Source organism: Cajanus cajan, chromosome 4, assembly GCF_000230855.2.
Source record: "Cajanus cajan strain Asha chromosome 4, NIPB_CcT2T_4, whole genome shotgun sequence".
Lineage (NCBI taxonomy): Eukaryota > Viridiplantae > Streptophyta > Magnoliopsida > Fabales > Fabaceae > Cajanus > Cajanus cajan.
In genome coordinates, this window is record NC_138520.1 from 56672713 (window position 1) to 56744801 (window position 72089).

The 72089-nt window shown below is 33.8% G+C and overlaps 2 protein-coding genes and 1 pseudogene across 3 annotated transcripts; 2 read left to right on the forward strand and 1 right to left on the reverse strand.

Annotated features, from left to right (window-relative positions):
- Positions 1-8703: 8703 nt before the first annotated feature.
- On the reverse strand, positions 8704-9900 carry LOC109812878 (F-box/kelch-repeat protein At3g23880). The gene has a single exon (XM_020376944.2). It carries the CDS (start codon positions 9898-9900, stop codon positions 8704-8706), a length of 1197 nt encoding a protein of 398 aa, XP_020232533.2.
- A 13939-nt stretch (positions 9901-23839) lies between these two features.
- On the forward strand, positions 23840-30345 carry LOC145956865 (large ribosomal subunit protein eL34-like; annotated as a pseudogene). Its single transcript, XR_014433171.1, has 4 exons — positions 23840-25865; positions 26021-26100; positions 27289-27948; positions 28093-30345. The product of XR_014433171.1 is annotated as a large ribosomal subunit protein eL34-like (transcript).
- Positions 30346-31951: 1606 nt separating this feature from the next.
- LOC109812861 (cytochrome b5) lies at positions 31952-34924 on the forward strand. Its single transcript, XM_020376922.3, has 3 exons — positions 31952-32217; positions 33786-33852; positions 34386-34924. Exons 1-3 carry the CDS (start codon positions 32131-32133, stop codon positions 34643-34645), a joined length of 414 nt encoding a protein of 137 aa, XP_020232511.1. The 5' UTR covers positions 31952-32130; the 3' UTR covers positions 34646-34924.
- The last annotated feature ends 37165 nt before the right edge of the window (positions 34925-72089 follow it).

Consider the following 72089-nt stretch of genomic DNA (forward strand, 5'->3'; position numbering starts at 1 on the left):
CCCGCCGCGCGAGCGCGAAGCTCGTCCATGTCGCGAGGAGACTCACGACATAGGCTGTCGATGAATGGTTCGGGCTTGAGTGCCATAAGCATGGCATGCAGGGCGACCTCGGGGTTCAGGTTTCTGATCTTAATCGAGGTGGCGGAAAATCGTTCAATGAACGCCTAGAGTGGTTTGTCGTCGTTTTGCCTGAGACTAGCCAGGGCGGCTGAAGTGACATGGTGAGGTCGGCTCGTCGCATACTACGCTGTGAACCTTCTGACTAGGGTGCCGAAACTATTAATGGACTCGGCAGGCAGCTGGGTATACCAGTTGAGCGCGACCCCCTTGAGCGAGGTTGGAAAAACCCTACACAAGATAGCGTCATTGTTAGTGTAGAGGTTTACCTGTGTCGTATACAGGTCGATGTGCTCATCTGGGTCCGTCGTGCCATCATAGCGATCGAGGTGGAGAGGCTTCCACCCATGAGGGAGTGGCATCTCCATGATGCCATCCACAAAAGGGTGGCGGCGGAAGGTTGCCTGATCCCCTGCGTCGTGAGTCGGGGCCTTGCTAACTTCATGGGTCGGCTTGCGATTCGGTGCCTGAGACCGGTGCGTGGCAGGTCGTTGAGTTGGTGCCCTAGTTGCGGTCCGGGGTTGAGAGACTGAATGTTCCTCTTCCTCGTTGTGGTTGCATGTATGAGGAGGATGATCAGAGTGGCGCCGAGGGAGTTGAGCGCGAATTCGCTCGTTCTCGGCGCGTAGTGTCGCTAGGTCAGCTTCATTAGCGGTACACATTGCTGCTAGGTCAGTGTCGTGCTTGGCATGCATGCTTTGTAGGTCGGTAGCGTGTTATTGCCGCATCTGTTCAACCTGGTCGATTAGTCTCCTCAATGTTGCTTCGTTATCCATGGTAGTTGAGTGATTTTCGTCGTCTGTTGCGCGTCTACTATGGCTTCTGGTGAATACCATAAGTGTGGCCGATAAGAGCTGTCTTGATCGGCCCCACGGTGGGCGCCAAATGTTCTTACCGGAAATCTGCTGTAGAGATGATCCTCCGAGTAAGATTGGTGAGCCTCCTTCGTTGGTACGCTTGATGTTCCAAGATGGGGGTGGTACCTGCAAAAGAGACTCCGATGCTAAAGTTAGGGTTTGTATGAGTATGAGTCTCGTATAAGTAATGCACGTACCTTAGTGTGAGTTAGGGTTGCGTTGGGCCTTGGGCCTAAGATAAGATATGATGTGATTAGATAACGGATCTCATCTGGAGCGAGATCCCCTAAGATCGGTTATGATCTATTTAAGTGCCAAGCTGACGTCGTGCAATGCGCGTCCGAGGTCATTCTCCGCTGCAATGTCGAGCTCGAGCTCGGCGTGGCGGTACGGATAGTACAATATATATATATATATATATATATATATATATATATATATATGTTGGGGTAGAGGGTGTCACATTTAGTGGTATCAGAGCCTGGTTGATCCAATCGACCGTGTGTGTTATGTGCTTATCACGACTCTATTGGGTACTCTGACTGTGTCTTGTTTGTTGTGTACTATGATGATGTTTTGCTTTGATGATGATGATGTTCTTCTTGTGTTGATATTGTTGAGTTTGATATTGTTAAGTTATTTTGTAATTAGAGGAATGATAGTCATGATAGTGTTAGCTAATACCATTATGACCGCTCTTCTTAATTCTTATGATTGCTTATTTGTTTGATACTTCTTGCTTACGTAAGAAGTAGTGGTTGAGTGATGTCGTTTGTGTTGCAAGCATATGTGCGAGTAGTGATAGACGAGATATTGTGCTAATATTGTAGGAACTATTGAGGCCTTAGATTTGAGTAAGTCATTGATTTTTTTTTTTAGTGTATTAAGAGTTTACGATTGGTGGAATTTTTGAAAGCTATAGTTGTAGTGATTGAATCCAAGGATGATGTATGTTGAGAATTGGAGTTTTGGTATTCTTAAGGAGAGATTGAAGTGTTGATATGATTTCTACTTTTGATGGTTGCATGTTGACCTTTTATGGTTTAGGTAGCATGTGAATTTTATTTTCTAAGCCTTTTGTACTGAATATGTGAGTTGTTTTGGTTTAGGATTGTAGTGGAAAGCTTGAATATGAAGTTTAGGTGTGAGTTTGGAAGGGTTGAAGTATTTTTGTGGGCTTAGATATATTGATATACGTGTAGAGGATATTTTCGCTGCAGTTTTGTTGTGCCAGTATGAGTACCATATTGACAGATTTAGATTTTATGGTCTTCACAAAAGTTGTAGCCTTGGACGTTATCCTTCCAATGGAACTGGAATCAGGTAAAACGGAGGTCTAGAACTCCAGTTATAGCTACTTTGGTGATCAAAGGTCTAGCTGCAAGCGCTGAATATATCTGCTGCGGTTTTTGAAATTTTTAGCTAAGAAGATGATCTTTTTAGAATCTTATGTCTTCGTAGGAGTTGTATCTTATTCTCTTAGCTTTCTTTTGAGATAGGTTTGAGATCATTTGGATGAGTATAACTCTCTAGGTATCATTTTCTTTGATCGTTGTTGAAGGGATATGAATGGTGTCATGATATTTTTGAATCGTTAGGCAATGCAAGGATAAGAATTGATTTTGTTAAGAGGTTTTGGGGTGTTTTCATGTGGATTGAGAGGTTGTTTAAGGTTGTATGATGCTATGTGGTAAAGGTTGTTCATGTACATGCTTATGGATGGTATATTTGAAGGTTTAAAGTAGGTATTCTAATATGATTTAATATGCATGTATGTTGATATGTGGATAGATGACCTTAGGGATCAATTGGTGAATGTCGTGTGGTTAGTGAGATTGATCTTAGGGTGTGATATGATCATATTGTAGTTGAGGGTGGAGATATATCCAAGACGGTTGTATGTTAAGTTATCTAAGTATTACTATTTTATTTTATCTTATTTTATTGTTATTTTTTTTATTGTATGAGATAAGTGTTCTAGTTCCTGTAAATTCTAGTTGAGGTAAACATGGATCTGTCTCAGGTAGAAGTTGTGTTTAAGTGGGGAGATATCTAAGCCATTTAGTGAGGATGAGTTTTATGAGGTTAGCTTATTATTATTGGAGATTTATTGAAGGAATTTCTAAGATAGCATTGCCCTTAACTACATTCACTAGGAGGAGTATTGTCTTTATGTGGGATAGTAAGTATGAGAGTAATTCCAACTCTTAAGGCAAGATTGACTAGTGTTAATATTATTGGATTTTAGTAAGCCTTTTGTGGTATATAGTAGTACTTATAAGATGAATTTGGATGCATTGTTGATGCAAGAAGTAAAGGTAGTAGCTTATGTTTCTAGGCAATTAAAAATTCATGAGAGAAACTACCTTATCTATGAGTTAGTGGTTATGATATTACATTAAGATTTGGAGACACTACCTATACGATTCTAAGCTTGAGGTATTTAGTGATTGTTAGAGTCTTAAATATCTTTTGACCAAAGGAGATAGTTGGAATTTCTTAAGGACTAGGATTTTAATCTCAGTTGCTATCTAAGTAAAGGCAATGTGGTGACAGATGCCTTGAGTAGGATGATCTTTCATCTATCGTTTTGATGACTTAAAGGTTAAATTTGATTGAAGAGTTTAGAGATTTAAGCTTGATTTGTGAGCTTACCCTTAGAAGTATTGAATTGAGTATGTCGAAGGTGACTAGTGAATTAATGGATGAGATTAGAGGAGCCTAAGAGTTAAGAGTTAGATCCTTTCTTAATGAACCAAGTGGAGAGGATTGTTAAGGGTATAGATAGCCCTTTTCAAGTGGAAGTTGATGGTGTTTTGTGGTTTCAGGATAGAATCTATGTGCCTAATAATCCCGAATTAAGGAAGATGATCTTAGAAGAAGGCAATAAAAGTACTCTTAGTATTCACTTAGGAGCTATTAGATGGATTAGGACCTTAGGAGGATGTATGAGAGTGGCGTAGCGGAAGCGTGGTGGTCTAAGGTGAAGAGAGGAGTAGAGGAAGTTGTGGACTCGTGTGTAGTATTCCAAAAGTCTAAGTTGGAACATTAGAAAATCAAATGCAGGAGACATATTCATTTTTATTTGCTTCAGGTATTTTCGGGGACCAAATTTTTAAAAGGAGGGGAGAATTGTAACATCCCGAATTTTTCTACTAATACTACGAATAATTATTATTTATTTTTGTATTTATGAAGATTATTGTCTTACAATTATTTTGATTAATTAAATGGGTTTGATTGATTTTTTAAAGGTTTTTAATAATAATCATTTATGAAAATTATTTTGTACAATATTATTAATTATGATATTTTGTTATAATTATTATTTGAAGAAAATCATGTTTTAAATTGTATTGATATTTTATTTTAATTTGATATATATATATATATATATGTTATTTATTTATTTATTAATTAGTAATTTTGGATTTTCACAGCCTCGAAACGGGCCGTTCCACTTTGGGAACGGGCCGTTCCGGATGTGGTTTGAAAGAAAAAAATATTGACTCAGAACGGGCCGTTCTGGTTTTGGAATGGGCCGTTCTGGGAGAGGCTTTTGTACATGTTCTATGTGTCCAGAACGGGCCGTTCTGAATTCAGAACAGGTCGTTCTGGTCGTAGCCTGATGCTTATAAATAGAGCGTTTTGCACTCTCTAAAACTGATTTTTTCATTTTCTAATATTTTTCCTCCTTCCTCTTTGAAGACGAAGGGGAACCTAGAGGGGGTGACCAATAAGATTCGACTCCAGCTTATCGAGGTAAGGGGGGAGTGAGAAACCTCACTCTGGGTGTGGGATTGTATGCTGGGTAGTGGGATGGGCCCCCAATCCTGTGTTTGTTGTATTTTTTGTATGCTCATGTATGAGGGGTTTCTCCCAATTGTATCTATTTTGCTTATTATTTTTCTCATATGTAATTAATTGTATGATTTGAGATCTCCATGGGTTCATATAGGAAAGAAACCCTATGAGAAACAGACAAAATATGAATGCTTTCTGTTTTGTATCTGATTGCTCTATTGTATTCCTTGTTGAATGTAATGTGTAAGTATGTGATTAATTTTGAGAATAAATATGTTTTGATATGATTTAGAGTGCTCTATGGGTTCCTGCGGGAAACCCTATGAAAAATAGGCAAAATATGAATATTTTCTGTTTTGATTTCTGATTGTTCTATTATATTCCTTGTTTGATGAGATGTAAAAATATGTATTTGATTTTATAAATAAACGATTTTTGATATAAATTAAAGTACTCTGTGGAGGCTTTGTGAATATGATGAGATAATGTGAAATGTGATTGAGACATGAGATATGAAATGTGATAATGAAATATGATGATGAAATGTGATGATGTGATATGACCATAGGAAATGATAATGTGATATGAGAATGCATAGAGTCTTAATTGACATGCATCATTTGCATAAGTGTTTTAAGGGTACGATATGGAATACACCGTCAGAGAAGGCCCCCTAATGTAAAAGCTTTGGGGATTAGTCCTTGGGGATAACTCGGTTTGGAAGTCCCAGTCTCGCCCATTGTGTGCATGGGATGTATCTTGCGCGGCTTAGCTATCCCGACGAGACTCTGGTAGTATATCCTTCTAGTGAGAGTGCGCAGAGGGTGTGACCCGGCATGTACTCCTAGACTACTCTTCATGTATTGCTAGCGGCAATATGCCATGTGATGTTTTACTGGCGCCACATGCATGATAATATGTGTCCGTATCCATGCATGTGCATTCTTATTATTAAATGATGATAAATTACTATTTGTATGACTTGGATGATTGGATAAGCTATTGTTGTTGATTGATCTATGAGGTAACTGTATTGTTTGTATTTGGCTATCCGGTGTGCGTTCCTACACCGTGAGCCAGAGTGAGATGTTTCTCACTCCCTTCTTTTGTGTTATTTCTCTTGTTTGACATACAAGAGACCATCAACAACATGAGGCTAAGGATGTGGACGATTGAGCTTAGGCTTCTATGTGGGATTTCGCTCTGATAGGACATGTGACATCGGGATATAGATAGAATTAGAATGTGATGTTGTTTATGTTTTATTAAAGTATATATTTTTGGAAAATTCAATTTTATTCTTTGTAATTTTATTTGCTATTTGGATTAAGGACATGAATGTGAATTCTCTACTCACATGATTATTGGAATTGTCGTTTCAATTTTAAATATTTTTTTTATCCAATAAGATATTTCTTTTTATTATATATATATATATATGTTGGGGTAGAGGGTGTCACACGGCTTCGCTATCCCGACGAGACCCTAGCACTACATCCTTCTAGTTGAAAGTGAACGGTAGATCCGGCATGTACTCCTAGACTACTCCAAGTATGTTGCTTCAGCAGCATACCATGTGATATGTGATTATGAGACACGTGACTGGCGCCACATGCATGCATTTATGAGTCGAGTCCATGACATCATTGCATAATGAATGACTGTGTATGTGTTACGGTTGTATGTATAATTTAAAATTGCACCTGATTAATGTGTAGCTATGGATGTGCTTGTTAGGACTTGTGTGTGTACTGGCTGACTATTATTTTTACACCTAAACCCGAGTGAGATGTTTCTCACTCCCCTGTTTGCTCTATGTGTATTTTATTGTGTTGTAGGTGATCATCAACATGAGGATGTTGGTGATGCGGCTTAGGGTTCAGTTGGGCGTGCTCTGATAGGATATGTGACATCGGGACATAGTTAGGCTTAGTTAGGATTTCCTTATTGTTACTTTGTTTTGGAAAAACTTATGTTTCATTTTCTTGTAAATTTCATATTTGGCCATAATTTACGTTTATGAATGTGAATTCTCTACTCTTATGTCAGTGGAATCATTCTTTTGATTCAAAAGATCTTTATTACCTCAAGAATGTTTTATAATTATTGTATATGTATGCTGGGGTAGAGGGTGTCACATTTAGTGGTATCAAAGCCTGGTTGATTCAAACCGAACGTGTGTTATGTGCTTATCATGATTTTGTTGTGTACTCTGACAATGTTTTGTTTGTTGTGTACCTTCATGATGCTTTGCTTTGTGATGATGATGATGATCATGATGTTTCCTTGTGTTGTTAGCATTGTGTTTGATTGTGTGTTGAGTTCTCAAAATATGGCTAGTAGATATGATATAACTTAATTGATGCTATTTATATTACTTTTCTTCATTCTCATGATTTCTTATTTGTTTTAATACTTCTTGCTTACGTAAGAAGTAGTGACTGAGTGGTATTGCTTGTGTTGCAAGTATATGTGCAAGTAGTAGTGGATGAAGCATCGTCCTAATTAATCAACTAGAAACTTTTACAATACATCACAAGCAAGGGATTGGGGGGTCAATCCAACTACCCAACAGATATTTTCACACCCCTAAGTGAGGTTTCTCATTCCCCCTTACCTTGTTGAGTAGAAAAAGATGAATGATCAACTCCGGGATGGTTTCCTCCTTCTTCAAGTTCTCTTTCTTCACCATTATACTGCATATAATAGCTATTAATAAAACATTTTGTATTGATTTTTATTGTTATTAAATATAATAATGAATGTCAGTAAAAATTTGTCGAAGTCATGAGACTGTACATCACCCTAGGATTTTTGCAAGGAATCCCTATAATATCTTGGGGTCATAAGTGCGTATGAAGGAACATAAAGTGAGGACTCTAGGGCTACTGGGTGGCAGGTTAAACTCGCTAAAGGAACTCGCATAGCATTTCGTTAAAACTATTCTTATGTACTCCCTCCATTTTTTTTCATTGTTTTTAAGGTTATGCACAAGAATTAAGACAATGATTAATATTTTAGTTTTCCAAAGTATTTATTACCTATTTTCTTGTTATACTCTTTAGGTGGTTGGAGAAGAAATAGGTACATTGGAAAATGAATAGACACATTGTTAATTTAGTAAACATACATTAATTATCAAGGGTAAAAATGAAAAAAAAATTAATAAGTCATTGATTTTAGAAAAGTGACAATGAAAAAAACAACAAATAAACGACTTTGAAAAAAAAATGGAGGGAATAACTTATTAATTTATACTCGTCTAAAAATATTAATTTGTTGGGATTGTAGAAATATCAAACTTATACGCAAAAGACAAGGAAAAATTAGATACGGTTTTCAGTGCATTGTGAGCAATTTGTAGGCTCCAATATTATGAAAATTTTCGATTAGAAAACATTTTATATTAAATTGAAACTCACAACAGACTTTTCTAGTTCCGGTTCTGCAGATTCTAAGTCTGCCTATTATAAGAACATATGACAGCTCAACCAACTTCATTATATAAAGAAGCCTTAGATCTCAACAAATGCAATGCAATCAAAATGCAATTACGCGTATAAGAAAAATAACATAAAACAGTCACAACGGGTATTGCATCTATATAAGGAAATTATAGAACGAATGACCTTATCGTTAAGTGAAGAATGAAAATAACTCTTTTCCTGCAGTCTGTTTAAAACTTTTAGAAAACCAACCCAAGAATAAAATATTTGAACGAGAGAATCAATTTCTTTTGAAGAAGATCATGTACTAGCTTACTATTATTTATATAACAGAATGCAAGGAAATTCAACCATTAGCATTTAGCCACAGCCGATAGGATAATCCAACAAATTAAACAGGCTAAACAACCGCACTTACTTTAAATGGTAAGTTCTGAAACCATTGAGAAACAAACAACCAAATGTAAGATAGCAAAAGTTCAGTATGGCAAAGTCAAGCTTTGAACATAATCATAAGAGACATAGAAATGTGAGTGGACATTGAAACCATGAGTATGGTCTATTCTAGTATCTCTCAGATTATAGACAACATATAGTGAACGTACTTCGTCTGCCAAAAGCAGGATATCTTCATTTTCAGACATGAACAAAGGCATGAAATTAAGTGCAAAGGCATGAATTGGATAATGATGGTACTCGTAACTAAGATTAAGAATCTGAGTCCAAGATTTTTGAATTCCAAACTCCCTCATTAGCCAAACAACAAAATGGGTATCCTTGTAATCAAGAGAAAGACACAGACATCCTTTCAAAACCCCAAGATAAGGCTCACGAGCAGGGACTTCAAGAAGACCATGAGGCATCAACAAATATCTGTACGTATCATTCTTTAGATCATAAGAAAATATTACTAAGTCATCAACAGTAACAATATCCCAATCATAACCATCAGGTCCATTACCGACGCTGCTAAGTGCTAACCAATTAAGAGTGCCACTTACTAACTGTCCAACAACTGGATCTGGCAAGGGAAAAAGGGGGCAATTTAAAGTCTTCTTCCAACTAGAATGACCCAAGGTGAGAACTCTCGTCTCCCTTTTATAAGACTGAACATCCAAAAGGATCATCACCACCTTATAATTGCCACTCAAATCATCAAACCCAAATCCAAATTTCAGATAATATAGTTCATTTTGATAATCAGAGTCAAAAAGAACTATGTATGGCGAATCTTCGGACATGATTCTCGTGGCGGGGTTCCAAAACCGGACCCAGTATTTGATATAATCATCTGTCTTAAAATAACTGCATATGCAAACTAAGCCATTGCATGTACCTATGACAATGCTAGTTTCACTGAAACGGCGGATACAATTATTTATGGTGGAAGTTGGGTTCTCAAGTAAACCATCTGTAGAACAGGGTGCAGCAGCGACACTTGAATTATTCCGATTACCCACAGCGTTGTCATGTTGGTAGAAAGATAATAGAACATGCTTGTTCTTGGAAGATCTTTGGAGGTGCAATTTAACGAATGCATGATGAGACATAAGGGTAGTCCAGGTCTTAGAAAGGCACCTGAATCGCATGAGATCCTTCACCGGAAGCCATGACAGAATTTCCAAGATGAGTTCTTGAGGGAGTTCTGGAACATAAAAGAGCATTTCTTTCTTCATCTTTATTCGTTGCATGAGATTGCGCTTCTCAAACCTTGGTCAACAATAACACTGCCTTCACTCTTCAAATCTCAAAGTAATCTCTGTACGTTGTCACGACCCCTAACCAGTTTTCAAATTTTTCATATGGATTTTAATACTTTCTATGAGGAAATAAATAATAGTGGAAGGAGAGGGAAATTTCAAATGATTTTAATTTGTGGTATTTAATTAAATTTTTTAATGTAAAAAGGTTACGTCTATTTAATTAAGATTTCTTTTTCTTCTTTATTAATTATTAGTGAAAAGTGAAAGTGAGATATTGTGTATCTCATCATTAAGGAATGAAAAAAAAAATAAAACTAAGAATATATTGTTAACTTTCTTCAATAAATAAATAACTATATTGATAACTGTAAGGATTATTTTTTTTATCATTAATTTATAATTTTTTGTTTTTAATTACAAAAAAATTATTTGTATTTCTACTCACTAACAGTAAAACCTAACATATTATTATTGTACATTGTTGTTCATCTTTATGAACAATTAGGATCCACTTTCTAATTCGAAACTTATATAATAAAACATTAATAATTTGAGACATGGGATAAAATTGTAAGCCTTATCTGCATGATATGCAAGTCTTCTAGTTCTCAATAGTAATTGGATAACAAAACACAAAAATTGTAAGCCTTATCTGCATGATATGCAAGTCTTCTAGTTCTCAATAGTAATTGGATAACAAAACTACTAAGTGTTTAAGTGTGAATAACCCATGAAATTTATAAGGTGACAAAAAAGAAATGAGTGGGAGAGATCCTTAAAATCTTCTTTTATATTTTTAATGAAAAAATTGGCTTCTAAAACTACCCAAGAGTAGAACCAAGTCAGTTGATCTATAGGATAAGCTGAAATCACCTCTTAGGAGACAAGTAAAAAGGATAATAGACACATAGTTAACAAAAATAAATAGAATATTTGTTAGAAAAGAATGGCATAATCCAAGAGAGGGGTGAATTGGATTCTATGACACTTTAAAAATTTTCAGATTATTTATGATCTTTATTTTACTTAAACTTTTCTAAAAATGAATTTTCAATGAAGTTTCTTAAAGACTTGTTATAGAAGAATGAATCCTATATGTTTTCTTGATTAACCAACAATGAGGTTCAAGGATAATATCAATATGTAATGCTTTGATTCAATTTAAACCAATGTTATTCATGCACACATATTAATCAAGAACAATCTTCTTTAATGCACAATCAAGAAATTACGCAAAGTAAAAGATAAGGGTAAGAGAAGATTGCACAAGTCTTTTATCCTGGTTCAGCCACTCCACATGTGACCTACATCCAGTCCTCAATCATAACCTGATCAAGATTTGTTCCACTATCTTAATGAAGAAGGTTTACAAGCATACCACACATGCATATACTCCTACATTCAAGATAACCACTTTCTTGACCTCAAGAAAGCACCCCTTGTAGAAACCCACTACAAGAATTCCTTACCACTTGAGAAACCCTCTCAAGATTTACAAGTATTCACAAAGAATTAAGGAACGAATTCACCTGGAATTCAGAAGCAAATCTTAATCTCTTTCCTTTCAAGAATGTGATGATGATGATGATCTTTCCTCAAAGTTTTTCACAAACGTTTATCTTCTTGGATTCACAAAGAAAACTCTCCAAGATTGTCACAAAGACTTCACGAAAATGCTTTTCTAATTTTGATTCTCAATTCTAACTCTGTTCTGAAGTTTCAAAATGTTCAAACTATTTATAAGAGTTTCAGAACCAGATAATCGATTATTTTAAAGAATAATCGATTATTTTGTTCTTCAGGTTTTCTGGAAACCAACCAAGAACAATATAATCGATTATTTTGCTGGATAATCGATTATTCCAGAGAGTCATTTATGGGATAATCGATTATTTCCCAAATAATCGATTATTGCAGCAAGGCATCCCTTTTTGCCTGTTGCTGGAATAATCGATTATATTTAATGATAATCGATTATTTTGAGTTAGTTTTCAAAACTTCATTTTAAGTCTCAAAATAACTTCTCAATCCTTTTAACTCATTATCATACACTCCCTAATCAGATTAGATATAGATTTAGCTCATGCACACAGCACACACAAAAGATAAACTCAATCAAAACAATTTTATACACTATAAACTATTCTATTACATAGCATTTTCCTTTGACTTTGTTTTTGACTTCTTTGATGTTGATGTCCTTGGTACACACTTGTTATCATCAAAACTCTTCAATCTTTAGAGGTGATCCCATCAATCTCAACAATCTCCCCCTTTTTGATGATGACAAATCAAGCTAAGCTTTAACCATTTTGTTCACTTTGCTCTTACTTTTTCTTTCATAATCAAAACCTGCAAAACAACCAGAACAAAACCTTTCTCCCCCTTTGGACATCATCAAAAACAAATCAAGCTATGTATGTCCACAAGACACAGTATGAGCCATATGCACACACCTTATATGCTCAGAACAATACCAACTTAAAATTGATTTAACACATCATAGGTATTGGTCAACAACAAACTTTGTGAACTTGAACTATAATATCCAAGTCAGAACCATTAGATCAGCAACTTAAGCATGAATTGGTCAGCCAGAAATTACAAGTTACAATCCATAACTCAGAAATTCAAAATCAAAAAAACATTATCAATTTGGCTTACCAGAAATCAAATATCAAAATATCAATGCTCAAGAAAAAATAGAACAACATCTTGCTCAAAAACAGAGCATCATAACATCAACCAACCAAATCAAATATTGTCACACCATTCAAACCAATATATCAGCAATTCAAACTTCAAATACCATCAGAAATTAAATGTTCAACAGATTAAAGCATTAAAGTTGTTCCGGAATTAAAAATATTACAACCAAATTGAAATGAAAATTCAAAAACAGAATTTAAAATTCCTAATTAAAACTGGTCAACAAAACAGAGCACTAATCACTCCAAGTCTTCAGGTATGCCTAGGTGAGTCTTGAGTCGATTAACCTCACGATCAAGGTCATCAAACCTATCAAGAATACCAGAAAACAATGACTCGTCCCTTCTAGACATCTCCATCACAGCATCAAGCTTATTAATCAAAATTTGCTCGAATGGAGAGAATGGCTTGGGCTCCGCTTCTGGCTCCCGGTCAGGTTCAGCTTCAACCTGTGGTGGCTGATCTTCATCATGTGATGGAACGCCATCTTCATCTGTCGCTGGTTTAGGGGTTGGAGGTACATCTCCCTTGAATACCCACTTATCTTCTTGCTTGAGCATCCCCATGTGATGCAAGGAAGATTTCTCAATTTTGTTAGAGGCATGGAGAATTATTTTCTTCTCCCCTGTCAAGTCTACCCCTGCATTCTCAAAAATCTTAGACAGCAACAAAGCATATGGAATTGGTCCATCTTCTTTCCGTCTTGCCTTCCATACACAGTCATTTACAACTGATACCCAATCAATCTTGATTTTCTTCTTAATCACATGCATTAATAAAATGTCATCCCTTGACATTTGGGCATGATTATGCAAACGGAGTTTTAACATCCAAGCAATAATAAAGGAAATTAAACGGGAATTTTTTGTCTGACAATCTCTGAAGGTTGTCAGCTCCTCAAAATCACCAAAGTTGAAGGGTTAAGGTTTTTCACTCCCTGTGCCGCTCAACCCGACAACCGCCTTCAAAGTTGGCCCGTCAAGCTTAATCAGCTTCCCCTTCACAGCTGATTGCATAATGCCTTCATTGCTTATTGCAAAGGAAAGAAACAGCCTGATTATCTCAGGGTAGTAGGGATCTTCCATCTCCAAAAACTTCCCAAGTTCTTGGTGCTCCAGTAGGGTTGGAAAGCTAAACCCTTCATTCTTAAACCACTCCAACTTTAGGATTTTGGGAAGGATGATTCTTCGACCCGCATAACACTCGAAGTAATATTCTTGGGTTTTCTCATCAGCGAACCATTTGGAAATCAGTTGCCCTGAGGGCAGAGGGCGCTTGCTCCCCCTCACTTCAAGCTTCTTGGGTCTCTTGGAGGAAGAAGCCATGAATGGGTCTTGGTGGAGAAGAAGAGAATGAGAGAGATGAGGAGGTTAGGGTTTGAGGGTTTGAGAGAATGTGAGAATGTGGAGAAAAGAGAGGTTTTGGGAGTAGTTATGCCCTAGCACGTTCTGAGTGGGAGAAGTTTCTCAAATGAAGTGTAATGGGAGGTTTTAAGGGTTTGGCGCGTATATAACCGTTCAAAATGCTTCAGGAATGTCTAAAGTCGCCCAGATAATCGATTATTTATACAAATAATCGATTATTTGTATTAGTAAAACCCTTTAAAAACTCTGTCTGCTATAGATAATCGATTATTTTTAGAATAATCGATTATTCCAGAGAGTTGTTTTTCCTAACTTTGCCCAGATAATCGATTATTTTCAAGATAATCGATTATTCCAAAGGCCTTTCAAATTCCTCTTCCCAGATAATCGATTATTACCCTAGATAATCGATTATTCCAGAGACTCTTGAAATTCTTTATACCAGATAATCAATTATTGCCCAAATAATCGATTATTACAAAGGCTCTTGGAATTCTTATCTCCTAGATAATCGATTATTACCCAGATAATCGATTATTATTATCTTGGAATTCTTCATACCAGATAATCGATTATTACCCAAGATAATCGATTATTCCAGAGAACTTTTGCTTCTCAGAAATTTAACCTTTCAAATTACTCCAAGTCTAATTTGCTCCTTTAATACTCTCTTTTATGCATCAATGTTTCACACTCATTTCAAACAATCATACAATTAATCTCAATCAATTTAAACAAGATTCATTGATTATCCCTACTTCAATTCTTAATTGGTTAAATCTTTCCCTTGGTAGAGGTTTTGTAAATATGTCAGCTAATTGCTTACTTGTCTCTACAAACTCTACAACACAATCATTCCTTTGAACATGATCTCTTAAAAAGTGGTGTCTTATCTCTATATGTTTTGTCCTAGAGTGCAAAATTGGGTTTTTAGTCAAATTTATTGCACTTGTATTGTCACATCTCAGAGGTATTTTATTTAGCTCAACTCCATAATCTCTTAATTGTTGCTTCATCCAAAGAATTTGAGCACAACAACTTCCAGCAGCTATATACTCAGCCTCAGCTGTACTTAAAGCAACACAAGCTTGCTTTTTGCTATGCGATGAGACAAGTGCACTACCTAGTAGGTGACAAGTACCACTTGTACTTTTTCTATCTAGTCTACACCCAGCATAGTCTAAATTTGACTAGCCTATCAGACTTAGTGAGACTCCCTTCGGATACCACAAACCTACATTAGTTGTGCCTTTCAAATACTTAAGAATTCTCTTTACACTCTTCATGTGAGATTCTTTTGGATTAGCTTGAAATCTTGCACATAAGCACACAGCAAACATTATATCAGGCCTACTAGCTGTCAAATATAAGAGTGATCCAATGATACCTCTATACTTTGAGTTATCAACAACTATGCCATTTTCATCTAAGTCAAGATTACAAGTGTTTGATATTGGTGTGGCGGCCTCCTTACACCCTTCCATACCAAACTTTTTCAAAAGTTCATTGCAATACTTGCTTTGACTTATGAAAATCCCATCACTCATTTGTTTGATTTGCAATCCCAAAAAGAATGTAAGCTCCCTCATCATTGACATTTCAAATTCTCCTTGCATGGTCTTAGCAAATTCTTTGCATAGAGAGACATTGGTAGATCCAAATACAATATCATCCACATAGATTTGAACATACATTGTATCATTTTTAAACTTTTTGACAAACAATGTATTATCCACTTTCCCTCTTATATAGTCATTCTCAATCAAAAATTTGCTCAACCTGTCATACCATGATCTTGGAGCTTGCTTCAAGCCATAGAGTGCCTTTTTAAGTTTGTACACATGATTAGGCTTTTTAAAATCCACAAAGCTTGGTGGTTGCTCCACATACACTTCCTCTTGTATCAACCTATTGAGAAAAGCACTTTTCACATCCATTTGATAAAGCTTGAAATTCATTATAGAGGAATAAGCAAGAAGTAATCTAATGGCTTCTATCCTTGCTACAGGGGCAAAAGTCTCATCATAGTCAATTCCCTCTTCTTGATTATACCCCTTAGCCACTACTCTTGCCTTATTTCTTATAATTATCCCAGATTCATCAAGCTTATTTCTAAAAACCCACTTGGTTCCTATTATTGGATAATCAGTTGGTAATGGCACTAAATCCCATACTTCATTTCTTTCAAACTGATTTAGTTCCTTTTGCATGGCCATTAACCAATGTTCATCTTTTAGTGCTTCATCAATGCTCTTAGGTTCAACTTGTGACACAAAAGCCATAGTATTGCAAATATTCTTAATGGCACTCCTAGTTGAAACTCCCTTACCAATATTTCCAATTATGTTATCCATTGATAAGTCCCTAAAAGTTTTCCATTCCTTAGGAAATTTTTCACTTGTTTCCTTTGTGTTTTCATGTGATTCACTCTCTTTAGGCTTATTATTAGTTTCACTCTCCAATAGAGGTTGATCAAGCAAATCAGTCAAGTCTTCAATTTCAGTTTGCCTTGTCTCTTGTTTGTTAGACTCATCAAATACAACATGGACAGATTCTTCAACAACTAGAGTTCTCTTGTTATAGATTCTGTAGGCTTTGCTATTTGTAGAGTATCCTAAAAAGATTGCCTCATCAGCCTTTGCATCAAATTTTCCAAGTTGCTCTTTCTCATTGTTCAGCATAAAGCACTTACACCCAAACACTCTAAAATATGAAATATTAGGCTTCCTTCCATTATAAATTTCATAGGGTATTTTCTTTAATATAGGCCGAATCAGAACTTTGTTTAACACATAACAAGTTGTGTTAATAGCATCAGCCCAAAAATATTTTGGCAATTTTGTCTCATTCAACATTGTCCTAGCTAGTTCTTCTAGAGACCTATTTTTCCTCTCAACAACCCCATTTTGTTGAGGTGTCCTAGGTGCTGAGAAATTATGGTTTATACCATGTTCCTCGCAGAATTTTTGAAACATTATGTTTTGGAATTCACCTCCATGGTCACTTCTTATAGAGGTTATGTTTGAATTCTTTTCATTTTGAACAAGCATGGCAAATTTTCTAAAGGCATTAAAAGCATCGTTTTTATTTGCAAGAAACATAACCCATGTGAATCTTGAGTAGTCATCTACAATAACTAAACCATAGTAGTTTCCACCTAGACTCATGGTTCTTGAAGGACCAAACAAATCCATGTGAATTAATTGCAAAGGTCTAGTTGTGGAAATCTGATTTTTGCTTTTAAAGTTAGCCTTCACTTGCTTGCCCTTTTGACAAGCATCATATAGTTTGTCCTTACTAAACTTGAGTTTAGGTAATCCTACCACTAATTCCTTCCTACTCAATTTATTTAAATGATCCATATGAATATGTGCAGCTCTCCTATGCCAAAGCCAAATATTATCTTCTTGGGTTATTAAGCACTTAGTATTGGAAATTGCTATTGAGTGTTCTAAGTCAAGCATGTATATGTTGTCAATTCTTTTTCCAATAAACCTGATTTCTTTTGTCTTTGTATCACATATCAAGCAACATGTATTATCAAATTCAATTTTAAAACCTTTGTCACTTAGTTGACTTATACTCAGCAAATTATGTTTCAATCCATCAACAAGCAATACATTCTCAATCAATGTTTGAGAGGAGGAGTTACCAACATTGCCATGACCAAGAATTCTCCCTTTCTTGTTGTCACCATAGGTAACATACCCTTCATTCTTCAATTTCAGACTTGAGAATTTTGAAGGATCTCCGGTCATATGCCTTGAGCAGCCACTATCAAGATACCATAGTAAGTTCTTGGCCCTCAAGCATTCCTACAACAAAGATTCAGAGAAAAAATTTAGGTACCCATGTGAAGGGTCCTTGTAGGTTAGTTCTCAGCCTTTGGCTCTTTTCAATCCAAACCATTTCTCCATTTGGAACTCCATATTTTCTATAATAGCAGTTTTTTATTGTGTGACCTCGTTTACAACAATAATAGAAAGTTGTTTGACTAGAGAAATTGCTTTTAAATTTTCTGAAATCTTGGTTTTTCTTAAAAACTCCTTTCTTTGACTTGAATGGCATGCTCATGCTTTGATTAAAACCAAGTCCACTCCTATCAAAAGTGTTTCTTTTTTTTCCCAAAACAATATTTAAATTTGCATTTCCATTTGTGAACTTTGCAAGAGTGGATTTTAAATCAGCATTTTCTTTTTCAAAAGTCTTGCAATTTTCACAAACATCTTTTGAGGAGGAGGAGGTTCCACAATGAGCTTCACTAAAATTGAAAATAGTTTGAAGATTTTCATGCTCATGTTTCAAATCCTCAAGCTCTTGTTCAGCTTTAATTAAAGCATTTTCATACCATTTCAACTTGCTTTTGAGCTTTGAATTCAAGGCATCTAATTTTACAGCCTCTTTATGAATTTGTATAAAAGCTTTTTGGAGTTGATCATAGTCCGGATTTGATTCAAGGTCAGAATCACTTATTATTGTGTCTTGGTCAGCTCCAGCCATGCATCAAACACAAGTTGTTCTCCTCAAATTCGGATTCATCACTTGTTGTGCTTGAGTCATTATCTTCCCAAGCAATGTAGGCTCTCTTCCCTTTGCCATTTTTCTTCATTTTCTTCTCCTATTGTTACTTCTTCAAGAGGTTTGGACACTCAGCTTTTATATGTTGTGGTTTTCCACACTCAAAGCAGTTGAAGGAGAGGATGTGTTTTCTTCCTCTTTCTTGTTAGCCTTTCTATTGAACTTGTAAGGGGAATTCCTCTTTTTCCTTAAGAATTTTCTGAACTTCTTCACCAGCAAGTTGAAGTTCTCAGTTTCGGAATCATCAGAGCTTGACTCTTCACACACCTCTTTGCCTTTGGTAGATTTCAAGGCCTTTAATGACACTCCTTTGCCCTTCTTGTCCTACTGTTCATTTTCTTCAAATATGTGCAGCTTTTGCTCATGCTCTCTTAGCTTCCCAAAGAGAGTAGCAAGGGTCAAGGAGGTCAAATCCTTTGATTCTTCTATGGTTGTCACCTTTGCTTCCCATGATCTGTCCAAGCATTGCAACACTTTCAAATTCAGCTCTTCTTTTTCAAATTTCCTGCCAAGGTCAACAAGGTGATTTATCAAGTGTGTAAATCTCTTTTGAAAATCAGAAATAGATTCACCATTGTTCATTCTAAATAGCTCATATTCTCTTATGAGAGTGTGCTTTCTAGATCTCTTTACATCACTTGTTCCTTCATGAGTGACTTGCAAAGTATCCCACATTTCTTTAGCAGATTTGCATTGTGATATTCTAAAAAACTCATCAATAGACAATGCAGATGTAATAATGTTTTTGGCTCTATAGTCATATTGGGCTCTTTTTCTTTCATCATCACTCCACTCACTCCAATGTTTTTCTCTCTTCTCATCATCATCTTTTGTCATAGGGATATAGGGTCCATTTTCTATTGCATCCCATAGAGCAATATCAATTGCTTCAATGAAAATTCTCATCCTAATTTTCCAGTAGACATAGTTTTCACCATTGAAAATATGAGGTCTATGAATAGACACACCCTCACCATAGGGTAGGTTGCTATTGGCCATTTTTGAAATCTTGAATAACTCTCAAGAACCTTGCTCTAGATACCAATTGTTAGAAAAGAATGGCACAATCCAAGAGGGGGGTGAATTGGATTCTATGACACTTTAAAAGTTTTCAGAGTATTTACGATCTTTATTTCACTTAAACTTTTCTAAAAATGAATTTTCAATGAAGTTTCTTAAAGACTTGTTATAGAAGAATGAATCTTATATGCTTTCTTGATTAACCAATAATGAGGTTCAAGGATAATATCAATATGCAATGCTTTGATTCAGTTTAAACCAATGTTATTCATCCACACATGTTAATCAAGAACAATCTTCTTTAATGCACAATCAAGAAATTACACAAAGTAAAAGATAAGGGTAAGAGAAGATTGCACAAGTCTTTTATCCTGGTTCAGCCACTCCACATGTGACCTACATCCAGTCCTCAATCATAACCTGATCAAGATTTGTTTCACTATCTTAATGAAGAAGGTTCACAAGCATACCACACATGCATATACTCCTACATTCAAGATAACCACTTTCTTGACCTCAAGAAAGCACCCCTTGTAGAAACTCACTACAAGAATTCCTTACCACTTGAGAAACCCTCTCAAGATTTACAAGTATTCACAAAGAATTAAGGAACGAATTCACCTGGAATTCAGAAGCAAATCTTAATCTCTTTCCTTTCAAGAATGTGATGATGATGATGATCTTTCCTCAAAGTTTTTCACAAACGTTTATCTTCTTGGATTCACAAAGAAAACTCTCCAAGATTGTCACAAAGACTTCACAAAAACGCTTTTCTAATTTTGATTCTCAATTCTAACTCTGTTCTGAAGTTTCAAAATGTTCAAACTATTTATAAGAGTTTCAGAACCAGATAATCGATTATTTTAAAGAATAATCGATTATTTTGTTCTTCTGATTTTCTGGAAACCAACCAAGAACAATATAATCGATTATTTTGCTGGATAATCGATTATTTCAGAGAGTCATTTATGGGATAATCGATTATTGCAGCAAGGCATCCCTTTTTGCCTGTTGCTGGAATAATCGATTATATTTAATGATAATCGATTATTTTGAGTTAGTTTTCAAAACTTCGTTTTAAGTCTCAAAATAACTTCTCAATCCTTTTAACTCATCATCATACACTCCCTAATCAGATTAGATATAGATTTAGCTCATGCACACAACACACACAAAAGATAAACTCAATCAAAACAATTTTATACACTATAAACTATTCTATTACATAGCATTTTCCTTTGACTTTGTTTGTGACTTCTTTGATGTTGATGTCCTTGGTACACACTTGTTATCATCAAAACTCTTCAATCTTCAGAGGTGATCCCATCAATCTCAACAATATTTATTTGATAAAAACTAAATAATAAATATTTTAATCTTTCTGAAATATCAATCAAAATATATAACAATCACTCACATATTTCAAAAAGATCAAAGAGAGGTAATAAGTAAAAGAAAGAATTTATTCTTAAGTTATGATCATTTTCTAAGATGTAATGCATCGGATCTAATATAACAAGTTATATGAAGAAAACCTAGATGAATAAGACAACACACAATGTAATTAGTGTAATAAGCTATATGAACTAAAGACACTTGATATATGTTAAAGGTCTACCAAACACACTACATCCCCACATTCCTTATTTTTATCATTGTTGTAAGACAATATGTCATGTGCATGCTCAACATTCATGGGTATTATAGAGTTCTTGTTAGAATCTTATACAAGCGACTCCACTCAACAATCATATAAGTGATTTTATCAAGTGTATGCTACAAATCATATATCATCCATAAGAGATATGAAAATCATTAAAAGTTTTATAAGTTGTCAAGCTTTCTCATTACCTCATAAAATAAAACTTATTCACATATTAATGCAGCTCTAGCACTTTCTAATATTATAGGAAGAGACAAACAAATTATTAAAATTGAATAAAAACAATTTAGTGTTAGCACAAGTGACTTGTTCTTACCCATATGAACCTTATTCATGGGACCTTCAATCACAAAGGTTAGATTACTATCACTTGTTTGTTTTCAAATGGCTTAAAAATTCTCATTTTCTTCAATATTTAATATAACAATATCTCCCTTGGGTTTAAGTCATTAGATTGATTGAATCTATTATTGACTTCACGTGATCAATAAATTTCAATCTTTTTAAATAAGTAATTGTTTTATCACATTATTCGATCTCAATCTTATACTCACAAAAGAATATTCACTAAAAGGTTTTTCAACCACTTAGTCTCATAATCAACAATCTCAAGAGCTATAAACTATGACTCAATAATCATTCATTTGGTTGATCTCAAAGTATTATACTAAAGGATAAGTTATTTTAAAGTTGCAAATCTCATTGTGAAGATATTGTGTTATGGTGCTCCGAGAGATCAATTTGTTAAAAACTCTTTTTGAAAAGTTGACCCTTGAAATGAATAGTTAAGTCTCCTCTAAGATCTTAGCTGATGCAGTATGTGGGCCAACTCGAAGCATACCAACTATAAGCAACCACTATTGATCCATATGTGGGCAATGTCAAGACGTATATATATAAAACGACTAAATTAGAATAAGGTATAAGGTTGAGGATTAGAGTCCCTAACTAAGTAGTAAAAGGGCATAGTATTTAGAGGGTAGTCGACAAGATAATCTTATAGATGGCTTAGTTATGCTAACTAATATTGTGGTAGACTCACATCCAAGGTTTTCTAAGTCATGACATCCAAGAAACCACGTTATAGGGATTAGTATTCCAATTGATTGTTGATCTAGTCACTTAAACTAGATCACCTATTATAGGAGATTTCACTACTAGAAAAATTAATATTTGTGACGAATTTTGTGACGGAAAAAATAGCATCGCTAATAGTGACGCATTTTGTGAGGGAATTTTAAGTTTTGTGACGGACTAGAATTTATTGACTTTTTGTGACGGATTTTGTGACGGAATATATTCCGTCTCTAAAAATCCGTCACAAATTTCGTCACTGAATCAAAAAAAAAATTTGTGACGGATTTTGTGACGAAAAAATTTTCGTCTCTAAAAATCCGTCACAAATTTCATCGCTAAATCAAAAAAAATGTTTGTGACGGATTTTGTGACGGAATGAACTTCGTCTCTAAAAAATCCGTCACAAATTTCGTCACTAAAATGAAAAAATTTAGTGACGGATTGTTCCCTCTCAAAATTCCGTCACAAATAGGTTAAAATATTTTGTGAAAAATTTGTGACAAATTGTTCCCTTTCAAAATATTAAATTTTATTTATGAAACTTTTATATTTAAGAATTATGCATAATTAAAGAAAATATGTTAATTTTTTTTAAAAAAAATAATAAAATTAAAAATATTTTATTTCATTAAAGGACTGAAAAAATTATGAAATTCATTTAATTAAATAAAAAATTGTCAATTTTGAACATAAGAAACTAAGACATTCATTAAAAATATTTATAAAAAAACTTGTGAAATTAAAAAAAAATTAATTTAATTTTGGCTTAATTACATTTTTGATCCCTCAAGTATTGTAATTGTGCAATTTTGATCCCTAAGATTTTAATTGGATAATTTTAGTCCCTAAAGGATTGTAATTGTGCAATTTTAGTCGTTTAATTTTTAATTGAACAATTATAGTCCCTCAAAAATCATAATTGTGCAATTTGAATTTCTCCCATTAAAAATTTAATAATTTTAAAATTTTAATATATATATATATATAATAATAATTTAAAATTATACAATTATTTGCTTATTTAAGTTAACATATACTATAATTTTTATTAATGTAACAAATGATATATATTATTTATTATTACTAAATAAATAAAATTTATATATTATTAATAATTTAATATTGCTAATAAATTAATATCAATAATATTTTTAGTATATTTATAGATAAATTGATAATTTGATAAATATAACTTAGTATATAATAATATACTTTTACAAAAATATAAATATAGTAGATAAGATATGTATATTTATATTTTTGTAAACGTATATTAATATATAATAAGTTATATTTATCAAATTATTAGTTTATGTATAAATATACTAATAATATTATTGATATTAATTTATGAATAATATTATAAAAATATAATATATATATATATATATATATATATATATATTATGTATTTATTAATAATAAATATATATCATTTGTGTGACACCCTCTACCCCACATACCATAACACAAATAACAAAAATTGAATAACATAATATTTTTCATAATTGAAATACCAAACATGCATGTTTAATTCAAATCAAAACTCATGTATTTGTGGAATTAAATAGATATTCATACATGTCATGCAACAAGGAATACAATAGAACAATCAAAAAGCAAAATATAAACTTGCATAGTTTGTTTGTTTCTCTCAGGGTTCTCTTAAGAACCTACCTAGTACTCTAATCCATACAATAAACATCTTACTCATATAATTGTCTCTTACAATTGCATTCCCTTATGGTGTGTTTGGATGAGGAATTTTACAAATTCAAGGAATTTTAAATTCTTGGTATTTGAATTACTTTGATTTCAATTTCTATCATTCTTAAAATATTTTGTTTAGATAATTAAGTCAATTCAAATATCTCAAATTTTAAATTATTAGGTTAGATATGATAATTTGATTCCATCATGATAAAATTAATTTTAAAAATATATTTATATGTTGATATTTTTAAAATAAATTTTATAAAAATAAATATTAGCTAATTTTTAAATATTTAATAATTTTAAAAATTAATATAAGATAATATTTAATAATTTTAAAAATATTTTTGAATATCTAATAATTAAAAGAATGAAAAGAAAAGATAAAATATATAGGTGAAATAAGAAAAACAAATATGAGAAATTTCAAATTCTCCTATTTTTGCGAGAATTTGAAATTATACTATTTTAAGGAATTTCACAAATGTTCCAGTGTGAGAACGGCCCTTTCTGGGCTACTTAAAAATCAAAATATTATAAAAATTAATTTTCATAAATATTCATTATTAAAATACTAATAATTATTAAAAACCTTTAAAACACTCTATAAAAGTCATTAACTATAAGAAGATAATGTCCACAAATATAAAATAAATAATAATTAAATAATTTAGTTATTTATTGAAAAATATCTTTCTAATTTCATAATTTTTAATTTTAAAATTTAAATTTTTAGTTAAAAATTAAAAATTTCTTATTTTTTTAAATAAAATAATATCCTTTAATTTCTTATTTTTTATGCTTAAAAGCAAACTTATAAATTAATCTAATTTAGATTTATGAAAGAAATAAGCACAACCTAAAAAATGGAGATATTCAGATATTTTATTTTGCATGAAAGTTGTTAATATGACAGGTATTACTCGATCTTGTGTTTTCAAGTATCCTAATATTGTGAAAAATATGAGTTAGAATTGATTCAAATGAATAAATATTAGAACTATATATTCATATGTATCACAAAGAAAAAGGAAGGGAAATAACATATGAATTAATTGACATTGTAATAACTATCCACAGTCAACGGTAGAATGAAACACCATCAAATTAGCCTCAAACAACTCTAACCTCTCGTTTGTACTCTCAAGTGATAATTTACAAAGCATGCACACTCATTATAAAGTATACAAATTTTTAGACTTATAAATTTCACTTTATTATATAAATCAACAAGTTTAATATTTAAAAAGATAAATAAAAGTATATATATTTTCAATATATTATTGTAAATTTAATATAATAATAATAATAATTATTATTATTATTATTCATTTTTATTGAAATAGATCAATCTTTTAATATATTATAGTATAAAAATAATAAAAAAATTATTATAAAAACTAAAATTAAATAATTTAGTTAAAAAATAACTATAATTAATAATTTAATGTAAAATTTATTTTAAAAAATATTGTTAATAAAATTTGGAAATAAATAATAAAATAAAACCCTTTCTTTATCAGTCCCAAACCCCCCGCGCCTTACGTTTCGCTCTGTCTCCCCAAAAATTTAAGAGTCCGCCGCCCAGGTTAGGTTTTCAATTCCATTTCTCTATTCTCTTCCTCCTTTCTACTCCATTCTCTTTCTAGCTTGACGTGCGTGCTCCTTTGCTTTTTACTTTCTTGCTCGTGTTTTCTCGTTAATGTTTGAGCATTTGCTTTCGTCAACAACAACGATGGTTCAGAGGCTCACTTACCGGAAGCGCCATAGCTATGCTACCAAATCGAACCAACACCGGGTTGTTAAGACCCCTGGTATGCTTTTTCTTTCAATTTTTTTATGTCTTGTTTTTCTCCAACTGTGTGTTTTTCTCCTGATCTCAATTATGCTCCTTCGGTTGTTGTCAAAATCTGATTTTGTTAATGCTGTTTGGTGGCTTAACTGACCTTTGCAAATGGGTATGTCTCAGGTGGGAAGTTGGTGTACCAGACCATTAAGAAGAGGGCAAGTGGACCCAAATGCCCTGTCACTTGAAAGAGGATCCAAGGGGTATGTATATATTTTTTTATTTATTTTGTCTTCTTTTTCATATTGCCTTTGAATACTAAGGATCAGTGATTTGTTGTGAAGAATCTAATTTGTATATATGAAAATTGGTATACTTAGAGATCTGGGTATTTATAAAATTACTGAATGTATCTGATAGGCATGCTTTGTACTCTGGGGAAATTTGTCTATCTTGTGTCTTGTGAAATTGTTGAGATGGAAAATTTCTGGATGATTCTTATTTTTTTCCCTTCAATTTTGGTTCAGTGCCTAATTGATTATGTTTTTCTGACGGGTATGTATCTATTGAGGACAGGTTGTGGGAATGAGATTGAGCTGCTTTTCTTAATGATTTTTCTCAGTTATCTGATTGGAATGGGTGTTGGTATGGACATTTTAAGGAGGTGTTTTGGATGCTATAATTTTCAAGTCCTTTGGGTGTTTGTTGGTAGCCTTAATTCTTAGATAACTGAATTCAGATTTTGAATGTTAATGAGTTATGTGTAATGCGGTGAACACTTTTTTGAAATGATTTATATCAGTTATCTGATTGGAACTTTGATTATGGCTTATTGTTGTAAGCTCCTGGCCAAGCTTATGAGTAAGCTTTCACTTAATATGAACATATTGAATAATGATGTTTGGGAGAACTTATTTACATTTTGTTTAGGCTTGGGACAGTTAATAATAATAGCTTATGATGTATACAAATTTTGTTTCAACTTATTCCAATCTTTTGAATAACATGAAAACCGCTTACAATGTATATGAAAGTAGTTTTGCTATAATTCCTCTTCCATTATAGTAACTATTTATTCAAATGTGTAAATGGTAAACACTTACGTGTAAACAACTTAATTAAGCACTTATTGAAGAAGTGCTTATGTGTGTAATTTGTACCTTTAATCAATGAGGGAAGAAAGTTATATTGTTTTTGTAAGCTATTTTGGAGAGCTAAGTAAAACAAACTAAAAGAATCTTTTGAACTTTTATAGTGCTTGCGTTGCAAGATAAACTCAATGAAACTGTAAATAAGTTTTTCCAAATGCATGTTTTAATAAGTGTTTAATGAAGCTGTTTACCTAAATTTGCCTTTGGTATTTAATTAAGCTGTTTATCGGAACATGTCCTAAGTAGTGTGAGCAGCATTCTTCTCCTATCATGATTTTCTAATCCTTACATAATCTGCAGATCCCACACTTGAGACCTGCTGAATACAAGAGGTCCAGATTCCCTAGGAACCGCAGGACAGTAAACCGGGCCTATGGAGGTGTATTATCTGGTGGAGCTGTTAGAGAAAGGTTTGTTGCACAAAAGATCATTTGATAATTATACTTGAAAACTTAATTTGTGCTCAAGAATTTTGACTTTCAATGGTGTTAAGTATGAATGTGGAAACTTAATTTGAAATTTATTTTATGATTCTGTGCTTTTTGGTCTTTTATATTTAGAATATGAAATGATTTTTAATGTTCTTGTCGGGAGCATGCTTGGTGATGCCCAACACGTTGAGGAGGTAAGGAGCTGCTTTAATCATCAAACTCTTTTGTGAGATTTTCAATTGGGTGCAATGTTTTATTGTCGGGAACCCCAAGTTCATCTGAATGTTTTATTTTAGATGACACCTGGTTTGTATGTTTGGTAACACTTTAATTGTGCAACACAATTTATTATTTAAGTTATTGTCTGCAGTTAGTGGTGTGCTATTTGATTTGGTTTTTTAAGTTATTGGTTGTATTGCCTTGACTTGACTTCAGTTTGCCTATTAAAAACTGTTTCAGGAAAAAGTAGGATCTGGCTTGTGTCTAGATCAAAAGTAGGGGAATCTTGATAATTCAGAAACTGGAATTGGTGAGTACCTAAGTTGCTGGAGTTTTGTTATTGTGTTTTTGTATTATTTATTCCGTATATAGTTTTAAACCCACCCAGGCATGTAGTTTTGGTTGCAATGATTTATATATATTGTTCCTAGAATTTATTAAGTTTTACTTTTAGGTGTAATGTGTTGATGAAGTTATACTGTGCATTCATGTTCATAAGTAACATAGGAGGGAGTCAATATTGAACAAAGATATATTACTGAGAAGGTTTCTGATTTACTGAAGGTATTTATAACCTTTTTATCATTCAATTTTTATAATTATTACTGTTAGAGTTTTACTATATGAGAACATATGAATATAATATGTTGGACAATAGTAATGAGTTATTATATACAGTTGATTAATTGTACAAATTAAATACGCAAGATCTTGAATCAATAATTGTTCCATTAACATACTATAAACGCATTTTTCAATGATTGTTTGCATCTGATAGGATTATATAGCACACTTAGTTATTTGTTATTAAATTTCAGAAGACAAATGTTATTGTTTAGTCCAGAATAATAGGCTCTGGTAATCGATTACAAGACTTGGTAATCGATTACAATGGTTTAGTTTCAAGTTGTAAAGTTTAAATTCAAATTTGAAATTTTCATCTTCTGGTAATCGATTACAAGAAATGGGTAATCGATTACCAGAGAACCTTTTAATAAGTAAATTTCGAACATATGATTTTCATTGTCTAGTAATCGATTACATGTATAGGTAATCGATTACCAGACTCTTAAAAACAATGGTTTCCTCAAATTTAGTCATCAACAGTTAGTGAGGGATTCATCCCAGTTAGTGACGGATAAAATTCGTCGCAAATTGTGACGGAATTCTGGCGTCGCAAATTGTGACAGATTCTACTTAATTAAAGTCATCACAGTTTGTGACGGATTTAATCCCTCACAAATTGCGAGGGATTTAATCCCTCACAAATTGCGACGGATTTTTATTAATTTCTAAACATTTATTATTAGAAATTAGTGACGGAAATTATATTGTTTGTGATGCCTTAATTCCGTCACTAATTGTGACGGAGAAAATAATCCGTCACTAAATATTTTGTGACGCCAAATTTTGTGACGGAATCATTTCCGTCACAAATTCCGTCACTAATTGATTTGTGACGGATTTTATCAAAATTAGTGACAGATTTGTTCCCTCTCTAATTTTAATTTTTCTAGTAGTGTTTCCTGGTTGAAATGCATGATGATGCCTATATTTGTCATACGTATTGTGCATATGATATATAGATTGAATTGTGTTCTTCATATGTGATGTTGACTTGTGATGAAATGTGTTATTGTATTGTAAACTGAGGTGTTGATGTTGTCTTGCTTGAGTTAATAATATGTTGTATTTGAAAAGTTGCAAGTTGATAATTTGTTGAAGCAAGTTTAATTATTTGTGTTGATAGTATAGTTGCTTTTACTTCTAAGTTGATTATATTGATTCTTTGGACACTAACTTACCCTCACATGTTTCCAAGTGGTTGGACTACAATCATATTTGGTATGAGAGTAAAGTAGAGATAGGTTATTTTGATGGAGTCCTTGGGAGGCCATATTGGTTGGCAGATCTGATCTTATTGAGTCTATCTTGTGTAGAGATATTATTTGTATTTAGTAGGTTTTACTAGCCACTAGGATTATTATTTGTATTTGTATTATTATATATCTTTATATGCTTATATAGAATTTATCTAGTTCTTGGTGAAGTTTTTACATGTATATATATTAGTATTTACTTTTCTAGATAGCCTTTGAATAATAATTCTAGGTATTTAGTTGTGTATGTTGTCCACAACTAGTTGTGAACCATTAAGCATAGGAATCTGACGAGTTGTCATAAGAAAAGAGTGATTTTGTACTATATAGTTTTGAACAAAAAAAATACTTTAATAGACTATTTTACCTTTAATTATATTTATATATATATTTGTTCAATAACTCATATTCTACATCAAATTTCAATGGTCTGATCGTTGAATTTAAAGTGAACCATTAAGTATAAGGACCTAACGAGTCGTCACAAGAAAACAATGAGTTTGTAATATATAGTTTTGAATAATATATAGTTCCAAATAGCCTTTGAATGATAATTCTAGGTATTTAGTTATGTATTTTGTTCGCCGCTAGTTGTGAAACATTAAATATAAGGACCTGACAAGTCATTACAAGAAAAAAGTGAGTTTGTACCGTATAGTTTTGAACGAAAAAAAATATACTTTAATAGACTATTTTACCTTTAATTATACATATATATATATAAGAGGAATCTAATTGTTAAAGTTAAAGTTCTTAATGTATATAACAAATATGCAAATTTAAAAAAAAATGAAAGTTATTTGATATTTTGTTTCATTAATTCAAATCAACGTATAAAATACTTTTATAATTATTCGTCAATTTGAATTAATGAAACGAGGTATCAAATGATTTTTAATTTTTTTAAAGTTTGTAGATTTGATCTATACATTAATAATTTAAAATTCAACGGTTGGATCATTGAAATTTAATGTAAAAAATGAGTTATTGAATGGAGTAAATTTTATTCCTAGAATAAAAGGATTCATCTATATATATATATATATATATATATATATATATATATATATAATGTTTTTCTTTCATATATTAAAGTATACAAACTAACTAATAAAATTCAACAACAGTATTTTTTTAGACGATAATAATATTTGAGATAAATAAAAACTATAAATATGAATATAAATATGAGATAAAGTCATGCGACTTAATAAAAAACGGTTCGTTCTTAAAATCCTCTCATTTATGAATCTATACCCTTATTCATAATGTAAAAATAAAAGTTGTCTAATTAATTAAGAAATCAAGTACTATATTTTTTTTTTACCTTTATATATATAATGAATGCTATGTTTTTTATTTTAATAATATTTTTTTACCGATCTTCTCACAGTACTTGTGTTGAGTTGGAGTTGATTCTAATGATCTTGTATAAAGTCCGTAAGTTGTTTTAATATAAACTTTTATGTTAAAAAATATGCATTAAAATAAAATCTTGCATATATCGTTCTAATTATGGTATCAATTTCAGATATAAGTGCTTGTAATTAAAATTTTATTAAGGATATTAAAAACTCTTTATCACAAATGCTGTATTAATTGGTGTAAAAAAAATACTATATTAATTGTTTTCTTAAAAAGAATAATATATTAAATTAGTCTTTAAAATTGTGACATCAACCCTTGGAATTACTAAATATAGGTCATTCTAGTCTTGTTATTTTAATTTCATGACTAAATTGTATTTTTAGTTTCTCTATTTTTATTAATTCATAATTTTAATTTTTTATTTTAAACTAAGGATTTTTAGTCCCTCTAATTTTAGAAATATGAAATTCTAATCCTTCATCAATTTGACATTACTAATATTTAAGTTTTAATGTTTACTCATACTTAAATCATGTAATATTTAGTAATATGACATTTAGAAATCAAAAAAAAAACTAAAAAAATGTAAATAAGATTTTTATTAATAATGCAGTTAAAAATATAAATTTTTATTAATTAATAAAATAAATATCAACCACTTGTAAAAATAGATACAATTAAAGATCTTTTATGTGTTATTTTTTAATTTTTATCTTTATGTTACTAAATATCATGTCACTTAAGTTGTGACATAAACTCAAAATTTAACAATCAACAACATCAAATTAATGATAAGACCAAAATTTCATATTTTTAAAAATAAGAAACTAAATATCTCTATTTTAAAATAAAAAGATAAAATGCGTGGATGAACAACAATTAGAGACAAAAATGGAATTTAACCTAATTTCAAAAGCTAAAACGACTGTTGTTTAATAGTTTAGAAGTTAAAATTATCGCGGTTTGATAACTTCTAACCCTAACATATAATGATTTTATAATTTAAGAAATTAAAATTATTGGAGCCGTAGTTTCAAGAAATAAATTAATGTATTATTGTTATGTCTTAAGGTAAATCAGTGACATAAGCATCCCTGAAGAATTTTACATAGCCTACCAACCATTCTCACTGATCTCCATGTTCCTCGCTTTGAAATCCTTTTACATCTGAGCACCGAATAACGCAGTTATCATAATCATCAATTTCTTAGAAGAGACAACATTCTATTGCTCTCCTTAGACAAATGGGTGGGGAGCCTAAGGTATATACTTTGGAACAAGTATCTGAGCACAACAACTCCAAAGATTGCTGGCTTATTATTAATGGCAAGGTATACGTAATGTGACCAATCCATGCATGGACTCAAATTTTGTTTGTCATTCTTGAATCTGGGTTCGTGTCTTTAATTTGGTTATTTTAGAAAATTCACATATAATGCATGGTTCGATCAATTGGATCTGATCATGAGATTCACATTGTTTTCTGTGGCTTGAATGATATTATATACTAGTAGTGTATGATGAACGACTTTTCCACATATATATGTTTGATCGTTTTAGATATTTGTGACGCGTTGATTTTGTTTGGTACTATAACCTTATTTTGGAAACGGGTTAGGATTCGTATTACTTTTGTAAAGGTGCTGCCAATCTGTTATCTGCATGCAGATCACGTGGATTCCCGATTTTTTTTTTACGTTGATAATTATCTCTGGAATTCAAAATTTTCTATATCTCTATATTCTGCTAAAATTTCAATTAAGAAAATCAGCAATGGATTGGTTATGATTCATCACTGTCCTTCATAACAGCATTTTTAATAGGCTTTTTTATTTTTTGGTATTCGGTTGAAATTCATGTAGTTCGTCTTACTGGTATTAGAATTAGACTCAGATAGTTGGTGAGACTTGTATGAATTTCACCTCATAAGAAGGGTGTGAACTAAATAAAGTATTAAAAATACTCTCTTCGGCCACACCATTTTTCTTATTAAAGTTTTAAAATAAAATAACATGTTGTTAAGGAGGGAAGCCAATAATGTGTAAATTTCTTTGCTCAATTGGGAGCTAATGGACTAAAACCTTTGGTTGAGTTTCATGAACCAAACCTTTGTCGCTTGCAGATGAATCGGGAGTGTGCTTCCCTAGAAAGTAACTACTAACTAGCTTTTTGGTTGCTTATTTTTGCTGTTGTTCTGTTTTTGTTATTATGGAAGAAAAAAAATCATTTTTTTACATGATAAATGATATGATGATATGTACATGGCCCGCACAATTTATCTCGTATGACACATTTCAGAACACACTAAATTAAAATACTCAAAACTCATGTTCTGGATTGGATGGCTTTGAGTATTTTGAAATGTTGGTCCTATGCTTATAGTAGATTGTTTGTTGATAACTCCAAAACCTTCTGTAAGACTAATATTTTGTTGATTTTGTTCTTGAATATCGAAAATTTGAAATTATGAAATTGACATCTCAATCTATATCTACTTTTATCTATTCCTTTAACTCGGCTAACATATACACATTTTTTTCTGTTGTTTGTTTTTCTAAGCAGTTTAAATGTATGGTTCTGAAGGTTTATATCTATATTACTGCTACGGCAGATATGTCATAAAATTTGATTATGGTAGGAATTGATTATGTAAGTGGGTAAAATAGTAGCTGCAATTTGAATCTTTTCAACAATTTTAACGGTGCTCTTGAACTGTGTTTTGCACGTAAAACTGTTTTTCAAAACATATGAAGTTGTTCAAGGCAATGCAACATCTGATAGCCACTGTGTTCAAACACAGATATAGATTAAACTTTTAACGAGCTTTCATGTTTTGTTAGAGAACTCTTATCAGTTTCATTTTTATAAGTACCTGAATTTCTTTTCCATTTTGGAACAGGTTTATAATGTCACAAAGTTCTTAGATGACCATCCTGGTGGAGATGATGTCTTGGTGGCTTCCACAGGTATATATTATATGTTAGATATCTAGTATGGTTTTAAATTAAGGTTGCAGTCATTGTTATTGTAGACATTGCAACTAATGTAATACAGATCATGGCTGATACTACGTGAAATTATTATGTTTGTAAAAATCATAAAAATGAATCCTAAAATAATAAAAATGAATCCAACTTTTCTTTTATAATTTTCCAATCTGTCTTTCTCTTTGTCTAAAATGCATCATGCAACCAACCAGTAACCATTAATTGCTTCCCTCTCCAACATCTCAAATGACCATACCCATTTTGACATTAAAAAAAATAAAATAAAATAAAATGTTGTTGCAGTATTTCTTGTGATTGAACTTCACATCTCAATTGTGAGCTATTGCGGCCACAACAGGTGTTGCAGTCTCCAATTGAAAACCATGAATCCAGCATTCTTCTCTCTAGATATATATACTTAATTTATGCATCCATCATGGTCTCACTCTCACTCACTAGAATTACATGTTTTCAAGTGTCTTTTGATAATCCAAAATGTGTCCTGTTTGCAGGGAAAGATGCCACCGATGACTTTGAGGATGTTGGTCACAGTAACAGTGCTAGAGCCATGTTGGATGGCTTTTATGTTGGAGACATTGATCCAGCAACCGTTCCATCTACTCGGGTTCAGAACACTCTTCCAACACAACCTCAAAACACTCAGAACAAGACATCATCAAACTTCATGATCAAGATGCTCCAGTTTCTACTTCCCCTTGTTATCTTGGGTGTTGCGGTTGGTGTTCGTTTCTACAACACCAAATCAACATAGTCACTCAAACTGCTTGAGTACTTTAATTTTGTTCAACCGTTGCTTTAAATTTTAGCTTGTTTTGTTCCATCGAACTACAATTGTATGGATCAATAGGACAAACCATTTTTGTTTCCCTTGTCACTGTCATTTGATGTTGAATTTATGGTTGCCTTGCCCTGCCCTTGATAAGCTACTAGAATAGGTTTCTGTTCTTTAATTTCTGGTAGTTTTAGAATTTGAATTGTATGAGATTTTGGACACACTAATAAAATTATCTTTGGAAAGCAGATTCGATGATTTTCAATTTCTAATGAGAAATTCCGACCTATCATCATAGTAAATCACTCCAACATTTTCACTATTTTATATTTGCTAGGCAGAACTCTATCTTTTAGATTCTACACAAAACACTTTATATTTAAGGAGAAAATGATTGTAAGATTTGGAGTTTTCTAAAATTATTAAAAGAATGTTTTAATTAATTAAAGAGGTTTTATAAATTTTTTAAATAAATATAAGTGTTTTTAATTAAATAATAAAAGTGTTTGTAAAATAATTTTGTATAATATTTATTAAAAAGTATGTATTTTCTATCATAGTTATTGTAACACTCCGATTTTCACATATTATACGAAGGCTTAAAGCCCAATAAAGGTGATTTAGTAGTCCAGAACGGACCGTTCCCAAACTGGAACGGGTCGTTCCAAACTACTAAAAAGACCTATAACCCTAGTTGGGAACGGGGTGTTCTGGTTTAAGAATGGGTCGTTCCAAACATGACCTTATGTGTTCAAACGCAACCCCAGAACAGGTCATTCTAGTTTAAGAATGAGTCGTTCCAGATGTGAATTTTACACATGACGAATGAGTCCAGAACGGGCTGTTCCAGATTTGAAACGATTCGTTCTGGCCACCCTTGACATCTATAAATAGCAGACTCTAGCACTGCTTCTGGACACACTCTCTGAAGACCAAGGAGAACCAAGAGATAGAGATCAAGCAGATTCCACTCTAGCTTCATCTTTTGCTTATCCAAGTAAGGGAGAGTGAGAAACCTTGCTCTGGGTGTGATAATGTATGTTGGGTAGTGTGATTGGCTCCCAATCCTATGTTTGTTGTGTGCTCATGTATGAAGGGTTTTTTCCAATTATATCTGTTTCATCCCTGTTTCTCCCTGAATGTTCTAATTGATGTAATTAGTATGTATGTATGAGTAGTGTTTGTGTTTGGATTATAATTGCAGACTTTGGTGTTCCTATGGGAAACCCTAAGGGAATGCATTGGTGATTGTAAGAGGAGATTGTTTGAAGAGGTAATTATATAAGTAAATTATATTGTTTTAAATGTTTATTGTATGAATTAGAGTGCTTTGTGGGTTCCTGTGGGAACCCTATGAGAAACAGACAAATTTCTAAAAAAAATTGTTTTACCTTCTGAGTTTTCTATTCTATTCAGTGATGGTTGCTAAGTGTAAATATGTGTTTAATTTCGAAAATAGACAAGTTTTGATATGAATTTGAGTGCTCTGTGGAGACTATGTGAAGATGATGAGATAATGTGAAAAATGATAATGAGACATGACGATGTGATAATAATGAGACATGATGATGTGATATGATAATGAGACATAATAATGTTATATGATAATTAGACATGATAATGTGATATGAGAATGCATAGAGTCTTGATTTACATGCATCATTTGCATAAATGTTTTAAGGGTACGATATGGAATACACCGCCAGGAAAGGCCCCTTGTGTAAAAGCTTGGGGATTAGTCCTTGGGGATAGCTCGATTTGGAAGTCCCAGTCTCACCCATTGTGTGCATGGGATGTATCTTGCACAGCTTAGCTATCTCGACTAGACCTTGGTAGTATGTCTTTCTAGTATTGAGAGTGCGTAGAGGGTGTGACCCGGCATGTACTCCTAGACTACTCTCATGTATTGCTAGCAGCAATACGCCATGTGATATGTGTTACTACGCCACATGCATGATAATATGTAGTCCGTGTCCATTAGATGTGCATTTTAATGTTATATGTTAAAATGATTTTTATGTCTTATTTCTATTAAATTAGGATGTTGTTTCTATTAAATTATTTTGCAAACTTTAGCCTTATTTCTTTTGTAATTTCTGCTAATTATGTTATTTGTTTAAGTCATGGATGTGGTGCTCTCTATCTGAATACGTTTGATATTTTAAATTATGAAAGGTTATGTTCTTCAAATTTTATTATTTATGTGTTATGGTATGCAGGGTAGAGGGTGTCACAATTATAAAAATTAAATCGAAATGTCGATTAGATGATGAACCAGTCCAGAACCGATACAAATCATTCAGGAAGCCATTTTGTAGAGAATTAGTCAAAAATGGGTAGAGCATGTTCAAAATTGGTCAAAATCAATCAAACTCGTTTGAACAGGTCTAATTAAAAAAAAGTATTTTTTTAATTTTTTAAAATTTAATTTAAAATATTTTTAATTAAAATAATATTTAATAAAAAATTATAAATTAAAATACCTTATTTTTAATACTTGTATCATAAATATAATTTAATAATTTATATTAATTTATAATTTTTAATATCTTTATTTTTTATAGTTTAGCTTATATTAATTTGATACTTTTTATTCTAGATGTAAACTTGTTATTAGTGAACATTGTTATATTTTATTAAAACTTAAACTTATTATATTATATTATATAATTTAGAATTTTATGTGTATATTAATTGTAGCTCTAGAAGTTAACTTTCAAATATTATTAGAATCACTTAGAAAAGAGATCTATAACTCAAAATATGATCAATTTAGTGACCAAAAGTCAAGTTGTTAGATTTAGATTAAAGCATTACAGTTTTGTAATTTTTAAAAATAGCAGATGACATAATTAACTTTTAAAGTCAAAATTAAATAAAGCTTTCTAACAAAATTAAGATTAACTTTATAGCATATATATATAACTCTAGATAAAGGTATTTGAACTACCCTATGTCTTAGAATATTAAGTTATAAAAATATACTTTAGGAATGGTGATGATGAATAACTTTACCCTTTAATTATTTGATCTTATGAATGGTTTGAGGTACCTATATCAATGTTTAGAAAAAATAAATCATGGGAGAAAACAATTGTGAATAAGTTATGATGTAAGTTAATTTTTAACAACTAGAGGGTGTTTTAGTGATAACAATGTCTAAGGACTTAATATGTGATATTGATAACGTTGTTAAACTAGTTAAGTTATTAATTTAAATATTTAGTGATGTTAATCTCATAGGGACTATAGTTGAGGTATTAACATATGATTAGATGATTCTATAATGATTTTATATTGAGATATATTGGATGTTGTTGTGTAATTATTGTGTTTGAACTATGAACATGTGTAATCATTATATTAATTAATATTAATAACTAGTTGTGGTATATGAGTATGTTATTCATACAATTATGAGTTATGTATGAATTGATTGACCTGATCTAGCATTGATACAGTTGATGTGTATGAACCCTATGAGAGCCATATAATTATAAGTCTGAGAGAGGCTTAATCCCAATGTGGATATGAAATTAAAGGAATTGATGTACAATAGTGGATGTGTATTGTTGTAATGTGATAATGCATCGAGTCTTGTTTTACATGCATCATGTTCATACTTGTTTTGAATGAGTACGATATGGAATACACAACTAGGAAAGGTCCCCTTGTGTAAAAGTTTAGAGATCAGTCATTTGGGACAACTGGATTTGTGTGACACCTTCTACCCCACATACATAATTACAATAAATAAAGATAAATAAAATCTAAGTCTCTAACCACATAAGGATAAAGAGCTCACATTCATAAATCATAAATCATAGTTTAATGCGAAAAATAAAAAGAATAAAATCAATATCTTCTAAGCATTTTAACAAGAGTAACATTCTAAATTAATCATAACTACGCTCTGGTGTCACATGTCCTATCAAAGCACACCCCATAATGAGACTTAAACCTTATCACCAACATCCTCATACTGATGATCACCTGCAACACAATAAAAATACACATAGAGTAACAAAGGAGTGAGAAACATCTAACTTGGGTTCAAATGTAGAAATAAATGTTAGTTGACACACACAAAATCATAACAAATACCATGCAAGTTATAAATAATCAAGCACAACTCTCAAGTTACAAATACATTAGAACACATGCATATTCACTTATCATGTAATGATGTCATGAACTTGACTCATAAATGCATGCATGTGGTGCCAGCCACATATCTCATAATCACATATCACTTGGTATGTTGTCGAAGCAACATATCTGGAGTAGTCTAGGAGTACATGTTGGCTCAACTGCACACTTTCAACTAGAAAGATGTACTGCTAGGATCTCGTCAATATAACAAAGCTACACAATATACATCCCATGCATGCACACAAATGGCTATAATTGAGACTTCCAAACCGCGTTATCCCCTAGGACTCCTCCAAGATGTTTCACCTGAAGGGCCTTCCCTAACATTGTACTTCATATCGTACCTTGTCACATAGATGCACATGATGCATGTCACACATTCACATGTTCATGGACTCAACATTTCACTTGTCATATCTCATCATGTCACTTGTTCTCATATCACATTATCATACTCATAGTCATAAGGTCACATATAAGAGATTCTCATCCGCATCATGCTCATAAAAATACATCACTTGCATCAATACCATAATAAGACAGTTTTCACATCATTATGAAGTTAGCATAAAACCACATAGAATGGGGGTTGAATATGTGTGTGTGTACGAAGGAATTTTCAAATCATTTTCGCAAGAGTAATGTTCTTCGTCCAATGCACTTTTAAACATCAAACTGTTATCCAGAATTTGTTTAACATAAGGTCAATGCGTCTGAAGGGTTTATCGTCTGCTAAGGAAAATGTTTCATAATGATAATTATTGAAGTTCTTACATTTTCCTTTTCAAGATAGGTTCATTTAAGGATAAGCAGTAAATAAATCTTTCCAGTGTAATATATCTATTAAACGAACTTGCGTCTTCCTTTGAAAATTGGATTTAACTGTATGTAAATATTGGACAAAGTTTTCCAAAAATATTTACTCAATAAGAAAGATATGTTCCTAGTCAAACAAGAAAAGCATGGCAATCATTTTATACTGGTTCGCTCAACTGAGCTACATCCAGTCTCCTTCAATTGAAGGATTCCACTAGATATTAGAAATGAAGAACATTGAGTATTCTCGTCCACTCCTGGACCTGAGTATTCTCGACCACTCCTGGCCTTGAGTATTCTCAACCACTCCTGACCCGTCAGCTTCACTCACCAACGCTAGTATTCTTAAACCACTTCTGGTTCTTCAAGTATTCTCGACCACTCCTGGCCCGTCGGCTTCACTCACCAACGCTAGTATTCTTAAACCACTTCTGGCTCTCCAAGTATTCTCGACCACTCCTGGCCCGTCGGCTTCACTCACCAACGCTAGTATATTCTTCTCAGCCACTTCTGACTAGCAGTGAGTATTCTTTGACAAGCCCCTCCGGGCTTTACAAGTATTCTTTCCCTAGCCTCTTTAGGCTTTACAAATGATATATATGTAATCAGGTTTGAGTGTTTTGGTTACTCTCACAAAGAGGATACATATAGAATCAACATTCTCTAAGGTTTTCTACCTTAGTCTTACATAGACGTGTGTTTGAGTGTTTGGGTTACTCTCATGGAGAGGATACATAGGTTTACAACACTCTCTAAGGTTTGTCCATAATTGACATTTCAAACACCTTAATCTATAGAGATATACATACAATTTACATTGTACAAGTGATTATGAACGTTCATCTCTAGTCTCTCTGTCTTTGTCTTGTGGGCTTAATATCATTCCTAATCAAACACCCAGGGCAAGACCTATAATTTTTTCTTTGTTGCTTATTGCCTCTCCTTTTTCGGTTTGAGGTTATTGCATACTTATAGGCCTGTAAAATTTGCCTGTTGCATATGTCCGTTGAAGCTAATATAGTCGTTCATGACTAGTTCGATCCTTTCATTTAATGCATTTGATCTTGCATTAAATGTTGCTTCCTATTTATAGACATTGCGTGTATTCTTCTCTGTCCTGTTGGCAGTAGTGTTTGACTTTATCTGAGATCTAGGAATTATTTGTCTTTTTCTGGTCATGCATCAATATAACCGTTGTCCTTATCTCAAAAAGTAACACACTTTTTCTGACACATGCATGCTTTCGATTTTGACTCATTTCTCCTATCATTCTTTCTTTCCTTTAACGTTGAGAGCTTCTTGTATGATTGTGGATGATGTTTGAGTTTTCCTCTGAGATCTGATTCTATTCTTCATGATAATTTTTGTTTGCGTCTGATCATTTCATGTGCTTCTCAAGTTTTGGATCTTCTTCTGACTTTCTCTTATTAGATTAGTCAATGTGCAATTTAGAACTTTGAACTTCGTCTGAGTATTGATGCATTGACTTCTCCTTTAGTCTAGTCAACTCTGTAGATAAACTTTATTTCCATCTGAGTTCTTCTTTGGTCTGTGTTGTTTTTCTTGTCATGCAGTCGACTCTTCTTATTTGTGTTTACCATCTTTCACCTGGTATATTGCGTTCTTGGTTGTGCATAGTACACCTTCGTCTACTATTAATTGTTTTCTGGCACATGTTCATCCCTTCCATCCTTTGATCTTGTCGTTATTATTTTTGAATGATTTTGGCCACATAAATTTTCTCCTCGTCTGAATTTGGATGTGTCTGCTGACTAGGAACTCTTTTGTTGATGGAGAGAGGAGATTTCTTCACAGCTATGTAGATCTTTTCATTTAATACATTTGCTTGTATACGTGAGATTTCTCTGAACGGCTTGTTTCCTTTTGATGTTTGACTCTAATCATGACTTGGGCATCCTTGTACTTTGTGCGTTAGTGGGACTACATAGCGTTGTCTTTCTCTGAAGAGTAGGTGTCCTTCTTCTGACATACGCAGTTTTGACTTGTGGATTTGCGCTTGCCTATTCTTTCATTTTTCCCTATTTTTAGACTTGATGTCCTCCTGTGTTCCTTTGTGATTTGAGGATAATGTTTGTTATGAGCTTCAGACGTGCTTCACTATTCTCCGACTTCATCTAGATACTTAAGTCTTTGTCTGAGAGGTAGACTCTAGCATTTCACTCCGTCTTGGTCAAGTGTGAGAATGGACGATTATGATTTCGTCTGGAATGCTTCTTTGTCATTTGTTACTTGTTCTCCTGGCACCTTAGTTGACCTACCTCTTTATCTGTTCTTTGTCTGGTTATTTTTCATGCTTCATCTAATGATTTCACAGGTTTTAATCATGTACATTGGCTTGGTCTTGTACGATATTTGGTTCAGCCTAATCCCTATTCTCTGAAACACTAATACACATGTTAGTAATAACAACATGCATTATATTTGTCTACATTCAAAACCTTAGTGGGGCTTACGAATTGTTTCATCTGACTTAATAATCTCCCCCTTTTTGATGATGACAAATATAATCTATCAAATTTTTTCAGATACAAATATAACTTCATTCATGTATTTTACATCAGACATAGGCCTCGTGTTATTATTCTATAGTTCCAAGGTTCTCCCCCTTAGTCTATGCTCTCCCCCACACTTAATCTCTTTTAAGTTGATAGATTCTTTTTTTGTTTCTCCCCCTTTGTAATCATCAAAAAGAAATTGATTCGAGGGTGAATATCAAAATAGAACGATAATCTTTAAGAAAACTTTTATTCCATGAAGAGTAATGTAATAATTGAGATTCCATGCAAGATTTTTCATCATAGCTTTGAGCATGGCATAGATATCAAAACACTGATCGGAGTATTCAATTTATCAAGATGGTAACTTTAAATGAAACATATATACTTAGTTAAATTAGATTGATCTGAATTGCAAACATACACAGAAAAATGTACGATAAGAGGACCACACTATTATTTTCCTTATTTGTAGTCATCAAGATAGATGAGTTTTTAAGGATAATCAGACATCAGAAATATTTATACAGTAAGCGAGATGCTTAAGGAGTAAGGGAACTTGTAGTCATGAGCATATTAATTTATACATCAAACAAAAATTTAAAAATGCATTGATCTGAATCAGAAATGTGTTCAATATGAAGACTCTGTATAATCAAATGAAAACACCTTTTTCTATTATGATTATTCAGACGGAATGGATAAGTTTCTAGAAATAATCTAACACTAGAAGAGTTATCATATCCAACAAGAAAGGAAAATAGCATTGAGCAGATTATTCCCCATATCAGCCAATAATTCTAGATAAGAAAATGTTTATATATTATTGATTTGACTTAGAAATATGTACATCATGAGAAATTTACACAAAGAAGTTTTTAGCGCGGTTATCTCTATTTTCCTATTTCTCCTACGGTGATCATAGAGACGGAAGTGGATTTTTTTAAAGATTGTGACGTCATCAAGTTGAATAGACGATTCACGTTATGTCTTAGTCTGCTTGTTGTATGTCTTACTATAATTATATTACTTTTAAGGTTCAGACGCAGAAGAAAGGAGTTTAGAGTGGGTAGACGACACTATATATGTATTTATACATTGATTCTGATAACAACTATTGTGGGGTTAGATGCTTAGAAAGAGAATAAAGCTTATATTTCTAGAAATGAAGTTTTGAGAGTTTAAGGAGAATTCTTGGTAGAGGAAATGAAGGCTGATGTAGACGGACGACCAAGTTGGTCATTTTGGCTTTGCCCCTCACGCTTCAACCTAATCAGTTCCTTCTTCTACTCATCGTACTGTTTGACTCTGCTATAGATGAGCTTGTGGCTTTTGCCTCTCTTCTTCTTTGTAGTTTTGAGTCCTTTTTCGTCGATGCTCATTCCTTTTTTGCTTATGTTGAAGTGATGCTCCAGATACTTTTCTGGCTTTACCTTCGAGGTGAAGGTATGGGCGTAGTTGATGGCTTCGCGCATTTCAACAAGGTTGATCATTGGTGCAGCGTTTATCACATGTGCATCCATTGTAGTGGATGAAGATCATTTGGAGGAGAGTGGGGTGTTGGAATTCAGAAAGGCTTTTTAAGTCATGAGAGTTTAGGTGTGTGAAGTAAGATGCTAAGTGCGGGAGAATTTAAAGAGATTTTTATGCAGAGGATTTTTGTTTCAATTATTATCATTATGAGACGTGGCGCTCCTTGTTCTCCTCGTTCGGTGAAACGTGCGGCTTGCATTAGATTTTGGATAAGGGAGACATCTTTTCCAAGGGGATCCCTGAGTGACGGTCATGCTACTCATTGATTTAAAGATTTTATCCCTTTTATTAATATCCTTTAAGAAATAGATAATTGTCACTACTGATTTGACTGACGCATCGTTTGATATTCATGAACATTTATTAGGAGTGTGGTAGACTGAATTTCTCAGACGCGAGGGCAGAGTATTCAGATGCAGGGAACCTTTTCTAGATGCTTCATTAGATAAAGATTTTCCAGATGCAATAATTTCTTACTGCACTCTAAGGAATAACTAAACGTAGTGACTTACTACATTTGTTGCCCTATTGTATTTCAGACGAAGTTACATCAACATGTAACACCCCAGTTTTTATTTCACTTTTTATTTATTTATTTTAATTGAGGGTATTTTGGTAAGTTTATAAAGGTGATAGGGGTGATTCAGTAGCTTGGAACGGGCTGTTCTGGAATTGGAACGGGCCGTTCCAAACTACCAAAAGGTATGTGATTTAGTAGCTTGGAACGGGCTGTTCCGGAATTGGAACGGGCCGTTCCAAATTACCAAATTGTATGTGAGGTAATAGCCCAGAACGGTCTGTTCTCAAGATGGAACGGGCCATTCCGGACTATTAAATATGCCATTAACCCTAAATGGGAACGGGCTTGGAACGGGGCGTTCCCAAAACTATGGTCGTTGGGTGTAATTAATGCACACCAGAACGGGCCGTTCTGGTTTTGGAACGGGCCGTTCTGGATGTGATTTTTAGCCATGGTTTAAGGGTCCGGAACGGGCCGTTCCGGATTTGGAACGGGCTGTTCCGGCGCAGAATGCCTATATATAGAGCTGTTTGCCACTCCTAAAAAGCACACCTCTCATTTCTGATTTCTTTTCTTCTGTTCTCTCTCTTCTTTCCTCTACTTTCTACTTCAGACCGAGGGGAACCCAGCGAGGGAGATCAACCAGATCTAGTGTAGATTCAACTTCTACATATCTAGATTCAACTTCTTCATATCCAGGTACGGGGGAAAAGGGAATTATTTATATGTAGAGTTACATGAGGAAATTGGGTAGAGGAAGAATCCTAATTTTATAATTATTTCTGTTTGAAGAATTATTGATCTTATTTGATTATGTATGTATTTAGGAACATGGATATATGATTAATTGGTAAAAATGATGCTCTAGGAGAGAAAATGAAATTATAGAAAAGTGCCTGTAAGTTAGGTTGTGAAAAGTTGGATGATTTCTGTTTGAGGAATGGATGATCCCATTAGATTCTGTATGTGATGAGGATTATAAATATGCCAATAATTTGTAAGAATGATGATCTGGAAGAGAGAACGAAATTATAGAAAAGTGCCTGTAAGCTAAGTTTTGGAAAAATTAGAATATTTCTGTTTGAGAAATTAATGATCCCATTAGATTCTGTATGTGTTGAGGATTAGAAATACATATTTAATTTGTAAGAATGATGACCTGAGAGGAAGAACAAAACTGTAGAAAAGTGTCTGTGAGTTAGGTTTTGGAATAATTGGGAATTTTATCGTTTATGTTAAGATTGTATTAAAATTGATTATTATATTAATTTATGAATCTTATTGCTATATTACTTGATAAAAATTGATGACTTAGATGTGAATTGTTTGAGATGTGCGTATGGAATTGAATTATGAGATGTTGTGTGGAATGTGAATGAGATGTGATTGTGGTTCTTCACACCTATGACCAGGGGTGAGCACGGCCCGAAATTGTTACGTGAGTATCGTGACCTTGGTTAACATGTCAGGGGTGAGCACGGCCCTAGGCTAGGGGTAACGTGACCTTGCACAGTGTTATATCAGGGGTGAGCACGGCTCTGGATTGTTACGTGGGTATCGTGACCTTGGTTAACATGTCAGGGGTGAGCACGGCCCTGGGATAGGGATAACGTGACCTTGGCATAGTGTTATATCAGGGGTGAGCACGGCCTGAGATTGTTAAATGGGTAGCGTGACCTTGGCATAGTGTGAAGTGCAAGATTTGTGATGATTTGGGTGATTGAGAATTATGACGTGATGACGATGCATGATTGATTGAAATACGATATGTTGAAATATTTATAAATATTAAGTTATAATGAGATAATATGTTGTGTTTTCTTATGTGCTATATATATAGATAATTTCTTTTCTCACCGTGCGATTTGTGGATATTTTAGGTGAGGAAGATCCGGCTACGAGTGGCATCTAGAATGCCAACGGTTGAGTTGTGGGTATGCTCTGATATTGTGACATCGGGGCAGAGAATTTTCTTTAGGACATAGATTTTTATATGGAATTGGAATTGTAAATATTATTTTTGAAAACAATTTGTAAAATCTTGCGTTTCATTTTTATTATTGTGATTATTGAAGAATAATTTTGAAGATTCTCATGTGAACCCTTTTTACCGAAATTGAAAAAAAAAATTTATTATTAAGTTTTCATTATTACAATATATGTGTTGGGGTAGTAAGGGTGTCACACAACACGTATAATGTCCTAACTTATCAGATGTAATGTACTCATATAACATAAGCAATATGCATTATTTGAAAAAGATGATTTGATACTAGATTTACCTATACCAGTCGTTCGTCTTCCTTGCTCTTCAGCTTTCCTTTGTGCTTCGTTCTTCTATGGATCGTCGTATTCCCCTGCATTGTTAAATGCTCAACCCAAGGGGTCAAGCTCTGATACCAATTGAAGTTAGCAGAAAACCACATAGAAGGGGGGGTTGAATATGTGAGTGTGTGTACGAAGGAATTTTCAAATCATTTTCGCAAGAGTAATGTTCTTCGTCCAATGCACTTTTAAACATCAGACTGTTATGTAGAATTTTTTTAACATAAGGTCAATGCGTCTGATTGGTTTATCGTCTGCTAAGGAAAATGTTCCATAATGATAATTATTGAAGTTCTTACATTTTCCTTTTCAAGATAGTTTCATTTAAGGATAAGTAGTAGATAAAGCTTTTCAGTGTACGTAATATATCTATTAAACAAAATTGTGTCTTCGTCTAAAAATTGGTTTTAACTGTATGTAAATATTGGACGAAGTTTTCCACAAATATTTACTCAGTAAGAAAGATATGTTCCTAGTCAAACAGAAAAAACATTGCAATCATTTTATACTGGTTCGCTCAACTGAGCTATGTCCAGTCTCTTTCAATTGAAGGGTTCCACTAGATATTAAAAATGAAGAACATTGAGTATTATCATCCACTCCTGGACCTGAGTATTCTCAACCACTCTTGGCCTTGAGTATTCTCGACTACTCCTGGCCCTGAGTATTCTCGACCACTCCTGACCCGTCAACTTCACTCACCAACGCTAGTATTATTAAACCACTTCTGGTTCTCCAAGTATTCTCGACCACTCCTGGTTGTCGGCTTCACTCACCAACGCTAGTATTCTTAAACCACTTCTGGTTCTCCAAGTATTCTCGACCACTCCTGGCCCGTCGGCTTCACTCACCAACGCTAGTATATACTTCTCAGGCACTTCTGGCTAGCAGTGAGTATTCTTTGACAAGCCCCTCCGGGCTTTACAAGTATTCTTTCCCTAGCCTCTTCAGGCTTTACAAATGATAGATGTCACTACTACAAGATACATATTCTACATCGGTTCTCTAAAGGCATCTACATCGGTTCTAAAACCGATGTAGAATAGAGCGACGTAAAAAATGAATACATTTTTACATCGGTTCTGAAAAACCGATGTAAATTTATGCTAAAATCTACATCGGTTCTCTAGAGAACCGATGTAGATTTAAGCATAAATTTACATCGGTTGTCCAGAGAACTGATGTAGATTTATGCTTAAATCTACATCGGTTTTCTTAAGAACCGATGTAGATTGCATTTTTTTTATAAAAAAAAAATTATGCTTGTTTTTGGATTATACTTCGTTTGTATCCACTGAAAATGAACCAGCATTATGTACTGACAAAAGGGTCAAATGGATTTATTCTATAATCAGTTGGCATGCTGGTAATGGATGATCTCCATTACTCGAGAGCATTTCTTCCAGTGTAATAAACCCATTATTAATATAACTTTTAAGTTTGTTCATGATTACAACATACAACAGAAAATACTAAAACAAGGACATCTTATAATGCAGCCTTGAAAACGATCCAACTTCTAATCATCAAGCTCAATGATCTTCACAACTGAGGAGTCAGCAACTTTCTGGCAAACAACAACTCGATCATGTGGCTTTATTATACCAAAAGCTTTGCCATGATCTAAAGCTACCTTCAAAATTGATTCATTTGTTGCACTTTTAGACTCAGCCTGTACCAAAAAGACATGCGTACATGTTAACATGTGCACGACTACAAATATACCCTAGCAATACCAAATAAACTTCACTTTTACAGTTTTGTAATGGCTAACCCAAAATTTCATGGATTGAAGGATTATTCAAATCCAAACTAGAGTGACACTCCTAGATCAAAATAATCCTAGAATTGCATGTGATGAGGAAAATCAAAAGACAGGACATTGGTTTATATCAAGTTTCAATTATGATTGAGATTTAGGTAGTAATTTGGAATTGGCAATTAGATTTTGGGCCTTGGAATATTACTTTCAGTTGGACAAGTATTTTATTTTCTATTCTGCATGTGGTTTCATAACTTAGCTTTGATAGTAGAATCTCTTTTAATTGATTTGCACAATATAAGAATTTCTGAGGTTTTGAGATCTTCCATAGGTTCGCATTCCCCATTTTACATCACTAAATCAATTAACATAAAATCATTCTTACAGGATGTCGGGGATCTGCCAGCATAGGGAAAAGACCCCTCACAATAAGTGATTGCCTTGCCTGCCATAGAATCATGAAAAGAAACAGCAAACCAGTTTAGTTTAAATGCAAAATGTTATAATAAGTCAAGAAAATAATGAAAAAAATAGTTTGTTTCAATAACTAATGTTTAAACAGTTTCTTCTCCATTTTCCAATAAAGTTTGAATTACATTTGTATAATGGCTTCTTCTTTACATGGAAATGAATACAAACAAAGCAAAGTTTTTATACTCTAAGGATTATCCCACAAGGTTTCCAGCGCATTGCTTGTATGAATAGTTCATAAACCAAAAGGAAGGTTCACCATAGTGCTTAAAGTGAAAAAATATATATATATATACAAAAGTCAAAGTTAACTAACAATATTCTACTGTATCTAAAACTAAAATCATCAATGGTAGAAGAAGCTGATAGAACTGAAAACAAATTCCTTTGAATCAGTTTAGCGAGTAGCCTAAGAGGAAAAAAAAATACATTGTGACGTTTTAACATATCTATCTTTTTAAAATAAATAAATAAATAAAAAATGAGTAGCCTAAGAGAAAGTAATTCAATCAGGCTTTAATATCAAGCACCAATATAGAATAGAAGATACAAAGTTGTCAATTAAATACCTCAAAAGCTCTAGTGAAACAAAACATGTAGCACGTTTATATGTTAGGAAAATACTCCAAAGAGGAGCTACATAACTTGAGTAATTGAAAATCCATAATTTTTATAGCTACTCAACACGTGAAAGTAATACATCTACCTGCCCACTTGGTCGAGGACCATAAATGGAGCGGCATCCTTTAGTCCAGTACAGTAAAGTATACTTCATCTGTCATAGACTTAATGTAACAGCCCAAGCAACCCGCATGTGGATATTGTCCGCTTTGGCCCACGGCCGCACGGTTTTGCTCTTGGCGATGACACGCATGCCACCCCAAAAGGCCTCCACACAAGGAAGGTATCCACACCCATATATATGGCATGCTTCGTTCGCCTTCCTAACCGATGTGGGACTTCACAATCCACCCCCCCTCAAGGGAGTCCAGCGCCCTCGCTGGCACACCGGCCCGGGTCCCGGCTCTGATACCAAATGTAACAGCCCAAGCAACCCGCATGTGGATATTGTCCGCTTTGGCCCACGGCCGCACGGTTTTGCTCTTGGCGATGACACGCATGCCACCCCAAAAGGCCTCCACACAAGGAAGGTATCCACACCCATATATATGGCATGCTTCGTTCGCCTTCCTAACCGATGTGGGACTTCACAATCAATGTAACAGCCCAAGCAACCCGCATGTGGATATTGTCCGCTTTGGCCCACGGCCGCACGGTTTTGCTCTTGGCGATGACACGCATGCCACCCCAAAAGGCCTCCACACAAGGAAGGTATCCACACCCATATATATGGCATGCTTCGTTCGCCTTCCTAACCGATGTGGGACTTCACACTTATTCTTCTCGAGGAGCTCAATCCAAGAAAATTCAAGTAGTGATGGGTCCTGTATCATATCATCCAGAATTTATTTATTGACATATGAACAAGTTTTAAATTTGGTTTATTTGTTACCATCTCCATTGTGGAACACTGGAACTGACCATGTGATGAGTCATTATTTTCCCTTATTTTCTTACCTTTCTGTGCTTATCTTAATCTCTGATTTGTGCTTAATTGTTTATATTCTGCACTGTTTTCTATTTGGGCTTTAATTGGACCGGTAATTCATATTTTAACTAAATTGAATTTTCTGGATCTTATTATCCCAATTTTTATTTTCAGGGCAATTTAATAATTATTTGGGCTTGGAATAAATTTTTGGACTTCAAGAAGATCTGCCACATCACATGCCATGTCACCATTGCACCACTTATGCCATATCAGCATTTTATTTTCTTTTTCGTTTATTTTTATTGTATTTTCGGGTCAGACCAGTGGGGGCCCATTTTTACACTCTATTAGGGTTTTTCTAGGGAGAGGAGCAGCTACCCACATGCAGACTTGATGTGACCACGTTGTTGTCTCTCTTGGAACTTTGTTTTTTTTCGTTTTATGCTGGTGGCTCTTTGTTCTTCACGGTTTCTGGTTGTTTTCTGGTTGATCTTCCTCTTGTATCTGAACATTCACGTTTTGCTATTATTATTCACGTTTTGTATTTTGTTCCTGCTTCCATTTTCGTTTTCTTCTTCCTCTTCTCTGTTACGTTTTGCTTGCATTACTGTTGCCACTTTCATGTTTTCTTGTATTTTCGTTTCTGTTGCTATTTTAATGGAGGGCTAAATCCCAGGGTTTGGGCCCTTGGACAGAATGCAATCCTCTGAAAGAGGTTCTCTGTGCGTTGCATTTCTGCTCCGCTTGATCCTCCCTTGTGGGATCTCTGTTCTGAGGCGTTCAACATCTGAGCCATGCTTAATGACTCTGGGTTGTTCACGTTCAGTATCTCAGGTTGCTTAATCCTGGGGAAGGAGATCTTGCAAGGTTCACGTTTGCTTAATTCGTGTAGTGAAGTCTCATGTTAGTTTTCGCTTAGTTGATTAATCATGGACTGAACAGGATTATGTTTGGACAGATTATTTGTTGTGAACCAAGGAAATCAGAGGTGCATTTGTTGATTAATCACGTTCAGTATCTCTGATTTAGTGCATAATCTGATTTATTTGCTCTTGATAAATTTAGATCTTATTTGCTTGGTTCTCGTGTTATTATCTATACTGACCATGCAGCTCTGAAGTACCTGTTGAAAAAGGCTGAGTCAAAGCCTAGATTGATCAGGTGGATGCTTTGGCTCCAGGAGTTTGACTTGGATATCCGGGACAGGAGTGGAGCTCAAAATTTGGTGGCAGACCATCTTAGCAGAATTAAAAGACCTGAGGATAGTGCTGACATCTTGCCCATCCAGGATAATTTTCCAGATGAAAATTTGTTTATTATTTCTTCTGTTTCTGCTTCTTCTACCCCTTGGTTTGCAAACATTGTTAATTTTTTAGTTGCTTCTGTTTTTCCTCCCTTAGCATCACGAGCTCAAATTGATAAAATTAAGAGTGATGCTAAGCATTATACTTGGGATGACCCCTATTTGTGGAAGTTTTGCAGTGACCAGATGATTAGGAGATGCATACCAGATAATGAGATTGATTCGGTCCTGCAGTTTTGTCATTCTTCCCCACCAGGTGGCCATCTAGGCATTCAGCGGACAGCTCGGAAGGTGCTTGACTGTGGTTTCTACTGGCCCACGATCTTCAGAGATGCGTGGAAGATTTGTAGCACTTGTGAGCAGTGTCAGCGAGCAGGAGGATCCCTTACATGGAGACAGCAGATGCCTCAGCAGCCCATGCTATTCTGTGAGGTGTTTGATGTTTGGGGTATTGATTTCATGGGTCCCTTTCCTGTTTCTTTTGGATTTTCCTACATTCTTTTAGCTGTTGATTATGTTTCAAAATGGGTGGAAGCCAAACCCACCAGAACTAATGATGCTCGGGTTGTAGTGGATTTTGTTAGATCTCACCTATTTTGCAGGTTTGGAGTACCCAGAGCCATTGTTAGTGATCAAGGAACCCATTTTTGCAACAGATCTATGCAGGCTTTGCTCAAGAAGTATGGGGTAGTGCACAGAATTTCCACACCTTACCACCCCCAAACTAATGGGCAAGCTGAGATTTCAAATAGGGAGATCAAGAGAATCTTAGAGAAGATTGTACAGCCCAACAGAAAAGATTGGAGTAACAGGTTGGATGATGCTCTTTGGGCACATAGGACTGCCTACAAAGCACCTATAGGGATGTCTCCTTATCGGGTTGTCTTTGGCAAGGCATGTCATTTACCTGTTGAGATTGAGCATCGGGCCTACTGGGCTGTGAAGACCTGCAACTTCTCCATTGATCAGGCTGGTGAGGAAAGAAAGTTGCAACTGAGTGAGCTGGATGAGATCCGCCTGGAAGCCTATGAGAACTCTAAGTTCTACAAGGAGAAAACCAAGAAGTTCCATGATAGTTTGATAGCTAGAAAGGACTTCACGGTTGGGCAGAAAGTTTTACTGTATAATTCAAGGCTTGGTCTCATGGGTGGTAAGTTGCGTTCTAAGTGGATTGGACCTTTTGTTGTTACTAATGTTTTTCCTTATGGTACAGTTGAGATCAAAAGTGAATCCACAGACAAGAGCTTCAAAGTTAACGGGCACCGTCTGAAACCTTTCCTCAGCAATCCTTCCCTGTTGAATGCAGTTGTAGAGGAGATGTCTCTGCTCGACCCCACTTCCTTTCCACCATCTCCATGACTTAGGGAGTTCTCTTTTCCCCCTCTTTGCACATGTCCCATTCTGTTGATTATTTTAATTGCTTTGATCTTATGATGTGAGCCACATTGGGACAATGTGTGATTTAAGTGTGGGGGGGTGTCTTGTTTAGATGCTTTTAGGGTTTATTTGTCAATTTTGGTTTAGGTTCTATGTTTAGGTGTCATGTACAGTTTTGCATGTTTCTCTTTGATTTCTGGGTTTTGATAGTTTGTGGGCACTTGCTTCACTCTTGGATATGAGTTACTTGATATTCTATGGATTGAAATCCCTGTCTTTCTCTGCTTGGCAATTTGATTATGAGGTTTGAGAGGTTGAATTGAATGTGACAGATTTACCCTATGTGAGGTTTGACCCTTTCTCTGCTCTTTCTTGTGTGTTTTGCCTCTTGATTGCTTGCACAATATCCTTGGCTTGACTCTGTTTGATATTTCTTGGTCCACATGCATGTTTGGAAAGGATTAAGGCATTTTTATTCTGATAAGCCTCTAGCCAAATAAGCCTACCTTGAATTAACTCCTCTGATAACCCCTGCTGAGCCTATTTCCCCTTCTTTGTTTGAACCTCATTACAAGCCTTAAGTGAAAAACCATGATTACCTTAACCTTAGGGAGATTTGGAGCTTTGGAATTGTTTTGGGAATAAGTTCTTGAATAAGTGTGGGGGTGTGTGTGTATGTTTCATTGGATGATATATATTGGCTAGTTGGTTCTTCATGCTGTATATTTATTTCTCTGCACATCTTATATTAGATTATCTCAAAATTTCGTGTGTACTGTTCATGCTATTAAAAAAAAACAAAAAAAAAAAACAAAAAAAAAACAAAAAAAAAACAAAAAAAATTGTATGAGGCAAAGGGGAAGAGGATTGGTTATTTTAGAGGTCATTAGAGGTTTTGGGTTTGCTTATTATGTTTATTCTTGACTTATCCCCCATTGCTCCTCTGCTTCCTCTGGTTTGTAGTTACTTATCCCATATATTATCTTCTACCCTGTCCTTGGCCTCATTACAACCCTAAAAAGACCTTTTGATCCTCATGTGCATGTGTGTTGAGTGTTGATTTTAGAGGCTTGCCAAGTCTATCTGTTGCTTGTTTTTCATGAGTGCTTTGAGAGTATACAGTTGCCTAGACACTTGAGAGATACAGTGATACAGTGCATCTTGTGAGGTTCTGTTATTTTTGATTCACCTCTTAAGTTGATTGATTGTCTTGCCATGTTTTGAAATGCTTGGATGATTTCCATAAGTATCTGGTTTCTTTGACTCTTTGTGTGTTGCATGTTGCCTATTCCTCTCTTTTCTCAGGATTCAATGAGGATTATGTAACTCTGTCTGTTTGTGTGTTGTTGTTTTTGTTTTCGTTTTTCTCCATGTGGCTCTCTTTGCTATCTTTGGTATCTTTTAAATTGTTCCTTGCTCTGCTTTTTGATTTTGCCCAGGAGTGCAAAAGGCTAAGTGTGGGGGAATTTGATGAGTCATTATTTTCCCTTATTTTCTTACCTTTCTGTGCTTATCTTAATCTCTGATTTGTGCTTAATTGTTTATATTCTGCACTGTTTTCTATTTGGGCTTTAATTGGACCGGTAATTCATATTTTAACTAAATTGAATTTTCTGGATCTTATTATCCCAATTTTTATTTTCAGGGCAATTTAATAATTATTTGGGCTTGGAATAAATTTTTGGACTTCAAGAAGATCTGCCACATCACATGCCATGTCACCATTGCACCACTTATGCCATATCAGCATTTTATTTTCTTTTTCGTTTATTTTTATTGTATTTTCGGGTCAGACCAGTGGGGGCCCATTTTTACACTCTATTAGGGTTTTTCTAGGGAGAGGAGCAGCTACCCACATGCAGACTTGATGTGACCACGTTGTTGTCTCTCTTGGAACTTTGTTTTTTTTCGTTTTATGCTGGTGGCTCTTTGTTCTTCACGGTTTCTGGTTGTTTTCTGGTTGATCTTCCTCTTGTATCTGAACATTCACGTTTTGCTATTATTATTCACGTTTTGTATTTTGTTCCTGCTTCCATTTTCGTTTTCTTCTTCCTCTTCTCTGTTACGTTTTGCTTGCATTGCTGTTGCCACTTTCATGTTTTCTTGTATTTTCGTTTCTGTTGCTATTTTAATGGAGGGCTAAATCCCAGGGTTTGGGCCCTTGGACAGAATGCAATCCTCTGAAAGAGGTTCTCTGTGCGTTGCATTTCTGCTCCGCTTGATCCTCCCTTGTGGGATCTCTGTTCTGAGGCGTTCAACATCTGAGCCATGCTTAATGACTCTGGGTTGTTCACGTTCAGTATCTCAGGTTGCTTAATCCTGGGGAAGGAGGTCTTGCAAGGTTCACGTTTGCTTAATTCGTGTAGTGAAGTCTCATGTTAGTTTTCGCTTAGTTGATTAATCATGGACTGAACAGGATTATGTTTGGACAGATTATTTGTTGTGAACCAAGGAAATCAGAGGTGCATTATGTTCAGGGGTCTGACCTATTTTAATTACTGCAAGTAATCCATACTTCTGCTCGTTTTATTTAACTCGATAATATAAACCAACCCCCCCCCCCCACTGTGTGTTTGAACCTTTGACTGAGACAATTGGTCCTTGGGAGACGACCTAGGAGTCACTTCCTAGTACTACATTAATTGTTTTTTATTTGACCGGGTACGGCCTCGATCACCATGTTATCCTGAGCCTTCTGAGCAAAATTTGCAATATCTGCTTGGTCAAAATTGTCAACACCAGAAAAAATATATGTCACTTGCTGCGTTTTGATGGAAGAATTGACATCATTCTTCAGCCCAACAAAAACAAGGAAGAGTTAGACTACACAAAATCCAGCAATATTTAGCATTTATAAAAATGCAAGAAGTTCCAACACCTAGCAACCTATTAAACATACCGCATTATGTTGTAGAACCTGATCAAAAACCATCCAGTTCTTCTTGCCATCAGGTCTCTAAGCTTCTGCTTGCAATACTCTATCAGAATCCTTCTTGAATTCCAAAAGCAACCCTTTTTGCAATGAACGATTTACAAGTCTATCTTCAACAATCTCTTCATTCAACAATCCCATGCTGCTAAATCAAAAAAATAAAAATTTACAAGCACATGACTGTAGGAAAGGTGATTGTAGAAAATATTTTTACAGGTTACTAGCACATGACTGAACCACATAACTAAACCTTTTCATTGCAGTTGTTTCAAACATGATTGTAGAAAAGGCGATTGTAGAAAATAGTTTTACAGGTTACTAGAAAGTTTGAAAGCACAAGATCTCACATTCTCACTAACATTTATCCAGGAAACAGAACAAAAACCTAAGTAGCAAAATAACATGAAAACAAAACATTTTTCAATTTGGACATAACTACTTTTCCTCCAGAAAACTTTCTTGACAAAAGTCCTGAGAAAATTTTTCAGCTATTACTTGCACTTTCTCCTTTAAAAGAAAATAAAAACACAACCATTTTTGGAACCTTTAAAATAAAAAAGGCAGGATTTTGGATAAATAAATGGAGGAATAGTGAGTTTGATAAAGTGGAATGAAAAGTGAAACTGTTAAGAAGAGGGTGTGAGCACCGCCACAAGCAATGGCTTTAAGGGTATGGTTGCGGAAGGCAGGGCAAACGGAGGGTTTCCATTGCAAATCCAAGTTTCCGAGATCCAATCTATCGTAATCGTCGTTTCCCTAGAGGCGCGGCCAACCTCTTCCCCGACGAGGACGACAGCGATCGCGTGAAAAACCCTAAAGGCGAAGCGCAGAGGTGGAGTCTGGAGAAGCTTCCCAACCTCAACCCTAAACCCCAAATTCAAGCCAACCTCCTTCACCTTCGTCTCGATGGTAGAAGCGGAGCGCGGAGACGAGCTGCGTGAAGTAGCGGCGCACGAGGGACTCTGGGAGGCAGCCGTGGCGGGAGAGCTTGGAGAAGAGCTCACTGCCGCCGGCGAAGTCCACGATGTTAGGGTGGTGCTGGAGGCGACGCATGGCGTCAATCTCGCGCATGATACGGGGCTCCATGGCTTTTACCGTGACCTTGGCGCCGTCGAGCAGTGAAGTGAGCGCTTTAGGTTTGAGAATGTTTTAGGGTTGAGAGTGAGCGTGCATCTACTGAGTGGTGGCGGGGGCGGGGAAGAATTTAGGTTTGAGCATGAGGCGCGCATCTACATCGGTCAACACAAAACCATTTTTGTTTCTACATCGGTCACTCATATAACCGATGTAGAATTGTTTATATTTACATCGTTTTTTAGAATAACCGATGTAAATATTTTTAGTTATTCAAGTTATTTACGAAATTGCCACCGCACAATTTTTTTACATCGTTTTGTGGGGAACCGATGTAAATAAGGTGACGTAGAATAATTTTTTTCTAGTAGTGTATAATCAGGTTTGAGTGTTTTGGTTACTCTCATAGAGAGGATACATATAGGATCTACAATCTCTAAGGTTTTCTACCTTACTCTTACAGAGACGTGTGTTTGAGTGTTTGGGTTACTCTCATAGAGAGGATGCATAGGTTTACAACACTCTCTAAGGTTAGTCCATAATTGACATTTCAAACACCTTAGTCTATAGAGATATACATACCATTTACATTGTACAAGTGATTATGAACGCTCATCTCTAGTCTCTCTATCTCTGTCTTGTGGGCTTAATATCATTCCTAATCAAACGCCCAGGCAAGGCCTATAATTATTTCTTTGTTGCTTATTGCCTCTCTTTTTTCGGTTTGAGGTTATTGCATACTTATAGGCCTATAAAATTTGCCCGTTGCATATGTCTGTTGAAGCTGATATAGTCGTTCATAACTAGTTCGATGCTTTCATTTAATGCATTTGATCTTGCATTAAATGTTGCTTCCTGTTTATAGACATTGGGTGTATTCTTATCTGTCCTGTTGGCAGTAGTGTTTGACTTTATCTGAGATCTAGGAATTGTTTGTCTTTTTCTAGTCATGCAGCAATATAGTCGTTGTCCTTATCTCAAAAAGTAACACACTTTTTCTGACATATGCATGCTTTCTATTTTGATTCATTTCTCTCTCCTTCTTTCTTTCCTTTAACGTTGAGAGCTTCTTGTATGATTGTGGATGATGTCTGAGTTTTCCTCTGAGATCTGATTCTATTCTTCATGATAATTTTTCTTTGCGTCTGATCATTTCATGTGCTTCTCAAGTTTTGGATCTTCTTCTGACTTTCTCTGATTAGATTAGTCAATGTGCAATTTAGAACTTTGAACTTCGTCTGAGTATTGATGCATTGACTTCTCCTTTAGTCTAGTCAACTCTGTAGATAGACTTTATTTCCATCTAAGTTCTTCTTTGGTCTGTGTTGTTTTTCTTGTCATGCAGTCGACTCTTCTTATTTGTGTTTACCATCTTTCACCTAGTATATTGCATTCTTGGTTGTGCATAGTACACCTTCATCTACTATTAATTGTTGTTTGGCGCATGTTCATCCCTTCCGTCCTTTGATCTTGTCGTTATTATTTTTGAATGATTTTGGCCACATAAATCTACTCCTCATCTGAATTTGGATGTGTCTGCTAAAGAGGAACTCTTTTGTTGATGTAGATAGGAGATTTCTTCACAGCTATGTAGATCTTATCATTTAATGTATTTGCTTGTATACGTGAGATTTCTCTGAACGGCTTGTTTCCTTCTGATGTTTGACTCTAATCATGACTTGGGAATCTTTGTACTTTGTGCGTTAGTGTGACTGCACAGTGTTGTCTTTCTCTGAAGAGTAGGTGTCCTTCTTCTAACATACGCAGTTTTGACTTGTGGATTTGCGCAGCCTATTCTTTCATTTTTTTTCTTTTTCAGACTTGATGTCCTCGTGTGTTCCTTTGTGATTTGAGGATGATGTTTGTTATGAGCTTCAGACGTGCTTCACTATTCTTCGACTTCCTCTAGATACTTAAATCTTCGTCTGAGAGGTAGACTCTGGCATTTCACTCTATCTTGGTCAAGTGTGAGAATGGACGATTATGATTTTGTTTAGAATGTTTCTTCGTCTTTTGTTACTTGTTCTCCTGGAACCTTAGTTGACCTACCTCTTTATCTATTCTTTGTATGGTTATTTGTCATGCTTCATCTGATGATTTCACAGGTTTTAATCATGTACATTGTCTTGGTCTTGTATGATATTTGGTTTAGCCCAATCCTTGTTCTTTGAAACACTAATACACACGTTAGTAATAACAACATGCATTATATTTATCTTCATTCAAAACCTTAGTGGGGCTTACGAATTGCTTCGTCTGACTTAACACATTAGCACCTTCAAACATAGCTTAAAACATGCAAAGCATCATATTGGTCATAAAGAGTGAAAAAATTCATGAAGACTGCAAACACCAAGGAACATAATAGAAAACTTAAACATAAAAATAGAAAACATTCATATTTTTCCTATTTCTCATAAGGTTTCCTATAGAAACTCATAGAGCACTCTAATTCATATCAAAACATATCTAAATTCAAAATTAAACATACATTCATGCTCAGTAATCATCAAGGAATGCAACAAAAAACTCAAAAGCCAAAATAGAAAACATTCAAAATTTGTTTGTTTACCGTAGGAACCCATAAAAAAAACATTTAGGAATTAGGGCCAATCCTATGGAAGAATTTTATCTCTTATTTTATCGATGTGGGACTTGTTTGTATCCCAACAATCCTCCCCTCAAATAAGGAACCTAACCTTTCATGCAGCGGAATCTATCTTTTTATATCACATTATCAGTTATGAGGGATTATGAGAGTTATCACCACATCCAACCTTGTGGCTCGGAATCTATCTTTTTATATCACAATATCAGTTATGAAGAGTTATAAGGGTTGTCACTGCATCCAATCTTGCGGCTTTGATACCACTAATAGGGTTATTTTATGTATTTATTTGAGGAGATATTTTATAAGTGTTATTTTTATAAGGTTATTACACAAGCATACTCCACAATGATGAGATATTATCCGCTTTGGGCCTAAGCCCTCACAGTTTTACTTTTGATCATTACCCAAAGGTCTCTCAATCATTGAAGTATGCTTGTATTTATAAGTTGTTATATTTTATCTCTTATTTTATCAATGTGGGACTTATTTGTATTCCAACATTCTATTACCCAACAGATATTCTCATACCCTCAAGTGAGGTTTTTCACTCCCCCTTACCTTGATGAGCAGAAGTCAGAGCACGGACAGAATCTAGTTGTTCCTCTTCTCTGAGTTCTTCTTGATCTTCAAAGCATAGAAAGAAAATGAGTCAAAAGAGTGAATATGTGAAATGACTCCTAGTAACTTCTGATAACTTTCGTTTTCTCAAATTAATAAAACAATAATAATAATAATAATAATAACAACAACAACAATAACAATTAGCAAATGATGTCCTTCTTTCCCTATCAAAATAATTAATATCATTAAACATATTTCCTCCTTTTTAATAAATAAAATATAATTAACTCTAAATAAAATACATTTTCATAAAAATATGTCTTATATCAAATAACCAAAATACTAGTTAAAAAACATGCTTTATATTAAGATAGAACTCATATAAAATAGATCAATAATATAAAATATATTTCTCCCTTTTAGTAAAAAAAATAACATATGTTTCATATATAAATAAAACTCATATCAAATAGCTAAATAATATTAAAAATTCTTCTAATAAACACATTAAAATATTAAAATAAATACTACATATTATTAATATAATTTTTATGAAAATTGGGGTATTATAGTTTTGAAAACCCTGATTTCACCTATCGTGTGCATGGGCGAAACACATTAAAATATTAAAATAAATACTACATATTATTAATATAATTATTATGAAAATCGGGGTGTTACAGTTTAGAAAACTCTGACTTCCTAGTTGTATGTCTTCTAGTGTAGATTGTGATGAGGGTGTGACCCAACATGAACTCCTAAACTACTCAATGTGTTGTCTTATAGTAATACACCGTGTGATGATTTAACTTGCACCACATGCATAAATATATGTAGTATGTGTTCATTGTATCGTGCATGTGAATAAATCAATGTATTATAAATTATATTGGATCTTCTTGTTGTAAAATAAATTGTGTTATTTCTATGTTGTTGCTTTAACCTAATTGCTCTCTATATTGTTGAGTGTATTTGGTATTTGACTATATTTTACAGTGAGCTAAAGTGAGGTGTTTCTCACTCCTAGTTTCTTGTATTTGTTTTATTTGAAATTTTGTTGCAGGTGAGAGTCATCATAGCATTGATGATGTTGGTGATGTGGTGTAGTCTTTACTTTGAGATTTTGCTTTGCTAGGATGAGACATTAGGACTTAGTTCAGATTGATTTTATGCTTTTAGGACAATTGCTATTTTAATGTATTAGATTTCATTTGAATTTATAGTTGGTTTTTTTTTTTTTTAAATGTGATACTCTCTTATTGGATGATTGATTTTTCATTTATGAGAGACTCGGTTTTGTTTAGTTTATGTATTACAATATGCAGGGTAGAGAGAATCACAATAATAAGTGCTCTTCAAATAGAGGTTGAATTTTTTTGATAAAAAATAAAATAAACTTTTTCATAAGTTAAAATTAGTTTATACATTAATTAATATGTAAAAGTTCTCTCATTTAGTTTCTCTAAAATGTTACAAATTATCTTTTACATAAGTTAGTTTTAATTTATAGATATCTTATTTCAATTTTCTTTCTTATTTTTTTTCTCCCAAAAAATATTGAGAAATTTATCCAAATAGATCTCAGTAACTTTTCTCTCCAGCTTCTACAGCTTTGAGCCTTACAAAATGTATGGCAGGAGAAATAGTTATCTCCGAAAAACATATAGTAGTATATGGTAAATTAATTAACCATGTGACAAAAATTGGATATGCCATTTCAGATGAGGATTGGAAAATAATTTTTTTATTTAAGAAAATGCCATTTCAGATGATTATCAAAGATTCACCAAAACTAAACCAAGAAACAAAACACAAAAAGGAAAACTAATAACAAATAATCAAATAAAGTAAATCTCCGAAGCAGTTCTCATTCTACACACAATTTAGCTGTCACCAATGAGACCAATTCTTAGAACAAGATTCCTCTTCCCCAAAGATCCTTCCCTAGGAATTTCCGTTTGTTTATGTCGTGAAGTGATATATGTTAGAAATATAAAACCAAGGTTAAACAACCTGGTACTTCCTCTTCCAGAATTTTTCTATATTTTTATTTTTCTCTTGCCAGTGAGAATGGGAAGCATCAAGAGAGAGAGAGGAGTGCTAAAACTAGTGCATCCTGGTAGACACATTGAGGTTCACAGAGAACCAATAATAGCATCAGAGGTTATGAGAAAGAACCCTAGGCACTGCATTACTAGGCCAGATGTTTTCAAGTTCCCTTGGATTGTGGTTAAACCTGAGTCAATTTTGCACCCTGGTAGTGTGTTCCTCATTGTTCCAAATCACACGATCTATGACTTGTTAAAGGCCAGAACAATACAAATTAGCACCCAATCGCAATGGCAATTACAATCACAATCACAATCACCCTTTTCACAACCTCCCACAAATCATGTTCAAGATTGTCCCACTCTCCAAAGACACAATCAAAACATAAGGCTTTTTCTTCCACTCCTTTCTCCTATCTCCCAAAGAAACTCCAGTTGTGCAAGCAATTCAATGTCTCAAGACATGGAAAATGTGTACACATATTACGATTGGGGTGAAAGATCACAAAACCAATCCCATGAAGAAAATAGACAGAAGAAAGTGGAATTAGTGGACGCATCAACTTCTTTTAGACCTTATAACAAGGCCTTGAAGTATTATGAAAAGTGGTGCAACAAAGATGATCCTTTGGAGTGTGTGTCTAGTGAACAAGTTACCATGCTGAAATCCTGTTTAAGGAGACCCGATAGCATGCGTAAGAAGCTTAATCTTAAGGTGTCATTCAACTTAATGGAGAAAGAGGAGCAGTGAAACTCACCGGAAATTTTTCAATTCGGGCTCCAAAATTGGTGATACCTATAGATAGCAATTATATAATCACGATTTTTTTTTTCTTTTCATTTTGATATTCTTGTTATTATTGTAGCATATGTAAAGTCTCCATTTCTACCACCGAGAATTTTACTTAATAATGATTTAGTACATGACTAATTGGCTAATTGTTCAAGTAATTTTATAACAAGGACAAAATATTTATCATTCTGTCAATTTTTCTGTATGTATAAACTAAATATTTTTTTTTTTACAATTTTGAAGTTTATTTATATTTGATAATGAATTGTGTTAGTGAAATATTTATAGTGAATTATATGACTAAGAATAATGACAATAATAATGTAATTTCATAATATAATGCTGACTTTTATAATCATCAATGTTTTTTTTTCTAAAACTGTAAAATTGAATTTGTATATAACATTATAAATAATAAAGATAAAATTTAAATATTGGTTTGATTTTTATTTGAAGGACAATGTCCGACAATTTTTTTCTTATTTATTCATTAGGTAGCATGCAACGTGAATGAAAATAAGTACAAAAACAAAAACAGTGTATAAGTAAGATTGTGAATATCAAATGCATTATATATCAATTCAAAATTACAAATAATAATAATAACTTAATAATGCAATCAGAAAAGTGAAATATTACCACAAAAGTTGAAAAGAAACACAATAAAGAACAATAAAACTAATCATTTTTTTCTTTGATGTCACCATCAAAAATATGTTCTAAACACATAAGAAGGATTTCATAAAATACATAACTTTTAAAATTAATACTCAAACAATACAATAAAAAGAAGTGAGAGAATAAATAAAATGAAACAAAAAATAAAAAATAAAAAATTTGATGATAATAAAATATACTCATTATCTACGTTTTTGGTGCCAACAAAATATGCTTTAAATGCACACATGCACACAAAATATGAACTAGATGAAATAGAAGAATAATATAACATATGAATTTATAACAGTAAATAGATCAGCTAACAGTCTTTTAGTGTAATATTTAATTCAGAAAATGTGAACACGAGATTTTTAATTTTGATTTGTTGATATATAAACATAAAAAGAACTTCAAATAAAATAAAATAAAATATCTCTAATATATTAGTTTTAATCACTTTAATTAATTAAATATATATATATATATTGATTAATTCTAAACATATATTTATTACAACATCTCAATTATTATATTCAAATATAACATTTTTTAATATTATTTTTTAGATAAAATAAAATAAAAAGAACCCTCAATATATTAATCATAATTATCATAGTTAATTTCAATTAAAATATATATTAATTAATATTATTATAATCTATAACTGCTATAATTAATTTAATATTATATTAAATATAATAATTTAATTTTATGAATTGAAAAATAAGAAAAAATCGATAAAAATTAGACAAAGAAAATAAATATGATGAAACAACATGATATTTGTCTGCATAATAAAAATCTTCTTTTATAATTAAATTTATATTTATAAATTTAATTTAATTTTCATTAACATTTTTTCTTTTTATTTATTTTTTATTTTAATTTATTTTTAAAAGTTATAAATAATTAAAATAATTTTATATAGTAATATAAATTACTTCTTATAAATTTAATTATATAAAGCAAAAAAATTATTCGACTCATAATATTAATATACTAAGTTTATTGATATATTCATATTATATCAATTATATTAAAATATTCATATACTTATTAACATATATGGTATATAATTTTATATTAATTTATTAAATTATCAAATATTTATAATTTTATTTTTTTAACATTTTAAATTATTTAACATGAATACTAATTTGAATGAACTGCACAAGAGCATTTTCAAGAACTATTCTCTAAGTGATATGTTTTTAAGAGTTTCTTTAACTTTTTATCTAATTTAATTTTTTTCTTATGTTTAATTATAATTTTAATCTTTAAAATTTGTAATGATCTGACGGGTTATTACACTAGTTCAGTCAATATATAAAAAAATAAACAACAACTTGCTTAGGATTAAATTGCAACTATATAAACAATCTTACAATCATGTAAACTATAAATGTATAGGATAGAAAATAAAACTACCGAAAATAAGAACCCTTTACGATTATATACATGTCCTATATGCATAAACAATCTACATCAGTACATAATTGTAACTGTGACACCCCCCCAACACATATATTGTAATAATGAAAACTTAACAAAAACAATTTTTAATTTCGGTAAAAGAGTTCACATGAGAATCTTCAAAATTGTTCTTCAATAACCACAACGATAAAAATAAAACGTGATAGTTTACAAATGATTTTCAAAAATAATATTTACAATTCTAATTTCATATAACAATCAATGTCCTAAACAAAATTCTCTGCCCCGATGTCACAATATCAAAGCATAACCACAACTCAACCGTTAGCATTCTAGATGTCACTCGTAGCCGGATCTTCCTCACCTAAAATATCCACAAATCGCACGGTGAGAAAAGAAAACATCTATATATATAGCATATAAGAAAACACAACATATTATCTCATTATAACTTAATATTCATAAATATTTCAACATATCGTATTTCAATCAATCATACATCGTCATCACGTCATAATTCTCAATCACACCAATCATCACAAATCTTGCACTTCACACTATGCCAAGGTCACGCTACCCATTTAACAATCTCAGGCCGTGCTCACCCCTGATATAACACTGTGCCAAGGTCACGTTATCCCTATCTCAGGGCCATGCTCACCCTTGACATGTTAACCAAGGTCACGATACCCACGTAACAATCCAGAGCCGTGCTCACCCCTGATATAACACTGTGCCAAGGTCACGTTATCCCTATTCCAGGGTCGTGCTCACCCCTGACATGTTAACCAAGGTCACGATACTCATGTAACAATCCAGAGCCGTGCTCACCCCTGATATAACATTGTGCCAAGGTCACGTTTATCCCTAACCTAGGGTCGTGCTCACCCCTGACATGTTAACCAAGGTCACGATACTCATGTAACAATCTCGGGCCGTGCTCACCCCTGGTCATAGGTGTGAAGAACCACAATCACATCTCATTCACATTCACATTCACATTCACATCCACATCCACATCCACATCCACATCCACATCCACATCTCAATTCCACAATATATACACAATCCACACAAAATGGTGATTCACATACCCCTCAAGTAATTCATCATCTAGATCATCAAATAATATAACAATAACATTCATAAACTAATATAACGAACAACAGAATTATCAATTTAATATAATTTTAACGTAAACAGTAAAATCCCCAATTGTTCCAAAACCTAACTCACAGGCACTTTTCTACAATTTCGTTCTCCCTCTCAGATCACCATTCTTACAAATTATTAGCATATCTATAATCCTCAACACATACAGAATCTAATGGGATCCTCAATTTCTCAAACAGAACTCATCCAATTTTTCACAACCTAACTTACAGGCACTTTTCTATAATTTCGTTCTCTCTCCCAGAGCATCATTTTTACAAGTTAAACATATATTCGTAATCCTAAATATATATAGAATCACATAAGATAATTAATTCTCCAAACATAAATAATTATAAAATTATTCATAACCCTAAGGGCTCTTCCTCTACCCAATTTCCTCATGTAACTCTACATATAAATAATCTCCTTTTCCCCCGTACCTGGATAAATAGGAACTCGGGCAGAACCTCCTCCTCTTTTTCCTTAAACAAGGATCGGAACTAAATCTGGGACAGAACCTCATCCTCTGAGTTCCTCTTGGTCTTCAGAGAGAAGAAGAGGAACGAAAGAGAGAACAGAAGAGAAGAGAGAGTGAGAATGAAAGGTGTGTAGAAATGAGAGGATTTGAGGCCTATTTATAGGATTTTTCGCCCACCTACTACCACTACGGCCCGTTCCAAAATCGGAACGGCCCGTTCTGGGCCCTTCAAACCTACGCAAACTTTTGAACTGGAACGGCCCGTTCCAAAACCAGAACAGCCCGTTCCCAATCCCAACAGAACGGCCCGTTCTCCCTCCAGAAGGACCTGTTCTCCAAACCAGAACGGCCCGTTCTTCCTCTGGAACGGCCCGTTCTCCAAACCGGAACGGTCCGTTCTCCCTCCAGAACGGCCCGTTCTGATTCTCAAATTTTGGGCCTTTAACTTATTCCAGAACGGCCCGTTTCACTTTTGAAACGGCCCGTTCTGGGCAACAAATTGGGCCTACGGCCCATTGAAAATTGGGCTGTTACAATAATTCCCTCCTTTATGAAATTTCGTCCTCGAAATTTTTGTAATGGTAGACTCCTCGCTTCTTACTTTCTAATTATTATGCGACCTCACTACCTTAATGAGATACAACTTTATCAAAAGATATCTAAGGGCAAAACAAGTAAACTTGGCAAGCCTATCCACTAAAACACAAATAGAATCAACTTCTTAAGCATCTCAGACAAACCTACAATTAAGGCATATCCACCCATCATCTCACTTCCACAATGGGACGTCTGAGTGCTACAAAATTCCTAAAGACTTCTAGCATACTAAACACAAGTATACAATTTCTCTACTCCTTTCTTCACCTTAGGTCACTTCACTTCCGTTGCGCTATTAAGATACATCCTCCTAAGGTCCCGATACATCTCATTAGCTCCTAAATATATATATTAAGAGTATTGTTATGTCCTTCCTCTAAAATCATCTTCCTTAATTCAAGGTTACTATGCACCCAAGTTTGTTCTTGCACCTCAAAACAATGTCGATTTCTACTCATAAATGGTTATCTATACTTCTACCAATCTTCTCCACTTGGTTCTCTAAGAAAGGATCTGACTCCTAGGCTTCTCTAATCTCATCCATTAATTCACTAGTCACTTTTAACACAATCAATTCAATGCTCCTAAGGATAATCTCACACACAAAGCATAAGTCTCTAAATTCTTCAATCAAATCCAACCCTTAAATCATCATAAACGATATACTAGAGGTCATCATAATCAAGGCATCTGTCACAATATTGGTTTTACTTCTGTGATCATCTTTAAAGATTAAGCACCTAAGCGTAAGTTCACTAGGTATACATATCAGATCTCTAATTTCACCAGTCCATCTACACCAAAGTCAAACTCTTATTCATCACCTTATCCTATAGTCTCATATCTTGTCACCAAAATTAATCAATTAATTATACGTCTCCAATTTCCTTCAACAATTCACTCGTTACTCAAGTTATACCTAGTTTCATACTACTCGGAGTAATCTCATAAGTCAAACTTAAATCTTTAATTTCAGCCAAAAAGATCCATCTCTCTAATCATAAGAAAAAAAATAATGTAGAGGGTTTCTACTCAAAGCATCAACCATTACATTGACTTTATGCAAATAACAACTAAGATTGAAATCCTAGTCCACAAAAATTCCAACTATCTCTTTTGTCCCATATTCAAGTCCTTCGGGTCAACCAAAATTTGAGGCTCTAATGATCACTAAATACCTCCAACTTAGAATCATATAGATAGTGTCTCCAAATCTTAGTGTAAATATCACGATTGCTTACTCAATGTCATGGGTAAGGTAATTCCTCTCATAAATTTTCAATTGCTTAGAAACATAAGTTATTACCCTTCCTCCTTGCATCTACACTACCTCCAAATTCATCTTAGAAGCATCACGATATACCACATAAGACTTACTAAAATCTGGTAACATTATCCAATCTTTCCTTAAGAGTTTGAAACATACTCTCACATTTATTATCCCATACAAAGGCAAGTTTTTCCTAGTCAATCTAGTCAAATAGTAAGCAACCTAGAGAAGTAAGCGACGAAATGCTTTGGGGAGTTGAAAATAAGCATAGGTCCGGGGATCCTCGATATAGGTTAACCTTTTGAACTACTGTTGAATTCATGAGTAGGCAAAAGACAACTTAGTGAACTGAAACATCTTAGTAGCTAGAAGAAAAGAAAGCAAAAGCAATTCCTATAGTAGCGACGAGATAAACGAGAGCAGCCTAAACCGTGAACGGCTATCTTAAAAATTTACTCAATAAATTTCCTATAAACTATCTCAATAAAACTTCTAACCTCACAAATTGACTTTTGATATCTCTCACTTAAGCAAAACTTCTACCATAGGTAGATTTATGTTATATCCGCGCAAGAAATTACAAGGCCTAAATCTATCTTGGATATATCTTCAAAATTAACTCTAATATGATGATATCACATCTTAAGGTCAATCTCACTAAACACACAACCATTCACTAATTAATCCATAAGGTCATCTATCCTCATATCCACATACATGGATATCATATTAGAATACCTATTTAAACCTTCATATATACATCCTTCCCAATCATATATATAAATCTATCACTATTTCACACCATATAACATGTGCATGAACTTAACTTTACCACATAGCATCATAAAACCTTGAATAACCTTACAATCCACATGACAACACCTCAGAACATCATAACAAAATCATTTTTATCCTTGCATTGCCTAGTAACTCAAAAACATCATGATAGCATACATATCCCATCAATAACTGTCAAGGAAAATGATACCTAGAGAGTTACACTTGTCCAACGATCTCAATCTTATCTCAAAAGAAAGATAAAAGAATAAGTTATAACTCTTATGAAGACATGAGATTCTGAATAGATCCTCTTCTCAGCTAACAATTCAAAATCACAACAGATATATTTAACGCTTATAACTAGCCTCTGATTACCAAAACAACTATAACTGGAGTTCTAAACCTTCATTTTACCTCATTCCAGTGCCATTGAAAAGATCACATCCAAGACTACAACTTCCATGAAGACCACAAAATCCAAATCTATCAATACGGTACTCCTACTAGCATAACAAAACTACAGTGAAAACATCTCCTACACTAGACAACAATAGTGCACTAACATCCCACAGAATACCTCAACCCTTCCAAACTTACTTCTTTCTACCTTAAACTCATATCCAAGCTTCCAACTACAATCCCTAAACGAAAATAATTCACCTATTCCACAAAAGACTTAGAGCTGAAATCAAATCCTCATGCAACCTAACCCCTAACAAGATTAATATGCAAGCATCAAAACTTAAGGAAATCACCAACACTTTGACCTTTCATCAAGAACACTCAAAGTTCTAATGCTCGACACATAACCTCTTGGATTCAATCATTACCACTATAACTTTCAGAAACGCCACCAATCGTAAACTCTTAATATATTCGATAAGTCAATTTCTTACCCACATCCAAGCTTCCACTAGTTCTAGTTGGTTAGCAAGATACTTCGTCTACTACCACTACTTGCACCTATGCTCGCAACACGAGCGATGCCACCCAACCACTACTTCTTACATAAGCAAGAAGTATCAAAATAATTAAGCAATCATGAGATTAAGAAAGAGCAATCAAAAATAGCATCATCAAGTTATATCATGTCTAACAGACAAATCCTGAGAACACAATGCACATAAATAAATAACAACAACATAATCAATCATCACATTAGCACATCAATAAGCTTCACACTCAATGCATTCCATCATTCATCTATCGAACAAGCCTAGTAGACTCACAACTCACGGCCGATTGGATCGACCTGCTCTGATACTACTAAATGTGACACCCTTACTACCCCAACACAAATATTGTAATAATGAAAACTTAACAAAAACAATTTTCAATTTCGGTAAAAGGGTTCACATGAGAATCTTCAAAATTGTTCTTCAATAACCACAACGATAAAAATGAAACGTGATAGTTTACAAATGATTTTCAAAAATAATATTTACAATTCTAATTTCATATAACAATCAATGTCCTAAACAAAATTCTCTGCCCCGATGTCACAATATCAAAGCATAACCACAACTCAACCGTTAGCATTCTAGATGTCACTCGTAGCCGGATCTTCCTCACCTAAAATATCCACAAATCGCACGGTGAGAAAAGAAAACATCTATATATATAGCATATAAGAAAACACAACATATTATCTCATTATAACTTAATATTCATAAATATTTCAACATATCGTATTTCAATCAATCATACATCGTCATCACGTCATAATTCTCAATCACACCAATCATCACAAATCTTGCACTTCACACTATGCCAAGGTCACGCTACCCATTTAACAATCTCAGGCCGTGCTCACCCCTGATATAACACTGTGCCAAGGTCACGTTATCCCTATCTCAGGGCCATGCTCACCCTTGACATGTTAACCAAGGTCACGATACCCACGTAACAATCCAGAGCCGTGCTCACCCCTGATATAACACTGTGCCAAGGTCACGTTATCCCTATTCCAGGGTCGTGCTCACCCCTGACATGTTAACCAAGGTCACGATACTCATGTAACAATCCAGAGCCGTGCTCACCCCTGATATAACATTGTGCCAAGGTCACGTTTATCCCTAACCTAGGGTCGTGCTCACCCCTGACATGTTAACCAAGGTCACGATACTCATGTAACAATCTCGGGCCGTGCTCACCCCTGGTCATAGGTGTGAAGAACCACAATCACATCTCATTCACATTCACATTCACATTCACATCCACATCCACATCCACATCCACATCCACATCCACATCTCAATTCCACAATATATACACAATCCACACAAAATGGTGATTCACATACCCCTCAAGTAATTCATCATCTAGATCATCAAATAATATAACAATAACATTCATAAACTAATATAACGAACAACAGAATTATCAATTTAATATAATTTTAACGTAAACAGTAAAATCCCCAATTGTTCCAAAACCTAACTCACAGGCACTTTTCTACAATTTCGTTCTCCCTCTCAGATCACCATTCTTACAAATTATTAGCATATCTATAATCCTCAACACATACAGAATCTAATGGGATCCTCAATTTCTCAAACAGAACTCATCCAATTTTTCACAACCTAACTTACAGGCACTTTTCTATAATTTCGTTCTCTCTCCCAGAGCATCATTTTTACAAGTTAAACATATATTCGTAATCCTAAATATATATAGAATCACATAAGATAATTAATTCTCCAA

Excerpts from the sequence above, each read along its gene's own strand:
- LOC109812878 (XM_020376944.2), bottom strand. The coding sequence starts at position 9,900 with ATGAAGAAAGAAATGCTCTTTTATGTTCCAGAACTCCCTCAAGAACTC.
- LOC109812861 (XM_020376922.3), top strand. The coding sequence starts at position 32,131 with ATGGGTGGGGAGCCTAAGGTATATACTTTGGAACAAGTATCTGAGCAC. Across the intron at positions 32,218-33,785 it reads GGCTTATTATTAATGGCAAG|GTTTATAATGTCACAAAGTT; the intron begins GTATACGTAATG and ends ATTTTGGAACAG. Across the intron at positions 33,853-34,385 it reads TGTCTTGGTGGCTTCCACAG|GGAAAGATGCCACCGATGAC; the intron begins GTATATATTATA and ends TCCTGTTTGCAG.